The sequence below is a fragment of the Dermacentor silvarum genome, chromosome 3 (genome assembly GCF_013339745.2).
Source record: "Dermacentor silvarum isolate Dsil-2018 chromosome 3, BIME_Dsil_1.4, whole genome shotgun sequence".
NCBI lineage: Eukaryota > Metazoa > Arthropoda > Arachnida > Ixodida > Ixodidae > Dermacentor > Dermacentor silvarum.
The window spans coordinates 58,876,666-58,948,754 of record NC_051156.1 but is presented as its reverse complement, the minus strand read 5'-3'; the positions used below and the strand labels follow the sequence as shown (position 1 = coordinate 58,948,754).

The following is a 72,089-nucleotide window of genomic DNA, read 5'->3' as shown; positions in this document are numbered from 1 at the left end:
GACGAGAAGTACGAGGCAGAATGTAAACAGTCAATGGCGTTATCTATACGTGGCATAGGATACACATCCTTCTTCGTTACTGCGTTTAGGCGTTTGTAGTCAACGCAGAATTGCCACGAATCGTCTTTCTTCTTGACCAATATGACTGGAGCCGCCCAGGGACTATTGGACTCCTGGATGACGCCTTTCTGTAGCATTTCTGTAACTTGCTCGGCGATCACTTTGCGCTCGGACAGGAGAGACGCGGTATGGCTTCTGTCGTATTGGCGACGCTGTTCCAGTATTGATGCGGTGGTGTACGCGGGAGTGTGGTGGTGACTGCAGATGCTCTTGAGAAAAGTCAAACACTGACGCATAGCGGTCAAGGAGCTCTTGGAGCGCGTGTTGGTGGGAAGAGGGGAGCGATTTATTAGTCATGCTCCTAAATTTTGATGAGTGGTCACTGAGTGGCTGAGCTTGAGTCCATAGAAATAGCAACCGCACGAATGCTCGCAACACTATCTTCTTCAAAGGGTGCTACCTTCAGTCCGGCAGGCAAAGCAACTGACTCGGAGGACACATTCACCGTCCAAACGTGAGCATAACCTTCTCTGACTTCGATCAGTGACCGAGCGACAAGTACATTCTTCTTTAGAGTGTTAACGTATTCAGCTTCAGTTAATCCACAGCAGAAACCAGTACGGACGCGCGAAGAGGTTACAGGGATGAACATTGCCGTCTGCGCACGCAAAAGTACATCAGTGGACACGGAAAATACTTCTTGACGATCAGATGGAATGTCGTCTAGCGCGGGTGGTCTGGTATCGCTGCTGCGTGAAATTTCACCAGCCCTGCAGTCTAATGTTGCTCCACACTCCCGTAAAAAGTCACTACCAAGAATTGTGTCATGCGTGGCGCGTGCTAGTACAATAAATTCCGTTCGAAATGCCTTTCCACCAACGGATATCACAACGGAACATACTCCCACAGGACGTAACAGTTCACCGCCAACTCCGCGAAACGTGGTATTTCCATCCCAAGCAAACATCACTTTCGGTCCAAGGCGATTCTTGAATGCAAGACACATCACAGGACACAGAAGCACCAGTATCTACTAAAGCCACAGTATTAACGCCATCGACACAAACACACACTTTGTTCTTCACCATCGGACGACAGACGGAGGCATTTGAAAAAGTGACCGTCCCGCGACCTCACCTCCATCGGTCGCACCAGCTAGTTTCCCAGCTGGGGTGGCATAGGCGAGCGGCGACGTGGAGATGGCGATCGACGTGTCCGAGTCGGCGGTGGAGTCAGGCTGCGGTCGGACACGGGGGAGTCATTCCTTGGCATGTACGTGTAGTCTCGATGTGGCTGGCGGAAAGGGACAAATGATTGCCAGGATGTAGCTTCTTGCATGCGAGGCGCATACGCGCGATCTCGCGGAACACGCTGTGGGCGACGGCGGCAATACCTCGCGATGTGTCCCTGAGCCCCGCTGCTGTAGCACACAGGTGGGCTGCGATTTTCATTGATGCTGGGTACAAACCTCCAAGGCGTATTGTAGACGGGAGACGACCCACGTCGAGGCGGTCTGTCATGTCTCCGTGCAAAACTCGTTGCTTGTGGCTGGATCATGGTGCTCTGTGCATGGGCGTTGTCGGAAACGGGGCGGTCACCGCTGGCAGGTCGCGGCCAAGCCGCCGGCGCCTGCAAGTAGCGCTCATCAACGGAGCATTGGTGGCACACGCGGTTGGCATCTGGTCCTTGAAAATGAGCCAGTTCATCTCTAATAACTTGCCGTACCAAAGCAGCTAGGTCGTTAGAGGCAGATACGTCCACACTTGCTATGTTGGTCATGTTGTCCAGCCGACTAAACTTCGGAAGAATGCGACGTGTCTTCAGAGCCTCGAACGTACAACAGTGACGCCTTAAGTCGGACGGGGTAGTGAGGTCTTCCTTAGAGATAAAAAAATTGTACACATCTTCGGCAATTCCTTTGAGTAGGTGTCCGACCTTGTCCTCGTCCGACAAGTTTTTGTTCACATTTCCGCAAAGCTTCAGGATTTCTTCAATATAGGTGGTACACGTCTCTCCCAGTTACTGCGCTCGTCGTGAAAGTGTCTGCTCAGCCTTTTTTTTTCGAAAGCGAATCGCCAAAGCATTTCTTTATCTCTTCGACGAAGCTGTCCCAAGTTGTGAGCAAGCCCTCATTTGTCACGACTTTCGGTGGACTAAAGACAGATAGGGACAAGTTGCATGTTTAAGACAAACATTTATAATTGAAAAAATAAGCGACAAAGAAAACAACACGAAACAAACAATTCACAGCCCGAGTTAATTATACACAATCCCCAGAGTCCTCGGATATTAAAATTCATAAGTCCAAAGTATTTACATTAAGTCCATCGACGTGGCCACGTCAGCTCGTCCTCGCGGCTTCCGACGACATGTTGTTGGGCCCGCCGAGTCGTCGTAGACTCGAAGTCGCTGTGTCCGACGTTCGGTCCACTGTTGAGCTAGTCAGGAGGTCAGGACGGTGGGGTGACCGAGGCGCCTGGATCGCCCCGTCAACTCCGCTAGCCTGCGGATCGTAGCCGCAGGGAATCCGGGAAGCGGCGCCGTCAGCCTGTAGCTGCGGCTTCCGGTGGGGCGTCCATTCAGCTCACGGATCGTGGCCGCGGCAGCTGAAGAACAGCTTCCATTCGGTTGCCGCCGTCTCCGCGATCCACCCGTGCTGTTCTGCCTCCAGCTCCTTCTGCCTCTCGTCGTCCCAGAGCGTAGCTGGGCCGCTCTCTTCGGCTACGTGTCCTTTCTCCCATTGGCCACGTAGCTGCGCGTGCCCTTTTGCGCTTCTTCTTCTGCTTTCATGTTGTATTCCTTTTATTCGGACGCTCTTATTTCATAACTTCTTTCTTCTTTATTTCTGCTACTGACTCCTCGTGTCTTCTTGTTTTCTTATCTTCTGCTTTTTCTTCTTCTTTCTTTCTTTCTTTGACTCATGACATAATATGCCCACCTTCAAGAGTTTTTCCATTTGAAAAACTGCTTCTTCTTCCTTGTATCGGATATTTCCGCCGTCTTCACACGTCGTTCCAGCGTTAGCACTTGATGGTTTTCACCATTTTTGTCATTTACACCACTGTGTACACTCCCCGCTCCTCACTTCACTTCACGTATTCACTTCACTGTACACATCATATAGTTTACTATTTAACACCAAAAAGTCATTGTCGCACACTACTTTATCAAATCCCCGCTAAACCACTTGTCTCTGTAGCACTCAGTGGTCCACTGCTTCATACCAACACTTACACCACTTAACCAACATTGCTAAACTTACTACATCACTAAACACCGCTCCTATAACACTACTCACAGTTAGCGATCAGCCTTCACACGACTATACTTAACCACTCCGCCACTACATAGTCTGCGCTACCAAACTCTAGAAATGGCAAAATACTATCGGTGGTTTTCACCCTACAAGTACTTTACAACAAAATATGCCTTTTCATACAACATTACCTTAAATATATTCTTAGGATATTACGTACCGCAATGATGGCAACCTATGAGCATCTTTAAGAGGACTTGTTTTATCCATACGTATCCCTGCCGTGGTAACAACCTCCGTAGGTCCTAATGAAAGCATTTCTTATATTCTACCCCCAAATGCCTTGGTAAGAAACATCCGAACCCAAATTCAACTTACACTTTAATTTTATACGCCTAACCTGTACTGTGTCTTAACCAGTAGTAATGTTTCCAATCAATTTTCCAATTCATCCGCACCTCATAAGAGCCCGTGTGCTTTCCCTATTAGAATTCCGTTTGATACACTCAATGTTATTGAAGTGCTTTTCTCTTGCGTCGCTGTCGAGACTTCCTACGGTGCCTACTTCTCTTAATTCTTCTCTTTCCTGCGCCTGCACAGTTCCTGCCTGGCTTTGAAATTCGCCTGTGGTGTTCAAGTTTCGCCTCCCTTTTAATTGATGGACAATGCCTCCTGAACTCATGTTTGTTCATGCGCAATCTCGTTCTCAGCAGTCTCTTCATCTTCCGTATGTACTTTCTGGAGACATGACAGACAGCCTCGACGTGGGAGATGACCCACGTCGAGGCTGTCTGTCATGTCTCCGTGCAAAACTCGTTGCTTGTGGCTGGATCATGGTGCTCTGGGCATGGGCGTTGTCGGAAACTGGGCGGTCACCGCAGGCAGGTCGCGGCCAAGCCGCCGGCGCCTGCAAGTAGCGCTCATCAACGGAGCATTGGTGGCACACGCGGTTGGCATCTGGTCCTTGAAAATGAGCCAGTTCATCTCTAATAACTTGCCGTAGCAAAGCAGCCAGGTCGTTAGAGGCAGATACGTCCACACTTGCTATGTTGGTCGTGTTGTCCAGCCGACTAAACTTCGGAAGAATGCGACGTGTCTTCAGAGCCTCGAACGTACAACAGTGACGCCTTAAGTCGGACGGGGTAGTGAGGTCTTCCTTAGAGATAAAAAAATTGTACACATCTTCGGCAATTCCTTTGAGTAGGTGTCCGACCTTGTCCTCGTCCGACATGTTTTTGTTCACAATTCCGCAAAGCTTCAGGATTTCTTCAATATAGGTGGTACACGTCTCTCCCAGTTACTGCGCTGGTCGTGAAAGTGTCTGCTCAGCCTTTTTTTTTCGAAAGCGAATCGCCAAAGCATTTCTTTATCTCTTCGACGAAGCTGTCTCAAGTTGTGAGCAAGCCCTCATTATTGTCGAACCACATGAGGGCAGTTCCCACAAGGAAAAAGACAACGTTAGAAAGCTGCGCAGCCGCGCTCCATTCATTGTGGCGGCTCACCCTCTCGTAGTGTCTCAACCAGTCCTCGACGTCCTCATTCGCTTTGCCTGAGAATGTCCGGGCTTCTCGATGAGGTGTCCAGTAACCAGCATGCCTCGGGCGAATGTTTTCTGCCGAGATTTCCTCGCGAACGTCGCCTCCGTCCGAATCGCTCATGTCGACGTCTTCCGGTGGTAGCCCGGCCAACCGCTTGCTGCGTCGAAGGGGTAGTAGAGCTCGGTCGTCCAGTGTGATGTACCCAGCACCTCCACCAAATTGTAATGGATGGGATGGATTTATGTACAAGAATTATGGATGGTTAGCGTAGCGCAAGGGACAGTATGGTCATCCAAGCCCAACAGACAGCGGCCAGCTCCTCGCGCACCCTTCTAGTTCCTCTTCCTTCGGCTGCGCCGTGCAGCGTGACAATATCATTACAACAGCAGCGTGGCAGCACGCTCCGTGCTCTGCTACGACGACTAACAACGGCGCCGCGGGCTTTTTGCCCCGAGCAAGATGGCGGCGACCAGCTTCACTTTCTGTGAGCCACCTCCACTCCAGAAGTCTTAGTAAACAACATCCAGAGTAGCGACACACGCTAATCTGACCCAAGCCAGAGTAGCGTGTGTCGTCTAGGAGGTGTGTCGGCGGCGGCTGCTGTGAATCGCACCCATTTATTACCCACGCTCTGGCTCTCGCGATCTCCAGATTACGCGATGCGTTCGCGACACACTTCTCGCGTTAAAAACGTGCCGCCCAAGACAAATTGTCCGAGCCAGCCAATATATCACGAAATGAAAACACGTATGAGCAGCGCTCAAATTTCGGATTAAGAAGTATCGTAATCGTCTGTGATTTTGACAGCGAAGCTTATTGTGGCTAGGGTTCCGTGGATTTTTCGTGCCCGTCAACAATTCTGCGCGTGCAAAAAATCAGCTCCCGAATTTGATTCAAAATAACTTCATTCTGTGCCAAAGCTTATACGTCTCATCACATCGATATGCATGTTCAATAGATTAGTTATCAATAGGCACCATTTTCAAGATCACTAGACTCGCAGGTAGATAATAAGGATTTCTCAAAGATTTGCCGCTGTGCGACCCGCGTCATCCATGTGTACGTTCGCACCGCCCTCTCTTTGTAATCGTTCTAAGCGCTTGCGTGCCTAGTTTCTTCCGCTCTCCCGGGGTGGCGGTCACGTCGCGCGGGTCTAGTTTCTTCCGGCTACCCGAGGTAGCGGTAGTCTTCCACGCCGATGTATGCCGCCGATCAAGACCGCCGATCAAAATAAAAGTGTGTGTGTGCGTGTGTCTTTCTTCGCGCTGACCACCGTCACCCCTTCAGAAAAATGAAATTTTCTCTTACCTTTGATCTAAATTCTGTGTCACCTCTATGTCATGTGCTGAACTGCTTCGCTGTTAATCCATTTTCACAGCAGCAGAATGGCGCGTGATCTTTATTTTTTTGTCTCGTGTGTTGCGGATATTGCTATCACATTTATTTATCATCCTAATACTTATTTTGCAGTAGTTCACCGGAAAACATAACTATTTATCAGCATTTGATCCTGTGAACGCAGCCTGTGAGCAGACGTGGCCGTCCGACAGCCTCATCGTGGCTGCTGTGTTGTCAACAGGATCATCAGCGCTGCTTATTAGTGTGAGCCTGATGAAATAGGCCATTGAAGCGCCCCCTATATCTAGCAGCAAAACTAAACGCTTGCTACTAAGAAGCGCTGTGAAAAAAAAAAGAACCAAGGGAGTACGAAAATATATTAGTGGAGTAAATCTTTACATTAATCAAGCTTAGCCTACAATATACTGCTCTTTACCGCTCTCTTACTATAGATTACCTTGACGAGTAAGACAGCACAATCCATAGGGAGCATGCAAACTTGTAATTACAGCACACATTACCGGAACATTTGCAATATAAATGAAACAAAAACACCTTGCCTATTAAACAGGCTAAACACTTAATTCCAGATACGGCACATAGTCGGTGAGAGTGCATTCCAAACAAAAAAAACATACAATATTAATGGAAGGATCCACAAAGTCACAGTCTGAACAAGAGCACTGCATCGGCTCGGGCTTACCCGAAAATACGAGCACGACCCGCACCGTAGGTCGGGCCGTACCGGGCCGGGTAAAGAAGCCTTCGCGGTAGGCTTGGGCCGGACCTGGGCATGAACCGGGTCCTGTGCGAGCCGGTAGGCCTTCGGGTCAGGCCCGTCTCAAAGTCGGCGGGCACGGGTCGGGCCGGACTTGTTCATTGGTGCACTCTTAATCTGGTTCCATAGAGTTTGCGTATACATTATGTTTCAGATATTTTATGTGGGACAAGCCACTCGGAATTCCGGTGTTCCAGTTTTACCTGGAACACCGGACTTGTCTTGCTTGTTACGGCTTCATTGATATGAAACGGGCGGGAAGTAAGTGGTTCAGCCGCTCGTTCCAGTTCGTTTTCTCCCTCTAACTGCGACATTGTTCTTGTAAAACACTTGTCTCCCCATTTCTTTGTCTTATTATGAATTGATTAGATGTTTATGAACTAACTTCAGTGAACATCGATCACGGGTTGCGTCCCATGGACACCAAGTGTGGCCTGAGGAGTCCGCCAGATACTTTCACATAAGTGGCAATACCCCCCCTGCAGATACACACGCTTCACACGCACCCGTGCACACATGTGTGGCCGTGTGCGCGCGTCCGCATGCATGCTTTCGAGTCGATATGCTTGCGTGCGTTTCTATATATATATATATATATATATATATATATATATATATATATGCTTACGCTTTCCGTCATGGACGAAAAAAAATCAGCGGCGATTGTGAGGTAAATGCGAGGTAGAAGTCGCACCTATTTGAGGTTCAGAATGCTTGATTTGAACCGCGTTCACCGCATTCACAGTGTTCTTCAGTCTGCCTCTACGAATAAGGAAGTACAACTGGCAGTCGTTGGGAGCAAACTACCATCAGTTGCACCATATATATATATATATATATATATATATAAAGAAAGAGAAGAAAAGGAAGCAAGGCGCCCGATTTTTATTATTCATATCATAAGAAGCCAACAAAGACAGACACCAAGAAAAACAGAGGGAAAATTACTTTTAAAATTACTATTTATCATTTCTTTAATTCAATTAGTCAGTACAAGTAATTTACCCCATGTTTTCCTTGGTGGCTGTGTTTGCTGGCTTCTTACAGCTTTGCTGTAAAATCTGCTCCAAAATGGTCTTTGCTGTTCCTACCACTGTATTTGCAGAAAAACAGGTACAGTACGCAGCAGCTCAATAAGTGCCTGATTGACAGCACATATCCTTTGGAGATATATAAAATATGAAAACAATAACAAAAATTACGATTATAGTTTTTTTAACATTAGCGACTTTGATGCAGCAACATAAAGGAAAAAAAAACTTGGACTACAGTAGGCAGAGGCTGTGACGAAAGAATTATTTTTCACGTAGAATGACTTTTTGTTCAGGATGGTGGCCTATACACAGGCATACTTCATTCGAGTGGCACAATATTTGCATGATAGGCACTGCAGAGAATGCTAAATAATTATGGAGACAATGCGAGTCTATTTGAGACCACTTTAGAACTAACGAAGTAATAGCAGGTTGCAACACTACGCTCAACAAGCAGCACAATCCGTCTCAGCTAACGTTGGCCAAGCTGTTAAAAGGCAGATGTAGGCGGCAAGCTGTTGATGTTGGTTTCCGTTGAAGGCGAGCTGCGTGTTTGGGGTGACACTCGCAGCCTATAGCAGCTAATAGGTGGTTGCAGACATATAATGAGCGGAGTTTGTTCCTTCAAATCATTTTTGGGGCCCCTGGTGCCGTGGCACGTGGTCGCGTAATCAGGCGGCCGCAGTTCGTATTTAACGCTTGATAAGTAAAGCGCAGAAAAAGTTATTACGCCAGGCACAACAAGCAGAAAACGACAAATTTGGATAGTTTTGAGCGCAGCAGCAGGTTTCGTATACGAGATCACGGCGTTTTCATTTTTTTAGAATAAGATGCTGAATAGCTAACTTTTCTTGTCTAAGTAATTATAACAAGAAAAAGTGTATTAGTTGCGGAAGAAGGCTGATGTCCGAAGACCGTAGATTTATAATTCTATTTTCTACCCGTTCTGTTTCTCTATTGCCAGTTTGGTTTACATCAGATAGAACCCAGCTATCTTCTTGAAGCGGAGCTTCCTCTATAACACCGAACATAAACAACCAGGCCCGTCTATGCAATCCTAACAGCAAGAACAGTCCTGACTCTATTAACCTTATGCGACTGTTCGAGAAGCGATAACTTTTTTATGCTGTTTCGACGAAATCTTAAGGAGTAGCTGCGCTAAGCCAAGGTACGATCAGATCATTCTGGTTTTCCTTGCGGCTCATTTGTATGCGCGAAGCGAGCGGTGCGCTTTGCAGATTTTCCTTGCACTTTGAGCATTGAATACGAATATGGCAATTAGTGCCAAAGCAGTTGGTCGATTTTCATGCAAAGGTATCGTTGCATTAGAATATGATGAGCTCACTTAGAAAGCTCGGTCTTGTTAGAAACCTAAAATCTTCATGTTTTATGTTGACTCTCACTACCCTTAGGTTTCCAGTCCGATCCAGTTCTACTTAGATTTAGCGGCAATAACACCTAGCAGATTTAGAGAGAGCACATGCTCTAAGCGGAAGCCAGCTCTTCGACGCCCACTATACGTTGGCTGGTCGTTTCGCCATACTTTAATACGAAAAGATAACTTATCGCAGGAACGAGCCGAATCCACATCTTCCGAAATACGCGTGCGGCACCTTACCAATCACGAAACCACGGAAGCCACTCTACCGTCAACTTTGTAGTCATTTGTACATGAGTGCATGATTGCCCCTGGGATTGCTAGGCGGGGCCACCACAATTTGCATTGGCAGTTGCTTGATATTGCCGTCTTCATGTCATAGTATACTGGCTGATTATTTTTACGTTTACCAGAATTTAAAAAAAATCGCCTGTAGCGGATATCAGAATTCTAGTTCTTGAGCTCGATTATTCACAGAGACGGACATTACTTCCACGATAAATTGAAACCCATAATCAAATAAAAAATACTTTGATACTGAACTTCCTAAATAATTACTTCGTGGCAAGTATTGCAATATGCGAACTGTGGCTGGTGAATTTCCAAGCGGTACATATTTAAAATGAATTTCCAGAATGAGACCAGTTTGGAGATATTGTGCGCCATGAAACTCGTCGTATGAATGCGCTGTTGTTTCAGTTATCTTTTTTTAAGGAAACGCTCTTGTATGTACTGAAGCACAAACGTAACTGGAACGCCCATGTATTTCGTCCCAGACTTTCGGAAATAATAACTCGAAACTGGTGTCAGCATGAAGATTCATTTCAAGTGGACACGTCTTGCAAGCTTACCGGCTACATTTCGTAAATTCCAATATGGGCCATAAAGTAATCATTAAGAAGTTACTTGGTGAATGTTTGTAAATTAGTTGAATATGTCGTTCGATTTCTCGCACTAGCAATGTCCTCCTCTTCGAATAAAACAGGTCTAGGACAAGAATTATGCTGTTTGCCCTAGAAGATTTTTTTTACGGAATATTTAAAAAATGATCAAGCAGCCTATAGTATGCGAGGGTTCAATGGTCAGTTGCTTGTTCCTAAGCTCACGTGCTTCGTCGTGGTGTTGGTGATGACACTTTATAAATACAGAAATCTATGCGCGGTCTAGGCCTAGGTGGTTCCATTCTGACAGGGCTCCACTGGCAATCGCGGCTCGTCGGGCCAGCTCGAGGGTCGTCAGCTGGCTTCCCAGGTCCAGTTCGGAGAGTCTTGCCTCCAAAAACCACGTAGTGAGTGTGTGTGCTGTGACTCGTAGCGAGATTGCCTCGTTCGGTCTGTCGGCGCATTGTCGCTGTGTGTTTGCTGCATCAGACACATGTCCGGGACGTATATCTGTCAGGGGAGATGGCGTGTAGGCGGTACAAGTGTGGGTATGTGTTTGTGCAGGCGGCGCCAGTCCCTAGCCTGGAGTCTATTGAGAGTTTTGTGCGAGGGAGCTTACTGTCTTCTTGCGAGACGTTGGTAATCCATTATTTGTTGACCTGTGGTTTATCCCTGGTGGGTCGTGTTGCGAATGTCGACGGTCCGCGCGGCCACGAAGGTTTCATGGATGGTGCCGTGCCAGGTGCCAAGAGGAGGAGATATCCAGGGAGATTAGAAAACTGTTTTATATACACTGTATATGGTATTTTACAAGAAGGGCTCCATGATATTGGAGCTGTCTACTGCTAACATCTTTGCATGTAGTAGCGTTTACATCTCCGAGCGTTCTACATGGTCGGGCTTCTCTACATGGTCGAGCGTCTCTCACAACACTCAAGTCCCCTGTTTTATCCCTTTCGTTTCCCTCTTCACTCGACGAGGGAATACACTGTAGTTCTTTTAGCCAATCAGCATCAGGTGGCCATATCCCGCACGTGATGTGTCGTTTCCCGCCGGGCTCCGCCTCCAATCTTGCTAGGTCGCCCCCGAACACAGGCAGCGGTTGACACCTTGGGAACTGAACGTTGATGTCGTTCCCCCGGGATTGCCAGACACTGGCCCCTTTCAAGATTCGCCTCTCCATAGCGGTCAGTTCGTGGAACCAGGGAGGGCGGTGGCTGTTTTGAAAGGGCGCCAGTTTGGCGCGTCGCAATCGACGCCGGGCCTCGTCGTGGTTCGGGCGGTGCTGGTAATTCACGGAACCGCACCGAAGGGGTGACGCTGCCGTTTAGCGACGCATGAGATAGCCTGGAGACCAACTGCTAATCCCTCTGTCCCAGGTGACAATTCTCGGCCGCGAGAAAGGGGCGCCAGATTGGCGCGTCTGAGTCGGCGCCAGCCTCCTTCTGCCCCGAAGGACCGCCAGACACAACAGTCACTACTCGGTCTGCCGGGGGCTGAAGAACGGCTGAAAGTGCCTCGAGCGGCCAGTCGCGCGGCAATCCTGCGTGTATTCGCGGGCGTCTTTCATGCTGGGAAAAACACTTATGTAGCATGTATTGAGCAACAGAAAGCTTTAACGAGAGTTTTTCATGTTGCTCTATAATTTTTTCATTGGCACTTTTCATCTAATTATATTGTTTAAGAATTTGATAAATACCATGAAAAATCTGATTAGTTGGCGCGCAAAAAAAAAAAAGACCTGAGTATCTCCAAGTGACGGAAAGCCACATTACCTTGATTATGTCCAGCTACGGGGCTCTGCTTATTTTTGAATCATGGTGCATGATAGCTGGGACACCTTGTATATATTCATGAAGTGCACATTTTGCAAGCCATTCATTAGAGATTCATCGCACCCTTCGGTTATGTTAATGTTTCTTTTGACTGTCTCAAATAATTTTTCATGTATTTACTTTCTTTTTCGTACACATGTAGACTGTGTATAAAAAACAATATGCCCGCAATCACACAAGATCCTACCTGTGCCAGCAATGTCATCGAATGATGCAGTTCACCGAACTGAAAAGGTGGTGCGTATGACCCCCTTCGTGGTCTTATAAAAGTTGCAGTAACTTCGAACACAGAAAACGAGAAATATTCCTGTTGCACGTGCGAACCCTCGCATGCCTAATACTAATAGGTGCCCCTCTCTCTCCTGCATTCTGCTAGCTGCGCCTTTTCATCAAATATTTCTGACGCCCCTATCTTGTGGGCGTGGCTTAATGTACGCGCGTTTGTGTTCAAATGGGTCCGACATTGTTTTGGGCCTTTCAGACGCTATGTACACATCTGTGTACACCAAGATTGTGCATCAACCCCAAAAGCATTGATTAAAGTAAGGATATTTAAAATGTGTCCCGTACATCTTCAAACGCGTGTGATAAACACAGTGCTGCAAGTTTGATTTACACAGGCAAATTAATTTAGTAAAACGGGTATGAAGGTAGGTGGTTGGGTATTTAGTATGTCATTGAATGCAGTTGGTTCACTTCTTTCGCTGTTTTTTACAATGTGTTGCACCAGTAATAATTTTCGAGTGGCTGGATAAGTGCTCAAGCCTGATAGACAGGAAAAAGTTAATGTTCACATACCTGATGTTCCGGCAGTGAGTTTTCGCACGGAGTCCATATTCTGTAAACTTAACAAAACTCACTAAAGAACTGAAAACTCTCAATCTATTCTGCAGCTGCAAGCTCTTTATGATTCTGAAGGTGTAGGAAATGCAGTGAAAGTAAGTTTTCAATCAACACAACTAATTGGCGTCTGAAATGGTTAACTCCGTGTACTTGCGACCGCACTCTTGATGAAGGGCTGACTTCGGCTGCAACGTCCGCAAATTAATGTTTGTTCTTGGTTTTCTGCGTGTGGCTGCACTTTTTCCAATTATTGAACGTCGGATACGAAGAACTTCTTGTTTCATATATATCTATTGACACGTGTACTTGTTTATCATTCTCCGGTGACCGCTTTTCACCGGCTAACAAATGTTAAACGTCATCGCTCGGCGCTGGATGCATCTGAATGCATCGGATATTTCTCAAATGTTATGACGGTTCTCTTCCCTGTCTGTTGCCACCGAACTTTCTGTGTAATCTGATTGTATGCGCAACGCGAATCGCATTGTAGTTTCTTGACGGTACGCGGGCACAAACAATTACGCTGAAACCTTCGTTGAGTCATGTAGAAGAGCTGACGCGCTTGACCGGCAGATCAGATCTGGACTAACGACGAGAGTGTTCGCCGCTATCGGCGTGCTTCCAGTGTCACTTACTTTAGCGGGCATAGGTTCGCCAAATAAAAAGAAATTTTGGGATGCAATGTTTTGCTACTGTGTTGTTAACGTTCAGTACATCACAATGTGTGTGTGTGTGTGTGTGCGCGCGCAAGGCGCACTCGAACAAATATCGCCCGGTGACATCCAGTCGCCGCCTCGTTCTCATTGCAGTAAGCAACCAATCCACATTGTCGATGGACTGTGTTGAGCACCCAAGTGCTGTCGGCCGAGCACCTGCCCGAAGAGGAGCGATATGCGGAAAACCGTTGCAGCAATCGCCGGGAAGGGAAGTCTACACCTGTGCACGCACGGATCCACGCACGAATTGGGGGACAACTTCCTCGCGAGTCCAGAAACGACTGGGTTGGCAGCGTTCTTTTTTCTGTTGCTTTATTTTGCATCGTCTGCAGGTCGGATTTCGCCAGAGTTTCCTCTGTGTAGTTGCTATTGATCCCGATTTCCACGCCCATTACAGCACTTGTTTTAGAGGAATCACTTTTTACAGCGAAGCTGTATATGGCTGCCCTGCCAAATTTTCTCCGTTTGTGCGTGTGCACAGTCCCTTCGACAAAAAACGTTTTTGTCTACAGAGCTAGTGTAATTTTGCGTTTCCGCATAACAGGATTATGTTTTCTCGTATGTTCAAATTACAGTCCGATGCTATCATGACTTAAGGTTGTGTGTAAGTCGTACTTTACAAATTTTGGGACGCGCTTTACTTTGAGAAATTATTATTATTATTTGATTTGTACACATATACACACAAGGACACAAAGGGATTAAGGAGGGAGCAAGCTGACAACTGCCACCGAGAGGGGCACAACGCCTGCCTACTCCTATAGGAGGAGGGAATAGAGGAAATGAAAATATGAGAAAAGAAAAGAGGAAATCAAGAAATGACGGAGACACAGACAGAACAAAACAAAACAAAAAAAACAAAACAAAATACAAATAATGTCTATAAACGGGAGGCCAAGTCAGTGTCCTTCAGAAAACTTAGCAGGGCTCGATGGGCCTGGTCACGTCTTGCAGCGCTCCCCCTTGGAAAAGGCAATCGTCAAGGGTCGCACATTGCAGCCCCATAAGTCTATACTCCTTAATTAGTAATGCGCGCTGCGCAACGAATGCGGGACACTCTAAAACTAGATGTTCAAGTGTCTCACAGGAGCCACAAAACGTACACGACGGGCTGTCCACACGTCCTTGTCGGTATAGGCGTTCGCGCACCAACACAGACCCAACCCTTAACTTGTATAGCAGTGCTCTAGCACCGCGGGGCAAGCCTCGACCACGAACACGGGGAGGGAACGATCCGTCTGCAACACGCTGGTCTGGGTGCTGCTTTAGGAGGTGTCGGCGTATCAGGAGACGGGCATTTTCAAACGTGCACGAAATGTCAGGGCAGTCACATTCATGGTGGGCACAGCTTGAAGCGAGGTGATCAGCCTCTTCATTTCCAGCGATGCCCACATGCGAGGGTACCCACTGGACAATGAGGGAAACTCCACAGGAAGTAATTTTGCCGGAAGTTTCTTGGATACTGCACAACAATGGGCTATCGGCATCTTGTCTAAGTCTGCAGAGGGCTGCACGGGAGTCTGTAAGAATGACGACCTTCAAGGCGTTTAATTCTTCGTGTACGTATTTCAGAGCAACATCAATCGCTGCTAGTTCTGCAGTTGTTGATGAGGTTGGATGTAGTATTCTAAATACCTGTCTGATGCCAGTCGAAGGGCAGAAGAAAGCTGCAGCAGCGCCTTGCGCGTCGCTCTGTACAGATGCGTCCGTGAATACTTCAACATAACCTTCAAATTTTTCAAATAGGTGGGACTGGGCCAACTGAAATAGTGCCGGAACAGGCTGACTAGATTTTTTGTGGATTTCAGGAATTGTCAGATAAATGGCGAGGGAGCATTTGTTGCGCTTCGTCGGAGTTGTGAAAGAAGTAGTGTCTCCTGACCTGTGAGTAATGTCCACAAACAATGCCGCCATTTTTCCCATCCGAGAGAATGGGCGCTGAAGCAGCCGATTAATCAGTGCTTAGCCGTCTGATGCTCGGTGCAAACGCTCGATATGGTGTAGCGCTCTCTGGTCTGCTTGCAAGCTCAGGGGCAACTGGTGCGCTTCCGTGAGTAGTGGAACAGATTGCGCCTCACGAGGTAAGCCAAGCATGACTCGGAGGGCAACACGATGGTCCCGTTCCAACTCAGACATCACATTTGGCGGCACGTTCAAGACTGGCAAGGCATACATCACGCCAGAGAGAACAGACGATTGGTAAACCTGAAGTGCTGTCGTCTGGTCGCAGCCAGCGCCCCTAGCAGTCAAGGCGGCCACATACTTGAGCAGCGACCGGGATTTGCACCGCACAGCGGTAATGGCAAGGCGCCAAGAGAGGCGATCATCGATAATTACGCCCAGGTAGCGGTGGTGCTGTACCCATTGTACCGGTGTCTCTCCGAGGTACAGCCGGCTCATGGTTCGACGAGCCCGTTGCCTTGGATGATACGCAATCGCGGCTGACTTAGCTGGTGAGATCTGCAGACCAACTTCCTTCAAGTACTCTGAAGTCGCATTCAGAGCTCTCTGCAGGATTCCACGAAGACGTGGACCGTGGTACGAAGGACCGCTGATCCACAGTGCAATGTCATCAGTATAGATTGCTATACATATTGTAAAATCTGCTACCTGAGGCAATCGGCTTGGAAGTCCAGCAAGTACACTGTTGAAGAGAAGCGGCGACAAGACGCTGCCTTGTGGTACACCGCACTTAACAGGGCGAGAATCACTTGTTGCTCCTCCAACACACACTTTCATGTGGCGCTCAGATAGAAAGTTTTGCACGAAATGAAGCAGTCGACCCGAAATTCCCGCATTCCTAAGGGCGATAATAATCGCCTTATGGGGAACCGAATCGAATGCTTGCTGTATATCCAAGAAGAGCATGTATGCAGAGTGCTTGTTTTCTCGAGCAGACTCTAGAGATGAAACGAGGTCTGCTATGCTATCGAGGGCTGAACGGTGACGACGAAAGCCGCTCATGACATCAGGAAAGAAATTAAGCTCTTGTAGCCTGCCGTCTAGACGAAACAGTACTATTCGTTCCATCAGCTTCATAACATTAGAAGTTAGCGATATTGGCCGGTAAGACTTTAGGTGTTTTGCAGGGCGGCCGGGCTTTAAGACTGGTATCACCACAGATGATTTCCAATCATTGGGGATCAGAGACGTTCGCCACACTTCGTTATATGCGCCCAAGACATTTTGATGAAAGGCCTCATCGATGTTTCGTAATGCCTGGTACGTAACACCGTCTTCACTAGGGGCAGTGCGACGTTTGGAGAGGCTGAGGGCGTGATGCAGCTCTTCGAGAGTAAAGTCTGTTTCATCCATCTGGCAGGCTGGACCATAGCAGAACGTTGTGATGTTCTGACTTGTCAGAGGATTAAGGTCATTGTTTGCGTTGTCACTTGGCATAGGAGGTACGAAAAGGTCGGCAAATGCTTCCGCAAGAATTTTCGGAGTCCGGCCAGTCGTTATGCACAAAGCAGCAGTTGGATTCTTGCAGATCTCAGGAGTGCGAAGAGCCTTCAGTATTCGCCAAACACTTCCAAAACCATTTGCCGTATGCAGTGAACTACACAGTGCTGCCCAGATCTTTCGACAAAGTTGTTTTGTGTGCCGCCGTATGGCTGCGTCTAGGCGGTTATACACCGTCCAATCGGAGCTTCTTTTAGAGCGCTGCGCTCTCCTGTAAGCGCGGCGTCGACAGGCGCGTAGCCTCAAGAGCTTAAGATCAGGGTTCGGTTTATCTATACCCCGCCGTCGTCTTACGGTAGCTTGTTGAAGACACTCGCTCACCAGTTTAAACAACTTGTCGTGCGATGGGGCCTCTGAAATCAGCTGACGGAACTTGTTCCAGTTCGTCACTGTGTAGGCGGCAGTCTGGCGGCTAGGAGTATGTTCTGGAATCAACCAAATTGGTAGGTGATCTGAGCCCCATGGGTCAGATTCACATGACCAGGCAAGACACACATCTCTTGTTGATATCGCAAGGTCGATGGTGGACTGTCCCTTCCCTCTGCCGACAAATGTAGGTGAGCCGTCATTGAGTGTTTGTAGATCATGCCTAACAATAAGCTCGTTGATCTCTATCCCACGCTGGTCTTGTTGATGAGAACACCAGCGAGGATGGTGAGCATTGAAGTCCCCACACCGCACAAATGATGGGCCACACCGAGAGACTAAGAACTTCAATAAGGTGGTGTCTGAAGATCGTGTCGGTCGATAATATATACTTGCCACAGTCGTCGTCGTATCTCTGAGACTCACAGTAACGGCTGTACATTCAAAATCGGCATCGCAGATATCACTTGTGTCAATAACTGCAAAATTTAGGTCAGCTCAGATGTATAGCGATGCTTTTGAAGTATTTCGCGGATGCGTGGCGTCCGTACACTGGAAGGATCCGCATGCCGGCACTGTGCATCGAGCGTTGCTGTGGATGCCTACGTAACCAGGAAGTCTGAAACCATCTTTTCTTACATTGGTTTCTTGAAGTGCTATAACATCTGGCGGGGTGTTCATTGCGAGAAGCCGAAGGACTAGATCCGCATGCCGCGGTCGTAAGGACCTGACATTCCATTGCAGCACATAGGGACGGGGCTTTCCACGAGCATTCATGTTTCTAGTGAAGGCCGTCGAGCACTGGAACAAGAGCCTCTAGCAGTTGCTCTGCGGCTAATGCTGCTGGTGACTGACGACCGGCAATCAGAGACCTAACAACGTTGACAAGCATCTTAAGCAGGTTGATAAGTTGTTCGTCGTCGTTGACCGAGACCGCTGTAGGCACCCTATTTACAGAGTTTACTACTGCAGACGGGCACGCCTTGGATGGAGCTGGTTCCGAAGCTTTCGGAGGCGTGATCTTGGCGGATACTGGTTCGGACGCTTTCGATGGAAGCGCCGGCCATGATATCGCAGAAAGACAGAAATTCCGCTTACCCACTTTCCTGCCGACGCGCGTTGTCCTTGCTATTCTTCGTACGTGCGGGTATTTCTTCAGTTTTGCCATTTGTAGCCGCTGGACGGGCACTGCGGCTACTCGGCTTCTCTCCTGATGCCTTCTTCTTAGCTTTCTCTTTAAGGAACTTTAGTTTTTTCTTCAGTGTGGGACATTCTTTGTCTGTTGCCAAGTGTTCACCGTTACAGTTCGGGCACCGAGATGTCGGACTGTCGCAAGAATTTGCGTCGTGACTTTGACCACATTTGGCACACACCACAGCACTTGTGCAGAAACCCTGCACATGACCAAGCTTTAAACATTTGCGGCACTGTAAGGGTCTTGGTACGAAAGGCCGAACTGGGTATCGCACTAGTCCAGCCTTTATATGACTAGGCAGTTTTGCACAGTCGAAAAGAATCTTGACACACTTTGACGAGCCGAGCCGCCGAACGCTGATGATTTTGCATGGTGGCGTGCAAACGATCATACTTTTTAACACGTCGTCTTGAAGTTCGAGGTCAACATCAGATATGACGCCAGCTGTTACATCCGCGCCCTGTGGTATGTAAGCCCGCGTGTTGACACCACAGAGTTGAGACAGACCAAGTAGAGTTTGCACCGTCTTCTCATCTGTTGTGTCCACGGCAATGATATTTTTCCTTGGGTTCACTCGAACCTCTTGAATAAGACCCGGTGCCAGTTTGAAGAAAAAATCATGCAGTTTCTGTTTGGAGATGGCATTCAGGCTTACCATCACGGTCGACCGGTACGAAGGCTACTGTCGTAGTCACGATGCTGCTGTATATGATGGTTGCTTCGCTTGATGACGATGTCGAAGACTTCCGTCTTGAACGCCGATGCTTAGCAGGTATAAAGGCATCCGAGTCGTCCGACCTGGCGTCAGATTCGGAATCGGCAGCTTCTGATTCCACTGAGGAGCTGAGGCGCTTCCTTGTGATGGGAGGTCTGTCCCGGCCGCTAGACGGGTCCACCACCATCTCCTCCATAGCAGGCTTCGCAGGGAGGGCCTCCCAGCAAAGCAGCAGTCTTGAAGGCCCGCGAGAAATTGAATTACTTCAATAATGCATTTGCGACAGGCGGAGGATTTACTAGAATGACGGGGTCTGTTAGAAAAGTATCCGACCTCTGGCCGAAGAAAAAAAAGCTGACTTAACTGGAGCGTTGGAAGCCTAATAACTCTCAAAATACTCTGCTTGGAACTCCACACACTTCTCCCAGCGGTGCTGCCATTGTTGGAAGCATTTCGAGAAGGCCTCTTTCGGAATGGAGTTTAGCTAAGCTGTCGTTGCAGCCATAATGTCATCTCTTGTCTGAAATCGCGCTTCTTTCAATGGCCTCTTAATTTTGGGAAACTGCCAGATGCCGCAATGGGGCATATCATGAGAGTAGGGGGCCTGTTGAACAACAGGAGTCTGGTTTTTCGCCAAAAACCGTCTGAATTGAGTGCGAGGAATGTGCAGGAGCAAGTTGTCGAAGATATTCGACAACTTGGATATCTGTCTTAGCATAAGAGGAGAGTTATATGGCTTAAGGTTAATTGCGCCCATAAGTATCCATTGCCATGGGAAAACTATTGCGCCCTAGCTCAGCCAATTAATGGAAGGCAAACTAGAGATAAATATAATGAAGATATGGGGTCCATACGCGCCCGTTGGTGTTATTGCTCATGAAAAGCTAAAGCAGCGACTTACGTCAGAGTGAAGGGCGCAGTAGGCGTCCGTAAATGTTAGGAAATTGACTCGTGTGAGGTTGATCACATTTAGGGTGGCTTTTATGTGCAGGAACTCTAATACTGGCCACGTGGGTAGGCATTTTTGGGTGGCGGTTACAGATGCTGAGCCCCAGCGGTGTGGTGTGGTGATTTTCTGATTTCCTCGTAAAGTGTATTGGAGACATTGCGTCAGCTGAGAAAATTGTGATCTTCAAGCGGTCTTTTGCGCGTACAAATTGGTTGCTTGTTGGGATGCGTTAATTAGCGTAATATGCGAAGATTCTAGCAAGTCCATCGCTTACATCATCAGATACCCGCCGAGGTTGGGGAAGTGGCTTTGGTGTTACACTGCTAAGTGCGAGGTCGCGCAATTAAATCCCGACCGCGGCGGCACCATTTCGACGGGGGCCAAATGCAAAAACGCCCTTCTGTCATGCATTGGGTGCAGGTTGTTGCGGGTCGGTTCGGAGATTTGCATTTATCCCGCCGCTGCTGCCAGTTTGTTGAGACTCGGGTAACGTTTAGGCCGGTGATCCTTCAGCCAAAGGGATGAGTACGTCCGGGAGTAAGAGCGATAGAAAAAAGGGTTTATTCTACAGTATTTACAGTGGCTCCAAATATGGAAGCCCACTCCATGCGGGAGCACTTTGAAAGTCTCAGCTCACTACATGTCTGAGCACATATCAGAACACGTCAGGACACACCACTGCACGCAAGGTGTCTCCTTATAAAACATCGGTCTTCCCTAGTTGACCCGACTAGGGAATCACATGACCTTGATGCGGCCAATCAGACGGGCCGTCTTGTTCCCTGAACTCCGCCTCTAACGTTGCACCTTCGAAGCAAGGACGAGGCAATCCGGAAACAGGGGGTTGACACTCCTTCCACGAAAGTCGGTGACCTGTTTCTTGCCATCCGAGGGTCATCTTGACAGGGTCGGGAGAATGGCCTTTGCACTAATCCCCGCGTCTAACGAAGGGTGGCGGTTGTGGTGGGTCGCTTCTAGGTGAGCTTCTTTGTCCGAACGTCACTGCCACTGTCGGGCCGCGTCGCCAAGTAGGCGGCCGCTGATGAAGGGGGTGAAATCGGGGGACGCACTCAAAGAATGGGCACTGCCGAGTTGGGGCGCTTGTTTGCCCGTCTCGTCGGTGTCTGTCACTGTCGCCAGCTGGGCGACGCTCATGAAAGAGCCTGCCTCGATGGGAAACACTCAAAGAATGCGCCCGACCGATTCGGGACGCAACAGACTCCTCCCCCGCCGGAAGATCCGACCTGAGGGTGACCAGCTGTCGGGTTGCCCGAAGCGTCGGTGGTCGGTTGAGAGCTAGGGGTTTCTTCTTGAAATGATGGCCGATGACACACTCCAGCATGAGGTCCCAGCATTAACCTCGTTGTGGCCTTCTCCCTGGGAATACACACGCACACAAACGACCACAGGGCACAGGAAAGCGCCGTGCTTGCACCGAGAGCCATCGGGTCTAGCGAGCAAATCAACGCGCCTGCCCCTATCCAATAATAGCACCAAAGCAGCCATCAAATCACTGAACCTTCGCTGAAGCCCACAATATTAAGATTAGACCAGGATTCACAATCTTCTCGCATCCTCCGACAGATAAGAGCAGTCCTGGTGACAAAGCACCACATAGCGCTCAAGCGCCTGAAATCCGTTTAAATCCACCAGGCCTGACTTGTCCCAATAATTTGGACCCAAAATTTTGTGTCGCCAAAGCGAGCTCTCATGAACCTCTGAGTTCACAAAAACCAGATCGTTGTGCTGTAGGGAGCAAAGGCAGAATACTTGAAAATGCTCTAAATAAATGATAAATCAAACATACGCAGAACAAACGCCACGAACAGCCTTACATCCGCTAGCATCGCACGTACCAGTGCCACTCAGAGCCACATTAGCATCACGGATGCACGGTCAGAGTCGCTTCAACTTTGCGGAAAACTCACATGTAAAACGTGCGACTCGCGCACTAACAATTTCTTTAAACTGTCCACAAGGGACAAACACTAAAAACAACAACAAAGAATATTGCGTAAAGTATGCACTAACACTACCGAAAAGCAAATTGATAATCAAGCGTGCCACTACAGGCTTCAAATAAATAGCCTGGACCTGACACTGCAAGCGCATCTCACATACAAAAATAAAGAAGACCATCTGCTTAAAAAAAAAGAGCGACACGTCGAAAAAAGTTTCAAAATTTTAAACGAGCGTGAACCATCTCTTTCAGAGTATCGATGAGCTAAAACAAACATGTCTTGTACTTAATAGCGCATAAAAAGGGGACGAGACACAGATGAACGACGCGGACACAGCGCTAAAGCGCTGTGTCCGCGTCGTCCATTGTGCCTTGTCCCCTTTTTATGCGCTATTAAGTACAAGACATGGAATACCAACTCGCCCAATCTTACGCTCTTTAAAACAAACAATTTCAACAAAGCTCGAAACGTGCAAATCGAAATGATCCCTAGTTTCGGAGATCTCAAAACATTTAACCAAACACACACAAAAAAAGAAACAAACAAACAAAATAATGTTCCACAAAACCTGCGTCGTTTTTCATTCCGAGTAGCTTATGGTGGCGCCGTATCTTTAAGCCTTACTCGAGGCGGGCGCGGTCTGAAAATTTGCCTTGTTAACGAGGGAATACAAAGTGCACGTAGGTTATTCTCCTCTCTGCCCACCCCCGACACTGTACAAACAGGCATCATGCCTTCGGGGCGCCGTGCGACGACTCCGCTGCCGCGCGTGACCGATTCGCGTCGCCGTACCGGCTCGCTCTCCAGTGTCATGCCTAAAACACCTCGAAAAAAAAAAACCGAACGAGGGGGAACATAATTGCCCCCTTCGCGCCACCTTCGCTTTTGTACTCCTTCGCGCCGAACGGCCCTTTCTTTTCTTTCTCGTCCGGCGGTTCGGACGCGCCCTGTCCGGAAACATTCCAAGGAACAAACGCGCCGTTCTAACTCTTTGACTGCGCTCCCCACTGGGTTTAGCGCCTTTATTCGGCCGCGTTGCCCTCTCTGCCGCATTCCTAACTTTGCGACACCACTTCATCCGAGCACGTTTTCTAGTGCTCATATTCGAGCCTTCCGCTCGCATCTCCTGGTGACCGGCACTTATCTCATCGGTCACTATTTCCGTCTCAACCGCACAGTCTGAATGATTTGTGGGTAAATCATTCCTCTCAATGCTACCTGGACTGGCGGAGAGCTTCAAACACTCAGGGACAATGCAGCTATTTCCCCTTTCCGCAACGTAGCTCGCATACTTGGGAGCTGACCCTAACTGCACTTCCCTGCTTACATTGTGCTTTAACGCACTTTCCTGACCGATTGGATTCTGCACAGGTGCTCTTGTCTGACGACTCCACTTCGGGCTTCTGCAAGGGGTCACTTCGGGCTTCTGCAAGAGCTACCTTCGCGACGTACTCCCTGGATAACTGTGCCAAATCGTCCACAGCTGGCCTAGCTGCTTCTCTAGTATTCCATTGGCACAGTATCTCGTCGCGCTCAATACGGTCCCCATTAACGGGCTTCTCAAGAACTACGTCGCGGTCTACGGATCTGGCCTCATCTGTGAACGTACCATTAGGCTCACGGGGATCAGCCTCTTTTTCTACCATCGGTAGAAGCGTGCGTGCTACTTGTTTGCACTTTCCGTGCTCTACTTCTACGGGTGCCTGACATTTCTGTTCCTCCACTTCAAAACCATGTTCGAATCTTTCAACCTCTTGTCTTAGAGCTTCGATCTCTTCGTCTTGTTGCTTAATTCATTCCTGTCTCTTCAATTCCTGCTCATGCTCAATTGCTTCCTGTTCCTGTTCTTTTAGAATTGAGTTGTCGAAGTATTAGAAGTATTCCTGATCACTGTTGCTTTCTAAAATTGCTCTAATTTCGGCTTCTGATTTATCATCCTCTATTTCTACGTCGAGCTCTTCACACAAACGCAACAATCTAGCTCTAGTCAAAGTCATGAGGTCCATGGTCACTACTTTAGGCTTTGGCTCAGCTATTCCACAATACTTGCTACGAAACCCGCACAAATCACAATGCACGTAAAAAAAAACTACCAGCGGTTCAATTCTGTTTTCCCAAGAGAATTTGAAGCCTGGAAAATATAGCATAAACCAAACGCCTATGCACATAAGTAGCACCAAGTCCCCAAGTTCCACTTGAAACTTGAAGCACTGCTCCACCGCATCGAATCAATTGCAAGACAACGTAAATCCTGGGTCGCCTTTAACTGATTACAATTCTGGTAGGTCTCTACGTCCCAATTACTCCCACAAAAGTATGAGGTCTGGCTTTATAATAGCTGGTTCAGATCAATTCTGAAAGCTGCTTTCTGCTTGGATGCGCAATAACCACAGTATCAAATGGGCAGTTGTACACGCTTCATCGGTTTTTAGAACGTCTAGGCTAAAAGATCCGATGACTCAAGCGCAAAGCCAGGCTTTCACCCTGTACCGTGCAGTCATGATGCGCTGCGTGCATCCAGCCGCTCGCGAGCCAGTTGGCGATTGGCGTTGACTGCAGACTCCATCTTGCTGCTGTCATCCTGTCGCTCGTGAATCAGTTGTTGGTGACTGGCGTCGGCTGCAGCGTCTATCTCACCACGGCCATGCAGTTGGTCGCGAACGAGATGCCGGCGACTGACGTTGACTGAAGGGTCGATCTCACCACGGTCATCCAGTTGCTCGCGGCTCGGGGCTAGGATTCATCCCACCGCTGCCACCATTTCTTGCGGGTCGGTTCGGAGATTTGCATTTATCCCGCCGCTGCTGCCAGTTTGTTGAGACACGGGTAGCGTTTAGGCCGGTGATCCTTCAGCCAAAGGGATGAGTACGTCCGGAAGTAAGAGCGATAGAAAAAAGGGTTTATTCTACAGTATTTACAGTGGCTCCAAATATGGAAGCCCACTCCATGGGGGAGCACTTTGAAAGTCTCAGCTCACTACATGTCTGAGCACATATCAGAACACGTCAGGACACACCAATGCACGCGAGGTGTCTCCTTATAAAACATCGGTCTTCCCTAGTTGACCCGACTAGGGAATCACATGACCTTGATGCGGCCAATCAGACGGGCCGTCTTGTTCCCTGAACTCCGCCTCCAATGTTGCACCTTCGAAGCAAGGACGAGGCAATCCGGAAACAGGGGGTTGACACTCCTTCCACGAAAGTCGGTGACCTGTTTCTTGCCATCCGACGGTCATCTTGCCAGGGTCGGGAGAATGGCCTTTGCACTAATCCCCGCGTCTAACGAAAGGTGGCGGTTGTGGTCGGTCGCTTCTAGGTGAGCTTCTTTGTCCGAACGTCACTGCCACTGTCGGGCCGCGTCGCCAAGTAGGCGGCCGCTGACGAAGGGGATGGATGCGGGGGACACACTCAAAGAATGGGCGCTGCCGAGTTGGGGCGCTTGTTTGCCCGTCTCGTCGGTGTCTGGCACTGTCGCCAGCTGGGCGACGCTCATGAAAGGGCCTGCCTCGATGGGAAACATTCAAAGAATGCGCCCGGCCGATTCGGGACGCAACAAGGTTAATGTACCCCAGGTGGTTGAAGTTAATTCGGGGTTACCCCCTACGGCGTGCCTCATAATCAGATCGTGGTTTTGGCACTTAAAGCCACGTAAATATAAAATGAAATAATACGTCACCAGATCAACACACGTATTTTCTCTTGTTTTTGGCATTCTTTATTGTACTACAGTGTGCTGGAAGGTCACTCTAATTGTACCCAATATAAGGCCCAGCATTCATGTTCGTTCGGCAGATGGCGGAGGTGTCCATTGCGTGTTAAATGAAGCCGGACGGTGCGTACTTCACGTCTAAAGATAGCAGGGTTTCAGCACTGATGCAGAGCACAATTAAAGAGAGCCGATGCAACAGAACGTTTTCGCCACGTTGGATGTGCCGGAGCGGGGCTCTAGTGCATTCAACTGTCACTAGTTTTCCGGTAAAAACCTGTTTTGAGGCCACCTAAACCTTGTTCTCCCAGAACGGCCAGAAACGGACGCCGTCCATTTTCTTCGGTTTTCACGGTGACTAGGATGGTCAGGAGCCAATAAGGTAGTGCAACTTAAACCGGCCTTGGAGAGTGACACTGACCTCACATCGGCTCACTCTTACGGTGCCTCGAATGTGGCAAATGCAGGCGAAAGTTGTGGCCCGGTCGAGCCAGAATTTATTTATTTATTTATTTATTTTATTTGACAATACTACCGGCTTCCATTTGGAAGCCCAGGCAGGAGTGGTACAAACATCGTGATTTTTAAACTCTTTTTCCTCAAGGGAACAAGCAAAAAAAAGAAAAAAAGACAGCCCAATAGGCAAGGCAAACATATTCTAATACACAGTACAAAGCAATACGATGACGCCATCACATTTGCTGCCAATAGGAAAGGCGTAATAAAAGAGACATCAGAATATCCAACACTAGCAAAAAAGAAACGGTGAGCGCGTGACATTACAAGTACGTCTGTACTGCTGATAAGAGGAATCGGGAGTGGTTGAATTGACCACACTTTGCGGAAGGGCGTTCCATTCGCGAATTGTTTTGGGTAGGAAAGAAGAACTATATGCGTTTGTTCTAGCATGCGGCACTAAGATTGTTTGATTGTGCTTACCTCTGGTCAGGCGCGATGTATTAAATTGCATGTACTTGTCAAACCTAATTTTAGTGTGGTTGTTAACTATGTTATACATTGTTTGTAGACGGTGCATTTTGCGACGAGTTTCTAGTGTCTGGAGCCCAGATCGTAATCTTAAATCGGTGACTGAAATGCGCCAATCATAAGCATTGTATATAAATCGAAGAGCTTTTTTTTGAACGCTTTCGATAATGTCTATGCCAGTCTTTGTGTGAGGGTCCCAGACAATATCTGCATACTCGAGTATTGGCCTAATAACTGTCTTATATGCGGTTAATTTGGTGGCACTGGTGCAGTTTTTTAAACGGTGCTTTAATAACCATAACTTTTTCGTTGCTGCCGAGGAAACATACCGAACATGAGCGTTATAGCTCATCTTAGAGTCAATTGTAATTCCAAGATATGTGAATTCCTCTGCTTGTTTAATATCCATATGATTTATTTGGTAGGTGCACATTAGCGGATTTTTTTTACGTGTAATAACCATGTGCGCGCATTTCGAAATGTTTAGAGTCATATGCCACTGGATACACCAGTCGTGTATTGATATTAAATAGTCGGTTAAGCGTGACTGGTCATCCACAGATTGGATGCTCGAGTAAACAATACAGTCGTCCGCAAAAAAGCGGCACCGTACGGCAAATTTGCAAGCCAGGTCATTTAGGTAAACAAGAAAAAGAAGTGGCCCTAATACCGAGCCCTGTGTAACCCCCGAAAGTACAGAGACAAGCGATGAATTCGAAGGACCTATGCTGACAAATTGTTTTCGATGCGTCAAGTACGAATCAAGCCAACGCAAAGTTTGTTCGCTGCGTATGATGCTTTTTAGCTGCATCATCATTTTTTTGTGTGGGACCCGATCGAACGCTTTCTCGAAATCTAAAAAAATAATGTCCACCTGCCCACCTCGGTCCATGATTGCCAGTATTTCGTTAGTCATATGAAGTAACTGCGTAGTGGTGGAAAAGCCACGCCTGAATCCGTGCTGACTCTCACTAAAGAAGTCGTTATTTTCTAAAAAGGAACTTAAGTGCTTAGAAATAAAATGTTCCATTACCTTAGAAGAGGTGCAGAGTAGAGAGATAGGTCTGTAATTTTCTACATTAAGCTTGTCTCCCTTTTTGTGGACTGGGACTACTTTGGCAACTTTCCAGTCGTTAGGTAGATCCCCTTCGTTTTAGCTTGCGTTAAATATTATGAACAGGTATTTCGCGGACCATTCGGCGAATCGATTAAAAAAAGCATTAGGTATGTCGTCGGGACCTGCAGATTTTTTTGGGTCTAAGTTTAGGAGTGAGGAAAATATGCCTTCCTCAGATATGACAAGATCTGGAAGCTCGAGACCAACGCAGTGAGCATCATCTTCCTGGGTAGGTTCACGTAAAAATACCGATGAAAAAAAAACGTGTTAAAAGCTTCCGCAATGCGCTGAGTGTCTGTAACTTCAACATCATTCAATTTTATCTTGTCTACAAGGCTGTTCCGCTTCGATATATGCATCCAAAACTTCCTTGGGTTGTTTTATTGCGATAGCAATTATATGGACACTCAAAAGCAGATTTCTGCCGTCGGCGTCGCCGTCGCCGTCGCCGTGAGGTTCCGTATGACGTCAATGGAGATGAAATCGTGGCCGCGCGCCGCCGAACGCTGTATGTGCGAGTGAAAGGGCGCGAGGGACGCGCTCTTTCACGGGGAGTGAACGCACGGCGGAGAACAAACGCGCGTTCTGCGCCGTGCTTCCTTAAGGGCTGCAGAAGTAGGCGTCTCTTTCCTCCTTTACAATCACCATATATGTAGAGCAAACGAGCCTTCTTCCGATGTGCGAGAGGCCGTGGGGGAGGGGGGGAAGGGGGAGGGAAGGGAGGCGACGTTTAGCTGCGGCACCAAGTGCCTATTTATATCAGAGGCTCCGGCAACAGTCACCAACGCCGCACGCATTTTGAGCGAACGCGGGCAAAATGCCGACGGCGTCGACAACAGTTCGGCGCGTTGCCGGTGCTGCTGCATGTCCAAGTTTATACAGCTGATAAAGCTAATATCATTACTCCGTATATCTCTCTACAAATTTGCTATCGCAATTGATGCTTCACCTTTCAGGTGAAACTGCGACAAATTTTTTTTAGAAAACTGTGCATTCTGACATTAAAGAAATGGTCTTTACTTGATTTTAACTCGGTTCTGAGATTTGCTCTGAGTGACGCCAGGACAGAATGGTTTGACCGATGGCATGATAATCGTTTTAATTCACGCTTTAAGTGCAAGATTTTACGAGTAATCCACGGGCTTTTTCGGTTGATGTTTTTTCGCTTTTTAGGAACGTATTTTTTGATGCATTCGTGCACGGCGCTCTTAAAGTGCAGCCACAACTCAGTGACGCCTAGGAAACCTTGTCTTTGTTTTTGACAGAAAATGTCAAAATCTTGTTCTAAGTAGTCGAGAATGCTTTCGTCTTCGGCGTTATTGAAGTCTAAGAATTCTTTCATAGGTTCACGCGATCTTGCTATCGTAAAGTTGCATTTGAAGAGAATTATCTTGTGATCGGATATTCCCGGTAAAACATCCACAGAAGGGCCCGTTGCATGGATGGCTTGAGAAACAAAAGCAAGGTCAAGTGTGGTGCTGGAATTGGAAGTGACATGTGTTGGTATCTGCACAAGCTGTGTGAGATTAAAGCAGTACGCAATTTCAAGCAACATTTCAGACTGCGCACAAGGCGGTAGTGAGCAAAGTTATTCCCAGTTTATTGTAGGTAGATTAAAGTCGCCGCACATGATAAGCTTGTTGTAGCGTTTGGTGTTTATTTGAAGAAATTCATGCAGTGACTGAAGCATCGAAACGTCAGCGCTGGGAGGCCTATAGACCACACCAACTAGTAGGCTGCATTCACACAAAATGAACAAGAATCCAGACCATTTCGACACTCGTCTCGTGAGGAATAATAGTGAAGTCAATTCCCTTTTTTAGGATAATTGCTATGCCACCCCCTCTTGAGCCACGATCCCTCCTGACCATTATGTGAGAGCTTGGAACTATGTCTGCATCCGAGATGTTTTCGCTTAGCCACGTTTCAGTTAGGAGCGTTACATCCGGACGAAAGCCCAAGAGTAAACTTTCTAGTTCTACAGTTTTATTCGTTACACTCCTAGCATTAGCACATAGCATAGTGAGCTCTCGTGGAGGCAGGAGCATACCTGATGATTTCTTGTTCTGTTTTCGCTTTGATATGTTGCTCGTTGTGTTTACGGCGCCTGGTCACTTGCCACTCAAGGGGACTGCCTTGTTGAGTGTGTCATCCCACCTGAGTAGCTTGCCGTTAATTTTTACCTTATCATAAGCTAACACCACTTTGTCGTGATTGTTCCTGTTTTGCTTTGTGTATTCCCACAACTTTTTTCTGAATGGACACGAGGCGAAAAATCCTCAGAAATACTGAAAGGGGTCCCTTTCAGACTGCCGCAGTTACTGATAATCTTTATCTTGTCCCTCCCATCAACTAATTTAAATCTGACTGGGCTGGCACTTGTTTTCGCATGGCCTCCCAAGCCTATGTATACGCTCTATATTAACATTTGGAACTTTTAGTACATCCTCAAGGATCTTCTTAGAAACTTCCTGTTCTAGAGCCTGGTGTTGTTCACCCTTCTTTTCTTGTAGCCCATAAAGAATTAAATTGTTCCGTCTGCTTCTGTTTTCTAACTCGTCCACTTTAAGCCTCAGATGATCAATGGTTGTTTGTAGTTTATCAACTTTACACGTGTATTCGGCGACAGTGACTGCGATATCGTCCACTTTCTTATCAATAGAATTCAATTTATCTTCGAGCCGCTGGCTTGAACAGCTCATTGTTACCTTGATCTCGCGTATTTCATGCATTATGTTCTTAAGCATTTCATCCGTAGACGGCCCCGGATTAGATTCAATATACCCGCAACATGAGATAAGATCTACAAAACATAAATACACATTTGTCAACACTGCGATCAGCGGCCGTGGGCACGGCAAAATTAACAGACATGGGTTGTTACTACGGTAGCTGTGAATCTGGCGATAGTCGCTCTCCTGGATGAAAAATAAGAACGGATTGTTCAGATGCATTGTCCTGGTGCTTTCGCCATGCCCACTGAATGGTTGCCGCCTGTTGGCTGCTTTTATGTAGCCCAGCAGAGGTGATGTTGCCGATAGGGGCGCTTCCTGTCCTTCGAACCACGTCGTCGTTGTGCGCAGGCCCGAAGTGTCGATAGCCAGAGATTGTACCGAGATGTTGCGATGGTGCCCATGCTGCAATGTCGTCCCTTGAAGAGCAGCAAGTTGATAGTAAGCCACGGACAATTCTTGACCGGCACTCATCAGAAGCACGGCCTGGGTGAAAAATAAGAACGGATTGTTCAGATGCATTGTCCTGGTGCTTTCGCCATGCCCACTGAGAATGAGTGCTTGGATTGCTTGGTCCTCTCTGAAGTTAAGAGAGGAGGCTTTTGTGTGGACCCGGACAGTCTGTTTTGATACACATTCTATCTTGTCGTTGTATTGCACACTGCATCGTGAATATATTGCTTTCTCATTTTCATATGATATTGTACAGTAAGATGGCGCTATTCGCGGGATTTCATATCCTCTGTCACTACGACTTGTATGCTGGTAGTACGGTGCAACAACCACTGTGCTTGAAGTGCATGATTTGAAAAGTTGGTATACAAATATTACGCAATATGCTTTGCACGCTTGAGCTGCGGCGCTGGTAGCGTCAAAAGCGTAAAAAAGTGGAGTTGTCTAAGTATGCGTAAGCATTGTGCCACTTGCTAATCTCCACGCAGCTGGTTTAATGATTAATTTGATCAAACTTGATTTATTCAGAATAAACCCTTATCAGCCCTTATCGATCGTTATCAACCTCATCAGACTCGACGGGTCCCTTCTCAACCCTTATAAGTTGTTAGAAACCATATCGAACTAGATCCCACCCTCACCAACCTTTATCGGTCGTTATCACCCTTATCACGATCACTCTGATTCTTATCAACCAATATCTTTCCTTATCAATCTTGTCGCACATGAACCGACCCTTATCAACCCTCATCGATCCTTATCAACCTTATCGAACTTGATCCGACCTTTATCAACCCTTGTCTGTTATTATCAGCCTTATCACAATTGTTCCGACTATTATACGCCCTTAGCGCTTTTTAGCACCTTATCTATCCCCGTCGGAACTATTTTCAACCTTGATGAAGCTTATCCATCCCCTCATCACTCATCACTTATCAACTCACTGACTCCTTATCTGTCTCTGTTGCGCAACGCGAAGTGCATGATCTCTTACACATCCGTGAAATTTCGGTCGGTGCAGGAACGTCACAACGGAAGGCGCATAACGCGACCACCGAAACGCATCTTGGAAGTCGCGTGTTTGGCAATAAATTTTGCCAAAACCATAATTTTTCTGATACGTAGAAGGCTATAAGTCTGCTCTACATGCGATCCTAGAGATGGCATTTATACCACCATCACCAAATATTTCAACAAAGCCTTTATTTAAACTGTTCTCCTTTGACATTTGTTTTGCACCGGCGGTACAACAAATTTATCTGGTTGAGATATATTCAGCTTCTGCAAACGTGGGTGGTCAGCTCAGCAGAAGAAGAATTTATACCACCATCACCAAATATTTCAACAAAGCCTTTATTTAAACTGTTCTCTTTTGACATTTGTTTTGCACCGGCGGTACAACAAATTTATCTGGTTGAGATATATTCAGCTTCTGCAAACGTGGGTGGTCCGCCCAGCAGAAGCATTAAGGAAGGAGGGGAGTGGGAATGCTTTTCCTCTGACCTTGCGCCAAAGCGCAGGGCCAGCCCTGCACTTTGTCGGCGTCTTCGGCCATCTGGAGGACCTGAAGTTAGATGTCCGGGTCTGAGCTGAGCAGTGCAGTCTCCCACTGCTCTAAGGTACAGAAAAGTGCAGGTTTTTGGTTCGGTCTATGGTGTACAATGCCACCCCACTTCGCAGGTATGTAGTGACGCAAGACTTTATGTACTTAGGTGTACCCCTCCGTCAATATTCCATTTGTAATCTGCAGTAGTCAGCGAAAGTTGCAGAACTACAACGTAAGTTTAACAACTGGCAGGGGCGGCAGTTGTATACATATTTAGCCGAGCTGAAGCTTGCAATGTGTTCCTAGCGGCTCGAAGTATGTATATCCTGCAGGTATTACACGGATCGCGGCCTAGATAGCAAGCTACCTTTGTATGCAGCTCACCTGTTGAGGCCATGTGGCGTAATAACCTTTTTTTCCCTCTTGAGAGTAGTGGTTTTGGTCTAGTTCGTTTTTTTTGTTAGGCAACTTGTCTCGCGGTTATTCTTTCGTGATGTAAACAGTCCATTTCTAAGAGAGATGTTGCAATGTCTATTAATAAGTTACCTTCCAGAAATAGTTGTGTTGTCATCTGTCAGAGATGCACCACCGGCTCATTGGGGCTTCCTGAAGGAGGTTGTTGAAGTCTTTCACTTCCCTAAGGCTTATTTTAGCATGGATTATATTTTCACTGCATCCCGTAAAGACACTTCTGCAGCACTCATAGACACATTGTTTCCTGTTCCCCTTTAACGTGCGCCTTATTAGGAATGTTATTACCTATTTGTACTTAGGCGCGTCCGTCGAATGGTCATTCCTCCAGGGATCAAAACTTTTTTCTTTAAGTTACATTCGGCAACCCTTTCTGTGAAAACCTGGTTAGAAAAAGGGGGCTCTTTCATGTCGGCGTTGACAAACTGCCATTTGCGTCCACATGCAGAAACGATTGATCACGGTTTTGTCGATTGTAGGGGAACCGTGTTCTTCTGGTACGTTCTCCAAAGAACACTTTAAAAGATTTCGACATCACACCATACATAATTCTTTACTACCTTTTAAAGATCCCTGTGACCCTCCATATGACATGTTCATGGTACTTGGCCTGCATAGCCTTTGGCGCAGCAGAATGTGGGACAGGCACGCTGAACCACCGCAACACACTCGGTCGTTTTTTCGGCAATCTGCTGCCTACGTTGGTAGTGTGTGCGCTGCACAGAAACAGCGCCGTACATTGGAGGCCTTTATTGGACGCTTGCACATGCTTGCCTGACTTTTGAATGTGTTTTCAGTCACCTCAAATTTCTCCAGCGATTTGTTTTTGCTTGTTTTACTGAAGATGCTGCTTCCATGTAATAAAGAAAGAAAAAGCTGATCTGAGGCGAGGGAAGCCCGGAGGAGCGCGCACCACTCGCTTTCCTTCCGTGTGCCTACGGCCTCCCGACACGCCAAACGAACCCGATTGGTCGCGCGCGTGTCGCGTGATCATGCGTGTAGCATATGCAATACTACTGGGCGCGGCACGTCATTTCTTTCTTTTTTTCCTCTGTTTTTTTTCTGTCTTTCTTCCTTCCTTTCTTTCTTTACTTTCTTTATTTCTTGTTTCTTTCTTTCTTGTCCCTGGTATGTGTCATTGAGCTTGGACCCTTTCTGCACAATCGCCAGGATCGGCCCACTTTTCAGCTTGACACCACCACCACCGCCGACACTTGTGAACCGATAAAGCTTCGCTTAAAACGTGGGTGTTTAGCCCAGTGGGTAAGAGACTTCGGAGCGTGGGGCCGTATGTTCGAAACGGACCACCGCCAAGGTTTTTCTTCCTTTCAAATTTATTTTGCGTATCTTTATGGACCTCATTGTGTTGCGAGTAACGGAAGGTTGGATTTCCTAGGCGAGTCGCCTAGGAACACTTACGCATTAAAATAGATGTTTTCCTAGTGCGAAAACTGAAATTTCGAGCCGTCATTGTGCACCGCAATAACCAACTGTTTCGGCCGTGTAGCGTGACGCGGTGTTATTCCATATTCGCATTTCGTTGGGCATGTTAATCTATTCGGAAGTAGGCATACTGCGCTCTTGGACCCGACTGGTGCCTACATATGGCTTGTCATGAAATTCGCGTCCAACTCTTTTCTAATGGGGCACTCGTCAACCGTTAGCCAGTTCATCTGGGGGTGTTTCGTAATAGAAGTGAGTTTGTGCTGTACTTTGATTTCAGCTTTTTAGATGCTAAGCAAGTGTATGCGCGGTGTAGATAACGACCTATACCCCTAGATTTGACATGTGATTTTTTTACTCTAATTCCTAGCTTACCTCAACAACACCACATAAAACGAATAGCATCCCTGGATTATCACAGGCCCCTCTGAAACCCGAATCTAGTGCAGAGCTCTTTCACCCAAGCACAAGCCGGACCTGTATCAGATCTTTGTTACCTGGCTCGAGCGCAGCCCACAGGTCGGGCCCCAGCTTTTGGGTAAGCCTGAGCCCGTCATTGTTTTAGTTCCTGGTATTGTGTACATTCGAAACCATCAATGATGATGCCTCCGCGTCAGCCATAAAAGAAAATGCGGATCAATTGAGGGGACGCAATCACTTTCGCGAGATTTGGCATTACTCGGCATCGGACGCTTCGCAGTATACCGCCGACAGTGTTGCTGGAACAGTGCCGAAATTGCGAGTTGGAACATTGTCAGCAACACTTGCCGCCGTACACGCCAACGCGTCCTGTGTCGAGTCACGCGAAATCTCGCGACAGTGATCGTATCCCAGGAAGTTATCGCTCAATACTACCACTCAAGACCATAAACACAACACGCGGATAACGGCAGCTTGTCCGCGTGCACGCCTCGACATAAAGAAGGTATGAACTGGACACCAATATCTCAGCGGCAATATCTGAAAACGCCGAATAACGGAGCAGTATTCTTGACAAGCCAGATGTCGTCATGTGTCCTCGTGTACAATGCTTGTCGTTAGGTGGCCGACATGCACCAAGTCTAGACACAAACAGGAGGAACTGGTCAAGAAAGTAGACAACTAAGTACAAGGTAATTGAAAGTATAAATAGACAACCAAGAGTCACCAAACAGAAAATGAAACAAATCAGAGAGAACTGGTTGCAAGAGATGCAAACAAAAAAAGGTCAAGGAGATTTAAAATACAAGTAAGAAGCCAAGAGGCAAAATCTGTGGGATGACAAAAATGGCAACGTCTTGCTAATTCAGGCCCGAACTGGCGGCGTGAGGAGAAACAACATACCAGAGGCAATATTTGCAGTAGGACGAGGGATGTGTCTGCTGCAGCAAAATTTCGGAGCCCGAGGAGAGCGTAATGGAAGGCAAAGACCGGGCAATGCCCGTAGGGAACGTCTACCTCCCAGAAGCGCCGCAATATAAAGCGGAGGCAAGGGTCAACTGGTTAGCACTGGAGATAAGCAAGAAACGTTCAGAGTATTGATGGAAAAAATGCATGGAAATGATTGATATGGTCGGAGTCGTCGCTGACATATAAGAGTGCGCAATATATAGATACAAGGTTTCAATGAAGAGGGAAAATGTGAAAGAGAAATGAGTAAAATGCTAGAATGCTCTGCTTGGTTTTAATACCTAACTAGCTCATGAAGGCTAGGTGACAATTTGTCCCCGCCCCATTTCAATGCGAATGTAACATAATTATTCCTATGTAAAAAAAATTTACATACTTTAGTGTGTGCCCTATTGTACTTCGCTGTCTGTTAAGTGTCAATTTTAATTTCATTTATTTTACGGTAGTGTTGATACACCGCTCTGAAATTTTTCTATGAGGCTTTGACCTAGTCAAGCTGTTCTGACAAACCGCTTTTTGTCACAGTTCTTCTTTCTGTATCTTTTACAGAATGAAAATTAACTTGATTGATTGATTAACATCATCATTATTAGCAGCAACATGTGCGCTCCAATGTTGACATTTCGAAGTGCAATAGTACTCCTAAGTACGACTAATCAGCATGAGCGCACAGCGTTGCCATTATTGCGGAACTCATTTCGCTTTTACTGCCAGAAGTTATAGAATGAAAGTAGAACGGAGCCTTAAAAATTTGCTTTCAGCAGGAAAGCCTTGCGCAAGGAGCGAAAGTTTGCTTGAATTAATATAAGCAATAGGGCGTCAGGCAAAATGTTCGTACAGTGTTGGATGAGGAAAAACTAACGAGTCAGGGACGTGTAAAGGTGTATACAAACGTTTCTTTGGAACGCGAGGGAAAGCTCCACTACGTGAAAAAAGAAAACGCGATACACTCGTCTTCCTAGTCCAAGAGACGCCTTTAATCAAATACTTTTGAAATAGCCTTAACTTTTGCAGGTAACTTTGGTGGGAAATATTTTGTAGCTGCTCACGGTAGCCAACAGCACCGAGCTGTCGCGCCAGTAGCGAACCAGGCTATAGGCTTCTTTAAATAGGGAAACGTCGCCAGCCCTCCGAATGGGGTAACTAGACGTAACTTGTAATAACACGCGTATACTGGTCTTACTCTTTAAGAAGCAGCAGCAGCAGCACGCTTCGGTACTTTGTCGCTTGAAGCGAAAGTGGAGGAAGAGAAGCAAGGTTGCATTGTGTTCTTATTCTTCCTTCACTTACGCAAACACTTCAGACGTGTTGATAGTAAACAGAACGACGATCTCAGACACTAGCGGCAAGATTGCGCCTACTTTCGACGGCAGTTCCGTGTATCGATAAGACATAATCCCGTCAAGCTCTTCTTCTAGCTGTCTTCGACAAAACGCGTAAAGTGCCGCGTCTTTTAAACGCGTGATACGTGCCGCCGTTCCAAAGAAGATATCAATACGTTGTGTTCTTGTCTTTCTGACTGAAAGCGTTCTTCGTTCGACGTTAACCACGTTGAGACAGATTTCCGGGTTGATCGCTTGAAAAAAGGGAAAGAAATAAACGAGTAATGCTATCCGGTAGGCGGTATATAGTAGTAAGACGATACCTCACTATCGCGCGAGCTTAGAGCATACGGTTGCTCTTTCTAGAAAACGAAGTAGGGATCCGTCCTCAAGCTAGACATTTTGTTTCGGCTTTCGCATTGTGAAGTTCTTCGCAGGAATTGCCGGGCGAGGATGTGAAGCGAAACGAGGAAGGTGGTGGAATATCAGGCCCGGAAAAGACCTGTTGTCACGAGTCAACCTAATGGAGAGGAGCATTGTGTGAGTTCCTATATAAGGCGCTGTGTAAGCCACCTTACAGATCAGAAGCAGCTGCTGAGTCGCCGTTGCAGCTCTCCAACACAACCATGAATCCTCTGGTAAAATGTTCTTACTTTGCGGGCAAACTCAGACATTGCAGTCGATCCAGTTATGCGCGCCAAGCTAGTATATCTTAGCGCTAACATTTTAGTAAGATATGACTCCTTTTTAATTATTACACACATAATGTTCTCATATCGCCAGCAGCGATTTTTACTGCCAAGTAAACAAACTTTGTAGTAAGCGTCCACGCATCTGCATAATCTCAATACAATGTAAATCAAACTTGACGCGCTTTATTTTATTGGTCAAAAGTGTTGGCGTAAAACTTGTGACCGGTGCCCTTGAAACCAAGCTCGCAGTATCAATTTGTTATTTTACGAATGCACTTGTTTTGTTTAAGGACGAGTGTATGCAGCTTTCAGCGTACGCTTGATCTCTGGATGGATACCTCGCGGTAAGGACGCATGAAGGATTCCTCCCCTAAGCTTTGGATTTGTTGAAAGGAAAGGAACTTTCAGAATTCGCGGTTAGGTGCTCGTTTCGAAACCATACAGAATGATCAGTGTTTGAACACCTTTTCAATGGTTTATGAATTCGAAACTTCGAGATAATTTTGCATATGAATGTTTTGAAACCTTGTAAGGTATCTGGTTGTGTTTTTATTTGAAGTTCCATGTTTATATTTTCATCTGAGAAACAGAGCCTCGAAATGAGAAAATCGTACCGTTTTACTACAAAAAGTGTATGTTAACTCCACGATATTTGGACTTTAAGACAGATATCATATCTAAAAGAAAGTTAATGCACGTGGTCATTCACAACTAGCCTTGCTTTTGTGATTGCAGATGACGTTTCAGAAAGGCGTTAGTGAGAACAAAGTTACTCAACAAAACGTTAAGGACAACAAGTTACCCAACAAATCAGTAAAGAAACAGCGCATACATCGCTAATTACTTATTTAAATGTGGGCGTGTTTGTTAATGCAACCCAACGTCTAACAATTGAAAGTGTGCGTACGAGCTTGGGCCCTATAATGTGAAACTATTCCAATCTGTTTTTGTTCCAATCGCCTGACGTCAAATTTACGTAACCCAAGCATCGGGCGGTAACCCGCAGCGTTGTCAGAACAGACAAATCAAACGCTCTTCTCGTTTGTAGGAGGTCACCTTTGTTCGCTTTCAAAACGAATAACATTGCCTACACTGAGCCGTTTTTCTTATCTAATTGGCTGACAAGAGGCGAGGAGCACGCTCACGTCGAGAAGGGTTTCGATGGGGCCGAGCCAGCGCAGTGAAAATATATAACTGGATGAAGAGGTAGGTGCCGGCGTCTCCGATGGGTTTGCTTCCCCCAACTTAGCTTACGATGCTGGTCGAACATCGGGGCGGCCTGCAACGTAAGGTTAAGAATGCCGCTAAAACGTATCCTCAGCACGGAAGAGTTGGCAGAGCGATGTCGTATAAGTGCCGAAAGGACACGATAACGTTTTACTGCCTCGCCAAGAAGTTCTATTATACGCAAAAAAAATCCATGCTGACCGGCAGGTGCGACTAGTGAGTGCTTGAGCGATCAGTGGGCAGCCATCTTCTATTCCTTTCGGAACGGGACAGTCTCTGGTTATTCAGAAAAGAAAACAGTTTTGTTAGGCATATTAATGCATCTTTAAGGCCCACACGTCCCTTTGACGCGGTGAGCTTTCGCTTTTTTGTGACGTCGCATGAGACAGGCGAAGTGGCCGCAGCCCGAAAACGTTTGGCCAATAGCAGAGGGCTAATGGCGAAAATGAGTCAAATCAGGAATTGGTCGGATTGGTAATAGCTTTATTGAACAGGAATAATTATTTTTCTTTTGTTCGGTTTAGTAATGCATAATCAGTATGTACACGTCATATCAGATGGGGAGCTATTGCGGTTTCCATGACGTCACGTGTCAGACAGGCGAAGTTAGGGGAGGCCGGGAAATTTTTGACCAATCGTGGAGGGCTGATTGCAGAATTGGAATAAAAATATTTAGAATAGGTTTACGTTTAGCGCCCCTTGTTTGCATGAAGTTGTTTGCAGCTTGCATAAAGTTCTGTGAGAGACAAAATATGGCGCTTTTCTTTCGCAGGTCCTTGTCGCATTTCTTTGTGCTGCGGCTGCGATAGCTTCTGCCGGCCGTCAATATGGCGGTGGTGACAGTGGTGGAGGCAGGGGCTATGGCGGAGGCAACTACGGAGGCTACGGTGGCGGTGGTCGTGGCGGAAGTGGATACGGTGGAGGCTACAGTGGAGGCGATGGCCGTGGATATGGCGGCGGTGGATACGGCGGTGGATACGGTGGCGGATATGCCAGAGGTTACGGCGGAGACAATGGTGGCAGAAGCGGTGGAGACAACGGGCGTAGAAACGATGGCGGCTACGGTGGAGGTGACGGCGGTGGAATTGGCGGCGGCTATGGTGGAGGCTACGGCTATGGAAACGGTGGTGGCTACGGTGGAAGATACGGTGGCGGATACGGCAGAAGCGACGGCGGAGGCTACCGTGGCGGAAACGCTGTAGGCGATGGTGGTGGCTCCGCCGGAGTCTACGGTGGCGGCTATGGTAGAGGCTACGGCGGCGGCTATGGTGGAGGCTACGGCGGCGGCTATGGTGGAGGCTACGGCGGCGGCTATGGTGGAGGCTACGGCGGCGGCTACGGTGGACGCTACGGCGGCGGCTATGGTGGAGGCTACGGCGGTGGCTATGGTGGAGCCTATGGTGGAGGCTATGGTGGTAGTGGTGGCTACGGCGGACGCTACGGTGCAGGGTATCTTTCATTATACGAGGATCGACGCTGAAATGACAGAGTGCCCATCGCGTGTGAGTTGAATAAAAGTCTTGAACTGCCTCGTAGGCTGCCACATCACGCCATTGATATCAAAAACTTCAGTATGTACAGTACGTAAATACGAACTGGACTAGAGCGACCAATTGCTAGACCTTTCCCTGTTCAGGTTAAAAGCATAGAACATGTAAAGGAACGTTCAAATTGCAGATAGTGTAGGTTACAGTCTTGGTTGTGTCTACGAATAACGCTATACGAATTACCTCCATCATCAGGGCAGCGTGTAAGGCGGCCCTGTGGCTATAAAAAAACACGAGCACTGAGAACCTGCACTCCGTGGGGATACCTGCCCTTGGTGCGGGGAGCGGAGAACTCTTAAGGCGCAAATTAATGCCGAGTAACCGGCAGTGCGAGGTTTGACTTGCTAGCGAAGATCTAGAGAGCCAGGGAGCAAATGCCGAGAGCTCTTCTCGGTCAAGCCTAGCGAGCAGCAGAGACCAGTGGAGCCCTGGACTGAGGGACCCACCCACCGCAGAAACCCCTAACAGAAATGAAGTTCATACTACTACTACTTAACACAGATTATAATCCGCACATTTATAGCACATTTTCAAGTTCAGGAACGAAGGCTACCGTAATTGCTTTAAATAGAAGTGCGCAGAAGTGATTAGTATCAGTTGCTTATGCATGTGATACCGACAAGGATACAGGGACGGCTTTATTGTGCTACAAGCCAACTTTTAAGCGTATACGTATGCTCGAAGTTAGTAGATTTATACGCAAACCGTAGTTATCAGGTCTTCGATAAATTCTGACTGATTCTAGCACGCCAACAGATTCGAAGTAGTGCTATGCTAACATCCGTGACAGTGGTTTCACCTTATTCCTCATATTGTAATGCCTTTGAGTACGTTTCAATAAAGAATGACCATGCTCTGCAATCTTTAGTATATCGCTTTTCTTTATATTTCAAGAACGATTTCGCTACAGTTCACTGAATGAGTTTTTGTACAGCTTGTCTGTAGCGAAAACGCACTTTACTTATACACGATAAGTACCGAAAATACCGAAGAGCGGAATATATGTAAAAGGATGAAACATATACTGAACACAAAATTAGGACTATTAGATTTGTGATGAAAATTACGTTACCCCAGAAACAGAAGCTTGTGGACGCTGCAGGAGCAGTGAAACTAGTCACAAAACACATGGTTACTGATAGCTCCCGTCTGCGCGACTCCGCTTGCTCTGGTGGTGCCACCTGAGCTATTGACCGTTGATGCAATTTTTCTCCGGATGGATAAACGCCGGATTATTGCGAAACACCGCGTAGACCAGGCGCCTCTTGGCGGCTTGAAATCGGAAAACGAAACAGCAACATAAAGTTTCTGTTGCCCCCACGTTTTCAGGGCCGATCACCAACGGTGCGTTTAGGAATCGTAGTAGTTGGAGAGAGGTGCACGTACCGTTCAGACGTGGCCTCCGAGTGTGCGCGTGCTGGCAGGTTTTGCCCCGGCAGTCCCACTCGGCGCGCGCGCCCGGCTACCCCGAGAGGGCGCGGTTAGCCGAGAGCCAAGGAGCTCAGCGCAGCAGGAGCAGCATACCAAAGGGATAAGTTGAATGTTTTTTTCGCTCATTTGGTTGACAGAAGTGTTAGGTTAACCGAGCTATTTCTATATATTATTTTTCATGCTTTTTTATTTTCTTAGTTTTTTGGTTGGGTGTTAGTAAGTAATGAATAATTGCATTTTTGAAGTTGGTTGTGGCACACGTGCTGCATGGTGTAAGCAGCGTAGGACGGCAGTTTTATTTATTTATGTTATTTATTTATTCAGCATTGATTCAGACACAGTGAAGGTCTTGGATGGCAAGGCTAAAGGCAGAACATAGTCTGCCTGACTTAGGCCCTGTCACCCATACATTGCTCAACGGTAATGTGATAACGTGCAGCGCATGCAACCGCGCCGATGCTATCTAATGTGTGACGTCGCACCTGCCTATAAAATGTATGCGCTTTTGAATAAACGCGTTCTTGTTTTGTGGCCACTAGGTCATATCAGGTAAGGTAGCATATCATAAAATATACTATACACACATATCAATGGCATGGATTACGCATACATAGCATACATCACAAACATACGTGCAATTAAAGACAAGAATCATTGTACAACTTTGTAAGTAGGAGCAGCTTAGGGCCAGCAGAGTAACATGAATGCAAAAAAAGTTTATATATATATATATATATATATATATATATATATACAAGCACAATATGAAAACAGACGTTTAATAATTATACATAAAACACACAAGAAACCGATTAGCACAATCTAAAAATGACAGGGAAAGCAAATGTTTTTTCATAGCACTTTTAAATCAGTTTAATGATCTGAAGTTTTGCGCAATAGTGATCGTGTTAGGGTGTGCATTTACGGAAGATGGGACTAAGTATGCTAGTTGTTTCTACCGTAGTTGGTCCTGCAAAATGGAACTCTAATATGGTCATGCCTGAAATTGTATTGGGTGTAACTTGTAAGGTTGCTTTGATAAAAAATGAGGAAATTTCGCTCGAGTTCGCCTCGTATGTTATAGCGAGCTTAAGTTCGTATGGGTCATTAATTTTTTAAAAGACCATTTTTCAAAAAAAAGGTGCCGTGTGATCACGGGGTCCTCCAAGATTTTCAACACAGCGAACTGCTTGTTTTTGGAGACATATCTGTTTATCCAACTTTGATTGGAATGTAGTCCCCCATACCAACAGGCAATAACTAAGATGGAATTGAATTAAAGCATAATACAGACGGCGTTTCAACCAAATGGGAACAAGGTATCTAATCATAAACAATATGCCTATTGACCTACAAATACTAGAATGAATCTTCGTTACATCAGGTGTAAAACTCAGGTTCTCATTAAAAAGTACACCTAAAATTTAAAAGCTGAAGTCCTCTCGATTACACAACTATTGAACTTGACACAAATAGCACAGTCATCAGGCCTATTTCTTGGCTTAAAAACCAAGTATTTAGTTTTAGTGACGTTTACTTGTAGCTGGTTCGCTGATGACCAAACTAAAAGTTGATCTAACGAATTATTAGCTGTGATTTCTAGCACACCTAGACTGTCACCTGAGAAAAACAAACTTGTGTCGTCACAATACAAGACTATATCTGGGGTGAGCGCTGTTTACAATATCGTTTACGTATAGAATAAAGAATAGTGGACCCAAAATTGACCCTTGATGGACACCGAGTGCAATTTCTTTCTTCTGTGAACAAAACCCACTATAAAATGTGTATTGCTGTCTGGTAGTGAAGTAATCTTGAATCAGTTTTAGGGCCACTCCACGAACTCCGTAGTTTGACAGTTTATTAAATAGAATGGTGTGTTCAATGGAGTCGAATGCTTTTCTAATATCCAGGAAAAGACCAACCGTATGAAGTTTGTTCTCAATGTTTCTGATGAGTTTTTCTTTGATCTTAACAAGTACCATTTTAGTAAACCTGTGTTCACGGAAGCCAAACTGTTGGTCCACAAGGGCGTGATTTTTATCTAGAAATTTGGTTAGTCTGCCCTTTAGGAGTCGTTCCAGCACTTTCGAGAAAAGAGGTAGTATGGATCTGTAGGAAGGTAGTATGGTCTGTATACTACCTCCCTAGGTAGTATGGATCTGTAGAGGTGGTATAGATCTGTATGGAGGTAGTATGGTCTGTAATTATATAAATCAGCGACAGAGCCTCCCTTATGCAATACAGTCACTTTGGCAATTTTCATAGAGTCGGGAAAGATGCCATTCGCGAAAGCACTGTTACAGATATGGCATAATGGAGCCGAGATAGCATCAGCAACATATATGATTGGTGCTGCTTTTATGTCATCAGCCCCTGCTGCAGCATCCTTTTTCAAAGCCTTAAGAACGATAAACATTTCCATTTCAGTGCAAGGTGATAGGAAAATGGAATTGGAGGTCTCATAGTTTAGATTTTTTTGACGCCAATAAAGAACCACTTGAGTGGGATGACCCACCAGCAAGTAAAAAATGATCATTGCCGTGGAATCATTGGCCGAGGAAGATTCACTGTATTGAGTATCATCAAACGTTAGAGTATTCGGGTTTGTGTTATACTGGTGTCATATGTAATTGCCGCGAGGTGCCGCTGGAGGATCGGAGCGGCCACCCAAGCTCCGGGGGAGAAGTGAACGGGTGCACGAGCACGGCGGCATGAGAGGCAAGCTCGCAGTGTTCGAACCAGGCGGGCAGCAGTTCCGGGCTCCTGGGGTGAACGAGGCGAGAGGTCCTGCCAGGCGGGACGTCCATGGCAAGGTGCGGAGGATCGCGGAGCCGAGCGTGGACGAGGGCGTCCGAGGAACCAGGGCTCCTGCTGCTAGTGCTCGAGACGCTGGCTGACCCGAGGGCCGTCGGTCCCTGAGCTGTGCCGAGCAGTGTTCGTCTGGCACAGATGTGGCTGGGATAGACGCGGTCCTCATGTGCGACCTTCGTACGTGGATTGCGAGCAGTGTACGAGCTGGGCACCGAGGCCGGGCTCGTCCCGGACTAGGAAAAATTCGTCCCGGACCAGGACGAATTTTTCTTTAACTGCGAGGCTTTCTTTCGAGGAACCAGGTTGGGTTTCCATTGTAGCAATTGCTACATTTGGGTGGATGTCTTAGTTTCCCTTTAAATACAGAACTTTCAAGCAGGAAATTGACAACGATAATATCTACGATAATTCTAAATAAACTCTTTGTTGTTTGAAGCCAGGACGGGAGTATTGCGGACTAAGATGCACCGAGTCAAGTACCAAGGTATAGACACATTGTGCGGAGCGTGTGCAGAGGAAGAGGAAACGGCTGAACACCTCATACTTTTCTGTAAATGGCTGAACCCTACAGGGCATAGCAACGGCGCTCATTTTTTCAAAGCATTGGGCTTTAGCGACAGTGGAGGCAAAATAGACCTTAAGCGCTTAAAAATAACCATACGGAGGTTATCTGATTGGTGACTAAAATCAAGGCAAGGGTGAAATTTTACCCTACACAAGGTACTGAATATGTTAATAGTCACGGCTGGGTGGCATGCGCCACCAACCGATTTAAAGGGTTCAGCCTCATCCATCCATCCATCCATCGTGGGAGCCCGCGGTATAATCACAAACGAGGTAGTGCAGGGTAACAAGGGTTGGACCTCGTTTGAAGTGAGAGAAGCGCGCATAAAAATTAGTTTCGAAGAAAGACTCAGGAACATGGATGAAAATAAATATGCGGTTAAAGTGCTTAGGCATCTATACCTGAAAAGCGTTGACACAGAATGGAGGAACAGGTCAAGGAATTTCACTCGCAAGTACACGGTAATTGAACGCGTAAATAGACAACCAGGAGTCATCAGAAAGAAAGAGAAACAGAGACAGCGAATTGGATGCAAAGAATGGAAACAAAAATGACCATGGATAGTTACAAGAATCAGAAGAAGGAAAGTATAAGGTAAAATCTGTACAATTACACAAAGGGCAGTGCCTTGCTATTTGAAAATCGAGCTAGTTGCCTAAGCACAAAAACATACTGGAGCAAATATTCGCAACAAGATAAGGCATTTGCATGCTGCAGCAAAAATTCCGATACCACTCAGTACATCCCAATGGAATGCGCAGGGATTCACCGAGTCAGACCGGAAGTAACGTGCACCTTCGAGAAGCGCTTCGATTTATAGTGAACGGGAGCTTTAGCTGGTCAGCAGTGGAGATGATCAAGAGTCGTTTAGAGCATTGGTGTGAAAAAAAGAAGGGTCGAAATTGATAAGACCGGATCAGTTATAGGCATACGTAGCGCTAGAAGTGGAGACGTTTTAACAAAAAAGGAAAAGAAAACGGTTACGGAGATGTATACAAAATGCTAGAATAGAAATACATCTGCAGTATACCTGATTAAGTCAATCAGGCTAGGTAGCAAATTGTTACCGCCACGTTTCAAAGGGATGCCTATAGATTATCATCATCATTAATCCAGCGCCCGCGGAGGCACTCGTGCAAGGCAGGCCGCGCGAGATCTCTTCGTGCGCAATCCCTCCCCTTTCACGTGTGGCGGAAGGTTTTCACAGGACATATACCTTGTCATTTTTTCAGCTATGCCTCGTGCTATCTGTCTCTGGAATGCTCTCACGGATAACATCGCTCCCCAGTCCAAACAAGACGCATTTCACGGCCGACTGATCGAACATCTTGCGGTTTCGACTGCCTAATCGTTTTGTGCCTTTGTTTTAGGGGCGAAGCTCCTTAGGGCCGAGCCTTGTCCTTGTCCGTTGTCCGTAGCTCTCTGGTTTACATGGAGACCGCTAGGGGCGCTGCGGTGCACAAGGGCTATATAAGCGCTCTACATACTGTACACACACACACACACACACACACACACATATATATATATATATATATATATATATATATATATATATATATATATATACAGGGTGTTTCAGCGAACACTTTCAAATTTTTTTAAGGTTGCCTGTGGCAGATAGCCCAATTCTAGTTAATGAGCTGGTCTACTCAAAGCGGTGGACATTACTTGCCCAAAAAATTGACATGGATATCGACTAATTACTCAACTTTATTAATTAAGTTTTTAACTAATTACCTGATGGCCTATATTGTAATCTACAAATTGTAGCCGTGGAGTTAATTAAAAAATTAAATTATGGGGTTTTACGTGCCAAAACCAGTTCTGATTATGAGGCACGCCGTAGTGGAGGACTCCGGAAATTTAGACCACCTGGGGTTCTTTAACGTGCACCTAAATCTAAGTACACGGGTGTTTTCGCATTTCGCCCCCATCGAAATGCGGCCGCCGTGGCCGGGATTCGATCCCGCGACCTCGTGCTCAGCAGCCCAACACCATAGCCACTGAGCAACCACGGCGGGTGCCGTGGAGTTCGCAAGGCGGATCCAGTTGGAACGACTTCCCTGGATGACACGGCTTTCGAGATATTAATTCCCGAACTTTGCGGTGAAATGCATTGGCGTTCCACAGCGCGCATGACACAGGCATAAGCAGGGAAGAGCACGGAGGAACGGCATCGCCTTCGGACGCAAACAGTTTATCAATAGAAGGGCAGTTATCGATAGTCTGAAGATCATTAAATGCACGAAGTTCGTGTTCGGCGTGACAACAGTCAATAAGAGCGATATTATTTGCGAGGAACTCCCAGCCTAATATAATGTCAAGGTAACACGAGGGTAGCATGACGAATTTGCTGGTATACAGAAGTCCTTCAATGAAGACTCGAGTGGTACAGGCAGCAAGAGGCGTAATGTCTTAAACGTTCGTGGTTTGCAGCCAGAGGTCGGATAAAGGCGTCAGAGCTTTTCTAAGTATGGGACAGAGTTTGGCGGAAATTACGGATACGGCGGCTCCTGTATCGACAAGTGCCAGGACGGCGAGTCCTTCGACAGACACTTCTATTACGTTGGCTGTAGAGAGACGAGGACTTGTTCATGGCGACGTGGACGCAGTTCGTGCTTCGGGAACTGCGGCCATCAGTTTTCCTGTTCGGTGGATCTGGTACGGCGACGCATCAGAGAAAGCGAGCGACGACATGGAGACAGTGATCGGTGGGTAGACGTGGGTCAGCGATCAGGGCAAAAAGAAGGGGTAGGAAGGCTGGAAGGCGAAGAGGAAAACTGAGCGGCGAAAGGTGGCGCTCGTAGGACGTTTGGAAAAGAAAGCCTGGGATGACGGCAATGGCGCGCCACATGACCAGCACTACCACTAGCAAAACATATTGGAAGGCCATCGAATTGGACGGCCATCGAAGATGCGCCATAGGTGGGGGTAAGCTCCGAGTCGTGGCTGAGAAGTCTGTAAATTTTGTGGGTCTGGCAGTGGCAAAAGTGGCGGCGAAAAGGTCGGTGGTCGATACATAGGGGGCGGCGAGAGCGTTTGTGGACGAGGTTGGGCAACTGCTTCGGCGTACGTGAGAGGTGCAGTGACTGGCGTCGGTTCACGGGCTGGAGGAATGGCTTGAGATACTTGCTCTTGGATGAAGTCGCGGATCGTAGGTGCCAAAGCGGGTGGTGCTTCCTGGAAGCAAGACATCAAAGATAGCTGGCGAGCGAACTCCCAAATGTTTAGGAACAGAGTAACATAGTCGTCGCTGACCCCAAGGCTTTACGGACAGTCGGCGGGCGCAGGACGACGTCTGGTGTGCTCGTAGGCTACAGTTCTTCCTTACACTGCTTCTAATTATGCTAATGCTTACTTGGGCGGCAACTACATATACTAATAAACGAATTAATGATTGCATAATTTATCATTTCATACTTCGCACACAGTTTCTTGCTCCATCCAGCTTTTAGACTGCGGCACGCAACGAACGCACGCATTTTCTTTTTTGCGCAAAGAAACCTTTCTTAAAGCTTCCAGCGTTTTAGCTTAAATATTCTTTCAGCATTTTCACATTTCAAAAACACTTCACCTTGAACATTTTCCTTTGCACTGGTGCACCTTATCCTGAGAGTTTGCTAATAAAGCCAATACTATAGACACGTTGACAAGCATAGTTATTTTTCTTTTTTTTTCTGTACTCTGCTCTAGTAACTTTGAACGTTTACGCTCATGAGCTAACGCATTTTCATACATGGAACACTGGTTCCTGTAAGTAAACATGGTCACAAATTTATGAATGATTTGGCTCCATTAGAGGTGGTGAATTAGCATAACGATGCGTTGCTGTGGCGAGTGCATCGAGAAAAAAACATTCTGGGTGTACTTGTCAAAACCACAATATGATTATCAGGCACACTGTAGTTAGGGACTCCGGATTATTTTTACCGCCTGTACTTCTCTATTGTGCGCTTAAATCTAAGCATGCGAGCAATTATGGCTAGTTTCTGGGGGTGGATCATGCTACATCTTGCTTCACGCTGGATCGCGACAGCGAAATGCACATGCGAAACCAAATGCTCACACCAGCAGGGGATTCATTCAAAGTTTTGAAACCAGCTCACAAACTGATGAACACACACACAAAACAAAGTTTGAAGTATACTGTGTTTCCAGCATATTATAAACTCTTGCAGAGATGTTCCACTACTATACAAACCAGAGCGAAGGTAGTGGGCGTATGTGCGGAGAAAAAAAGAATAACGCATTTGAGAATCATTTGGTTCCAGCACGCGCATCACTCGTCGTATACTCTCAGCTGTCATTACAATCAGTATATGAGGGATCACATAGCACCCAAGATTTCTTTTTTTCTCACCTCATCGAAGCCGCAGTAACACTAATTACCAGAGTGCCCGTAACCATCCTACACTCATGAAAAGCCCTTAACATCACCGGAAAAAAAAAGCCCTCCGTAGGCTGCGAGCGCCACGCTGCGGAGAAGGAGCCGAGCACGCCCACCACAGAACGTACGCTCTTCATGGGAACAGGACCGCCGATGGAAAACCTGCCAGCGCTCGCAATCTCGGAAGCCACGCTTAACAGTAGTTTGTTTCGGAGCGCGTATGAGATGGCGATACCGGCCATATGCGCACAGAGCAACGGCATATATAATACCAAATACCAAAGTTACCAGAGTTGTGCAAAGGCCCGCTATAATCTTGTGCAATATCGTGCGGTAAAGCCACCTCTCGTTCGCGTAGGGGCAGTCGTCATTCAAGGCAGTCGTGCCGTTAATCTTATTTGTCACTGACATTGCGGCCTTGGCCTATCGCAATACTTTCGGAAATATACTTTTATGGACGCGTAAAATTATATCTACCATGTCCCGCGTTATTTATTTATTTACTTATTTATTTACACAATACTGCAATCAGTAGCGCGGCCCGAGCCGGCGAGGGTTGCATGAGATAGGTCCGCAACAGTTTTTCAAATAATCCGAGGCCACCTAAGCACTTATGAGTTATGAATGCGAAAGGATTAATGTTCAAGTGAATGCCACTGAGCTTGTTATGAACTCCTCACGGGCAAGTGAGCTCGTTGATACGCTTGTCGCGTTTTCATTTGGCCTTACTACAGTGGCTAGAATGTAGCCTTACTGAGGAGCAGTTAGAACGCAGGCGAGAGCTTGCGCAGGCAAGAAACGCGCGGATTACACAAGCTTCAGAGAGGGAGGGTCAAGTGGCGTGGCGGCGATGCCCTCTCTCCTCACGCCACACCTGGCACGCTACGGCAGCAGCAGGTGGTCACTTTCGGCCGCTCATATATCTGTACCTCGAAAGCGTGGACAGAGAATTGAGGAACAGGTCAAGCTAGTTTCGTTACTGAGATTTAATTAGGTAATTGTAAATAATTATATAACTCACGAATTATTGTCCTAATTATCAAAGTGTCAATGAGAAGATTGTAGAGCAACATGGAAAACTCCCGATAAAGCTTTCTGTTGACAAATACGTGCTACATAAGTGCGTTTTTCTGAGCGTGAAATAAGCCTGCGAATACACGCAAAATGCCTCGAGCGGCCAGTCACGCGCCAATTCTGCCTGTATTCGCGGGCTTCTTTCACGCTCGGAAAAACACATTTATGTAGCAGGTATTGAGTAACAGAAAGCTGTATCGGGAGTTTTTCATGTTGCTTTACAATCTGCTCATTGACACTTTCATAATTAAGACAGTAATTCGCGAGTTAGATAAGTAAGTACAATTACCTAATCAAATCTCAGTAACGAAAAATTACTGGCGGCTACTGCACTGTACTGGCACGGCCGCTGGATAAGTTTTTTTTTTATCCGGCGGCCGTGGTACTGGAAACAATACGCACTAGGCTTGCTTCGCGTAACGCCTTTCCTCTTTTTTAAATCGTGCTGCGTGATAGCTGGGATACCCTGTATATATAGCATACAAGTGGAGCATTTTACAGAGTGATAATACAATGCAAGACTCATGCCTAATCATTATGCGCAGCTAGTCCTGAAGGTACATTCTATTTAAGATTGTTAAAAAAGAAAATTCGGCCCTTCCACTCCGTGAGGATGGTTAACCTGCGAATTAAGCTGAAACGTGTGGCCCCGGTTTTAATCACTGGGTTGATTCCGAGGGTTCTATAAATATTTTTCAATTACGAGGGTACGCACACTGTCAACTGCGATGGAGAGAACGACGTCAGTGACGGTAGCCCGTTGTCTCCGTTGTCGCTTGCGTTCGTTGTCTCGAGTTTGCTCGGAGGCGTGGTTAGCAGCATTCGCCCGCCATTGCCGCTTGCGATTCTTGGAAAGTCAAATGCTTCAAAATTAAATTGTCCGTTACGTGAGACAATGAATGGCTCGTACCTCCTTAAGCAATGGCTCATACCTCCGAAGCACGGCCTCCCTATTACGGCGACGGAAGAGAAGTGAAATATTACGCTGGAATGAAGAGAGGCAACGCAGCCAGGTGTGGAACAAGATGACGATGAACGCGGAAGCAGTGGCACAAGCGTGTGCCGAGAACGAGTACGAGCGCAACCCGAGGGGCGCCAACGAGCCAGCTGCGGAAGACGACGACGCTAAAGCAAATGCTGATGATTATAGTTTTGTTTACACAGGCGATTTCGCCTAGACATATGAAGCTTCGCTTTAATATTAGAGACCTCGTGATCCAGGTGGTCCTAATCAAAATTAGTTCCTCACTAAGGCATGCTCATAATCGAACGTGGTTATGAGGCGTAGTACCTCAAAATTACATTCCTTTAATTATCCCCGAAGGAGTGCTGCGTCAGTGACTAGGCAGGCCTTGATCTTGTTTGAATAAGGAACAGTGGACACACTCGGAATTCAACGTAGACGTAACTTAAAATAGCGCGCGTATACTGGTCTTATTTACTCTGTAAGAAGCAGGAGCAACAGCACTGTTCCGTCTTTTGTCGCTTCAGGTGAAAGTCAAGGAAGAGAAGCGAGGTTGCATTGTGTTCTTATTCGTCCTTTCCTTACGCAAACCCTTCAGCCGTGTTGATAGTAAACAGAATGACGATCTCAGTCCCTAGCTGTAAGCTTCCGCCTATTTTGAGCAGCAGTTCCGTGTATCGATAAAACATAAACCACTCAAGATGTTGTTCTTAGTGCCCTCGACTTAACGCGTGAAGTGCCGCCCCTTTTAAAGGCGTTATGCGTGCCTGCGTAGCCAAGAAGCCATAAACACGTTGTGTTTCGGTCTCGCCGACTAAAAGCGTTCTTGGTTCGACATTACCCGCGTAAACGAGACAGATTTCCTGCTTGATCCCTAGGTAATCCCTACGGCGGTATACAGTACTAAGACGTTCTCGCGCTATCGCGTGAGTTGAGAGCCTACGGTTGTTTCAGAAAGGGAATAAGCATCCACCCTCAAGGAAGAAATTTCGCCTCAGAGTTAGGGCTTTTATGGCCTTCGAGACAATTGCCGGATGACGATATGAAGAAAGGCTTGGAAAATTGCGCGGTGTCACTTCGAGTAAGGATGGTTTTAGGCACTTGGCACAGGAAAGAAAAAGAAAGAGTAGGTAACTGAATCTGGCGTAACTGCAGTTTTGCGGTCGTAGTTACTTGCCGGTACCTAATCGGTCTGTGGCCCCGTGTCAACCTTATGGAGAGGGGAGCTGTGCGAACTGCTATTTAAGCGCTGTGCAAGCCACCTTACCGAACACAGGCAACTCCCGAGTCGCTGGCACAACCACCCACCATAACCATGAATCCTCTGGTAAAACTTCTCTGCCTAGTGGACTAACTAACGTATTGTATTCTATCCACTTATGCGCACAAACCTAGCTGTGTTTAGCACTACATGATTATAACGTATAATTCCTCTCTATTATTACCCGTGTAACATTGTCATCTAGTCAGTAGCAATATTTCATGCCATGTAAACAAACTTCGAAGTAAGCGTGCACAAGTCTGTGTATTACCGTTTGCATGAAAACTAATTTGACTACATTTATATTTATGGTTTGCAGTATTGGCGTACAACTGATGAACAGTGCACTCAAGCCCAAGCTCGCGGTATTCATTTTTTAATTGACGAATTCGCTCGTCCTTTGTAAGTAAGAGTGCATAGAATTTCAGAATGAGGTTGCTGTCTGCATCGATACCTCGTGGTATGGACGCATGAAGGAAGTGTTGAAATGAAAGGAGCCTTTCACAATTGGAGGTTGGGTGCTCATTTCGAAACCATAAAGAATGATCAGAGCTTGAACACATTTGAGATGATTTATGAAATGAAAGATACGATCTAATTTCTTATATGATTGTTTGCAATGATTGTTAGGTATCTGTTTATGTTCTTATTTTAGGTTTCTCATAGCAAGTGCTTTAATTTAAATTTTACGTTAACTACTCAATATTTAAATTTAATCTCAAACATTGTATGAAAAATAACCATGCATGCTCATTCATAACTAAGCTTACCTTTTGTGCCTGAAGATCCCGTTTCGAGAAGGCTAATGTGCGAACAAAGACGCGCAATGCGAAGTAGAGAGACATCGAATGCATCGCTGTTGTTTTTTGGGGAACTTGATGTCTTGGTTAATGTAATAGAACGGTAAAAAAACGCAAAATTTGCACAAATGTTCCTATTTTTTACTGAACTCGCTTTTGCGAGAAGTGAGGGCTTCATTTATCTGCGACATAAAGGATAAGTGTGATAGAGTCCGCTGATTAGGCTCTATAGTTCTGCAAAAAGACAATTGCTGCCGTCTTCTTTTTGTTTTTGCAGGTATTTGTTGTGTTTCTTTGCGCTGCGACAGCGATAGCTTCTGCAGGCCGTCAATACGGTGGGGATGGCAACGGTGGAAGAGGGGGCTATCGCGGAGGCAACTACGGAGGTTATGGTGGACGCCGTGGCAGTGGTGGATACGGCGGAGGCAACAGTGGAGGCAATCGTCGAGGATACGGTGGCGGAGATGGTGGAGGCAACCGTGGCAGATACGATGGGGACAACGGCGGCCGATATGGTGGTGAATACGACAGAGACTACGGTGACGGAAATGGTGGTGGCGACCGAGGTGGAAACGGCGGAGGTGATAGTGGCGTAAATAACGGAGGCTACGGTGGAAAATACGGTGGCGGCTATGGCGGAGGTAACAGCAGAGGCTACGGCAGAGGCAACTTCGGAGGCAAGGGCGAAAGCTACCGTGGCGGAAACGCTGTGGGCTACGGTGGCGGCAATGGCGGAGGCTACAGCGAAGGCAATGGTGAAGTCAATGAAGGAGGCAGTGGTGGAGGCAACGGCGGAGGCAACGGTGGACGTACCGGCAGAGGCTACGGCGGGGGATACAATGGAGGCTACGGCACAGAGTATCCATTATACAAGGATCGACGTTGAAAGGACTGAGTGCACACCGATTAAGAGTTGACAACAGCTCTTTTTTCTCAAGAACATGTTGGACTGTCTCGTACGCTGCCACACCACGCTCTCGTTTGGAGGAAGTAAAGTATTGTAACTGAATATGAACTGGAATCGAGCAACCAATTGCTAGACCTTGCGTTGTTTAAGTTAGACATATGAGAGGTATAGAAACCGTCAAATGCAGACAGTGAAGGTTACAGTGACGGCTGTGTCTAGGTCTATGTTACAAGACTTAACACAGATTACGAGTGCACACTTGTCAATATGTTTTTTTTTGTCTTTTTGATGCAGGAAAGTAATTTCGTCGACTCCAAAACGAAGGCCTAGCCAGTGATTACTGTAAATAGACGTGTGCAGATGCGACTAGTTTAGGTTGCCTATGATGTGATGCCGAAAATGGTACATGAATCTTTTATTGTGCTAGAAGACAATTTTTAAGGGTATTTATGGTATAGTGCGTCAATTTAGTAAATTTATATGCAAAATGTAGATATCAAGTCTTCCTTAAACGCTGACTAGTTGTTAACGCCTAATTTCCAATTTCGTTTTGTAAATTGCCAGGATTGTTCATGTTACAAAGTAGTTAGAAAAGCCCGTGAGGTTGTGGAACACACAAGTGATTGACATAGACGAATTCATCTACACCATTACTGTACCGTTGTGCATTTTCTTGGTTGGAGTAAAGCCGCATTCCCAATTTAAGAAAGCAACAAAATTTAATAAGTGCTACTGTTACGATGTGGGAAAGAAGTTGCACGTTATTCCTCAGTATTGTACAGCTTTTGATCACGTCCAAATAAATGATGATCATGCTTCGCAAGCCTTCGTATATCTCTTTCTTATCGTACAAGAACGGATTGACTACATTTAGTCTGTCTAAATATTTGTGCAGCATGACTAGCGAAAAACACAGTTCTCATGCATAAAAATAATTTCAAAAGCCTAGAAAGGAATATATGGTTAAGTGCCAAATATTACGGCAGCACTCATCTCACGATGGCTCTCGACGGTAATGCGAATAGCAATCGAGCAATGCAGCGACAGACCATTTTCCTCAAGTCACGTTTATTACACACGTGTTGTGTGTAACATTCTGTGACATTCGTTGCTTCGGATACATTCCACATAATCCGATATCGTCGCAAGCTGCTATAGTATTGGCTTGCCAATGTCACACATGAACATGGAGACATGACGGCGATTGTATGACGCTGATGGTGACGTGGTGTCGCAGCGATTATCACTCCCATCGTGCAACAAGTGTCACGCTGATCAGGCAGCCGGTGTTCCGTTTCGCCGGCTATGCTCCGCCAAGGCACGCTCGTGACGTGGCGTCGCAACCCATGGGAAATTAGGTGCCGCTTCGCTGCTACAGACGCCTCCTTTTTCGCTCAGTGAGCCATTAATGCTTTCGAATCAAACGAACATTAGATCTGTAGACACGTGATTGCGGTAATCATAGGAAAGCAGTAGGCTATTAGGCAGGGTACTTCTTTCACTTGCAGTTGCGTTTTGCTGAACTGGCAGTCGAGTAGACTCGGTAGCATTTTAAAGCGAAACCCCCGTATTCAGAAATGCGCCTTGACTCCAACTTGACTTGCGGCCGTCTCAAGTCGGCGTCAACGCGTATCATAAATCTCCCTTGACTTGAAGCGCCTCGTCGTTTCACTTGATCAAGTACGCGAAACTTTCAAGACAGAGCCAGAGCTACCTTGAAGTAGGCTTGGAGGGGTTGTGGCAACAAGGCGTTGTATAGGAGCGACGTCGCCAGAAGAATCAGCGCGTACGAATTTGCGTGTAGAGCCTGTGATGTCGTCTTCGGTGATGCATTTTACATGCAAAGTGTGCCACGGCCATGGTTGCGTGACAGATCGAACCCGATGGAGGTATACGACGATGATGAGTTCATCACGCGCTATCGATTCACGAAGCAAACAGTTCGTGAGCTGTTGGCCTTTCTACCACTTGAGGCGAGCGGCAACAATCGAGGACTGCCGCTGACACCTATGCTACAGCTGCTTGTGGCACTGAGATTTTACGGCGCCGGAACCTTTCAAATTGTGAGCGAAGACTTGGTCAATGTGTCCCAGCCCACGGTATGTCGCACGGTGAAAAAAGTGACGCGCCTCATTGTCAGGCACCTGTTTTGAGCAGTTGTCCGCTTCCCGGATGCCTCGCAGTTGTCAGGTGTGATGCGGGACTTCTATGAGATCGCCCACTTCCCCGGGGTGACCGTCTGCATCGACGGCACACATGTGCGCATAAGGAGTCCCAGACGTGATGACGCAGAGGTTTACCGCAATCGCAAAGGAGTGTTTTCTGTTAACGTTCAGGTAAGCCCTTTTTCACAATGTGTAGTGATCGTAAGCGATTTGTTTTGCAGGAACGCAAAAGCATCGGTGAAAGTCGTAATCGTCATATTACAATTTTCGCATGCTTTAAGTAACGGTCTCTCGCGCGTCCTATTCATTCACACGCAATATTTCACGGAAAGACGGTACGAGTACTGCTTTTAGTCGAGTGTGTGGTCTTAACGGTTGCACTAATAGGGCATTTATAGCGCAAATGTGCGGCAAAGAAGAGCTTCGCTTGCTGATCACGAAGTAACGGACATGCTGTGCACGTACACACATTTTTGGCAACGTAAGAAATCGGCTATCACTCACACTTCTGCACATCGTGACCACTACGAGCTGTGCGATAAATGCCATTCTGTACATGTGCCGTGGCAAAAACAGGACCTAGAATTATGGGCCACTTGAAATTTTAGGTAGTTGAAAATTTCTGTGAGATGGCCTTAAGCAGTTTTAAGATTTTGATCATCCGTCTTGCTGGGAGGCAAAATGTAGTTACAGTTGCTGCAACTGCAACGTGATGTTCCTGCGCTCATACTCTACTTTCTTGCAGGCGGTTGCGGGACCAATGCTGCAGTTTTTCAATGTTGTAGCGAGCTGGCCGGGGTATGGCCATGACAGTCGCATAGACGACAATCCTCGTGTACGTGTTATGTACGAACAGCAGCGTGTGCCTGGTCTGCTGCTTGGAGACATGGGCTACGCCTGCTCTCCTTTCCTGATGACCCCACTTCATGAGCCAGGTCCAGTCAACTCACCAGAAGGCAGGCAAGTAATGCCTAACCATTTAGGAGTTGTATATGATAGGTAGCACTTCTCTCCATAATAACATACTCTTTTTGCGAAGCTATGCTATACACCTGAAGTGTGGTACAGCGAGTAGCTGTAACGCATAAGCAACATGCTATCTGTTATCTGCTGCTGCACCAAGAGCACGTAGATGGAGTTACTTATATAGCCAGATCAATATGACTCCATTTAATATAATGGTTGGCAGTGAAAAATGGCTGGACAGAATGAATGGGAATCTAGCCATGTGCTATATTGTTTGCAAGAAATGGAATGTATTTGTAAGCATTTAGTGTAGATCTGTGCTAACTACACAGAAGGAGATCTTTGGCACAATTTAATGTAGAGTGTGCATTGAAAAACTTACTGATTGCATTGTATTGTCATTCTATCAGGTACGACAAGGCGCACATCAAGACCCGCAACTCCATAGACAGGGCCTTTGGAGTGGGGAAAAGGCGCTTCTCCTGCTTAGACATGAAGCTTCAACACAAGCCTCAAAATGCAGCTCGCATAATTACAGCTTGTGCTGCCCTGCACAACGTGGCCCTCCTGCGACGAGAACCTGAGCCGATTGGTCTCCATGTTTCCACCAGCAGATGCCGACGGACCGGAAGAAATACCTGCCAAGAGCACCTGCCATCTGTTAATGGTGTGGGGGACAATATACCTGGCATGCGTGCGCGTCAACTTCTAATCCAGAGGAGTTTATCGTAAACATTGTTGTTTCAAATCCACGTCAGTGTTTCTGAATAGTTGGGGTGCGCGCATAGTAATTTTGATATCAAATTGAATACAAATTGTCCCAAATTGAATATTTTTCCAATAATGAACAGTTATTAACACAATTAATATAAAACAATGTTCACATCCTAGTATAATTAGGAAGTTTCTTTCATTACATAGCACGTTATGAAGCGCTGTTTATTAAAAGCACAAATAAAGCATAAAAAGCAGACAAGTACTTTGTTCGCATGCACAGAGCTTTTTAGACAGTGCGAATGGTCGCTGCATAGCCTGTAATGTATGGCTACCTGAGCGACGTAGTCTGTTCCACTACGCGAGTTGTCATGTTTTGTGTCTATACTAGGCTCGAGGTGGTGAAAACTTGCCATGGTTTTGCTCCAATTTTCTTTTAGTTGACGTTTTGAAATATTAAACAAAGTTTCTAATATTCACACTCGCCTACTAAATAGTTGGGTCACGGGTTCAGTGTATGTGTTGTGCCGCATTTGTATGCCACTATAGATACATGATGGAATGGAAAAAAGCATGTGGTAAAAACTATACTGCCCATACATGCAGCCTCAGGATGCCATGCAGCCAAGTGCATGCTGCAATTTCTTATTCCAGGTGCCATATGCTTGCACAGTAACTGCTTTACCATGCCTTTTATAGCCTTTTTAGCATTTTCATCATTCTACAAGGAGAAAGAAACTTCACTATATCGTCTCATATCCTGTGACTTATTTCACAATAAAAGTTTTAATCATATATCAACAACACTCTTCAAGTTTACACTCTTTCGTTCATGGCAGTCAATTTCGCAAGCTCAACTTGCTTCTGAACTTGCAAAATTTCCATTTCGATTTTGTGTTCTTGATTTCTTTTCTGAAGGTTGTCCTTGTGCTCCTTCTCCATGAGGCTCATTCATGTCTTATGCTCCTCCCGGAGCAAAGCAATCCTTACACCATTTTCGGAAGAAAGTGCTCTTTCAAGGAGTGCCATCCTGCCTCTGGGTGGCCTTGGGCGGGCCTCTCTGGCTGGCCTGTTGACCTCATTTTCTTTGTTAGACTCATTGTCTAGATGCTCCAACGCAGCTGCATTTTCATCTGCATTGGGTGCACATGTATTGTTGGTGACACCATAATTGTAGTCCATCGCCTCGTCGGTCTGCATTTGGCCAGGGCTTCTGTGCTCCTCTGAAACGGTAAATTCCACATGATGCTCATGATGCAGCACACTTCGCACCGCTGAATTTAAATGCCACAAGAAATGGCTTTCACCATATTCAGCTAAGAGTTTTGAAAAAGCTTTAATGCCTTCTAGATACATATAACTCCTACTCACTGCACAACAAACAGGCTGGAAGTACTAATTGGCTTGACATGTATACAGCATCAAAGCCTCATAAAACATGATAAACTGTGAAGTGGTTTCTCCCACTTTCCTGACAGCAGATTGCCTTCCAGTTTCATACCAAGAAAACTATTTCAATGTGTTTCATGAAATAGTAACATACCGTATTAGTCATACACTGGTTCCACTTCTGTTATCATCGGCTGCAGGAGCCGAACAGGCTGGCTGTCTACGGAGGGGAGATAGGTTGCTCCATCTGAGTCGTTTTCAATTGCGATTCTGGTGGCCATGTGACCAGCCACAGCCCCAACTAATGCTTACATGGGTGTCATGCCTGCAGCAGCAGGTCCTCCTTCTTAAAAAATGTGTAACAGTTGTTATTACATTCTATGAAATACATTGAAAGTGCTTCTAGTGGACCAATACTCAATGCACGCTGAATAAAATTGTTCAACACGTTTGCTTTCAAACAGCTTGCTGAAACTGCTGTGACCCACTTTTCTCTCAAGCCATTTCCAGTGTTAGCATGCAAGGTGGATTGTAGTATTGCATGCGGCCACATTTCCTGTTCCATAATCTTTTTATAGATAAGGTTGTAGAATAAATAATTTTGCACTGTAGTGCACTGCTTCGTCATGGTCGAAAGTGACACAAACTAGTCGCCATGTCCTATTGGAAATGCGAAGCAGGTTCTATTGGCATGCATGCAGTCCTACAGAGGCTACTATCAGATCAATTCCTTTTGGGTCTTTGGCCTAATGCAAACAGCGGAGCTTTGATTACAAGTGCTCCTACAGCCTTTCTACAAGCCACTGGGCTAAACGCATGGCTTTAGAGATGCCACAACGTTTTGAGCTTGTTTATACGCACCTCCTCCTTACATCATCATTCATCAGCTCTTTTCTTCCCTGTCCCTTTTTGCCAGTGTAGAATAGCAGGGCAGAACAAGGCATGGCTCAGGCGGACCTCTCTGCCTTTCTGCGCATAAATTTCTGCTTTTCTCTACAGAACATGTAGAATTTTCAGTGGACAGCTTCTTTTAGGCACAACTACGTAACAGGCACTACTAGTGTGTGTAAAATATCTGTGTCTCGTGAACATTGTTACACAAGAGCGGTACTAGAATATCCATTACAGAGTTTTACCTCCACCAGCAGAACACTGTGTTATATAATCATGCCACGTAAGATATATTTCTACTAACTCTGCATTTGTATAAGTGTGATAAAATTTTCCTAGTATTTGTATTCTTGTAAGCCACATTGTCTTTTAGCGTCTGATATTTAGAACGCTTGTGGTATTGCATAAAATGCCACTGCTGTATTATGGATGCAATTTCAGATGGTCAGTGAGGCTGTTCGTAGTTTTGCCAAAATGTGCGTAGCAAATTGCCATGTACTGTTTACAAACAAGTAGGCAGGCTATTATAGTAATAGGGCATTTTAGGACTTACGAAATGTCATTCGGTGAAAAGTTTTGTCAACTGGAGTTTATGTGTACCTCGTCATACTGAAATAAAGCCTCTCGAACGTGTCAAACTACTACCGCGCTGTGTTTGCCACCTTACAAGAGTGTCGGGTCTCCATTTAAAAAGACATTACTTTTCCGAGCTGCAGTATGAGCATAATATGTTGCTTGAACAGCTCACTTGTTGCATAACATACTTCAAGCCTAATGCCTAGCTTTCAACAAACCTAAGCCGTGTTCGCGTCTTTTGTGCATTACCCTACGACCAATGTGAACCCCATTGTCTGTTGCAGCATGCGCATCGCGCGATAAAGTGCTTGTGCATCACGTTCATCGCTTTGAGGAAAAAGCTTTTGTACCGTGAACCATTTCGTCCACCTGCAAATCTTAACGCTACACGAAGCACACATGTATGCGCAGTGCAGTACAGACCCGCGACGAGGTCAGAAACTTATTTAGCGCGACGTCGAAACGCGGAGACAAAGATAACACGAACACACAGGACGATGCGCTGTTCGTGTTATTTATGGGTACCGGGACTTCGCCGTTTTCGCGCCTGATGACGCGAGTCTCAGCAAGTACGAAATCACCGAAGCCAATGTACTGTCGACACCACACACACAGCTTGAAAACACAATTTCAATGTCCTACACAATGATGCTAGCCTTTTATGTACAGCTGCAACGGAACAAGATTAGCACAAGTGACCGATAACCAGAGCAGGGAACTTGCGGTACGCGGCGCTCTCGTTCCCGTGCACACTGGTATCTACATGACTCATCTTTCAAAGAGAGCGTGCCTGACACTCTCGTTTTCGGCGTGCTATAGGGAACAACAGCGTCGCGTGCCGCGATGTGCGATTTGTCTGCTCGGGTGATCGGTGACTTGCGCTAATGGTTTTCCGCTGCAGCTGTACCGTCATAAATATAAGATTGCCCTTACCCGTCTTGTGAATTTTTCTTTTCTCCTCCGAAATCTCTTCCTTCCATTTCTGCTTCAAGTTGCCCCAACATTTCTTCAGCTGTTTGAAGTCGCGAGGCGTGACACCATGCTGTGCATTGTAGTCCACTGCAAGCTTCTTCCATGCCGCAGTTTTGGCGCTGAGCGATGCCACGTCCGTCTTCTCACACTCCAAAACTTTCTTATGGTTGTTAACTAAACTCAAAAAAAGAGATTTTTCTTCGGGTGTGAAGCGCGGTGCGGGTTTACTCGAGCCAGACAGTACCGTCAACTCCTCCGAAGCCATTTTGAAAAAGTGAATGCTGTGCTGCAGTGGATTGACTTGGATGGTTGTGGCTATTTTCATGCAGTCTTTCTTTCTCCTTCCTTTTCTCTACCAACGGCTGTCCGTAAACGTGCATAGTGTTTAACTTTTCAGGAAATTGTCAATGCTACAGATGTAGGAGATATAATTATTCTCGTTCGATCTGGTAACCTCGCTCGCATACACACCGTGTCGTCGCTTGTGCTTGACTTGACGAAAGAAGACAGCGGGAACGTTTATGCAGCGTGATGGCTTCTGCGTGCTCAAGTCGGGTTTAGTCTTGAGCTGGACTTGTTCAAGTCAAGGCGCAGCTTCAAGTTAAGGCGCGTTTCTGAATACGGGGGTAACTTTCGTCGGCTTTTTCGCTCGTTTCCGCGGTTGGTGGTTGGCGGATGGAGACTGCAGATCCGAGGTTGGAACAAAGTCTCCGACACAACGGGCGCGCGTGCTCGCATTGCAGGGCGTGTTTGTTGCCGAACCCCACCTGTCAATGATGAGACCCACTTACTGTCCATTTATACCACCACTACAGATGTGATAGTTAACGGCTGTGCTCTACGGAATTGCGCTATGAAACAACAAACGCTACCTAAATTTTCACACTGCAACAGATATATGTCGTCAAGCGTACCGTTCTTTCAATAAAGCGAACAGCTTTAATGAAGCGTTTGGTTATTACCTCACCTCGACAGTGGTCGTCCATGGCTCCTGCACAACTTTTTTTTGAAAAGATAACTGTGGAAGGACTCGCTTCTTTGAAATTGCGAATATCTAAATATGAGCGAGTGCACGCCACACGTCGACATTGTTGTAAAATTAAGTCTTGTCGTAAGACGAAGGGTTAATTTCTCTACCAATGTTACCCATTCCTCCCAAAAACACTAACACTATTCTTTATGGTGAAAGGGCACCAAGAACTTGGCAGTTTGATGTACAACCTTTGGAACTCAACTGCGCACCGGCTCTGAAATCATGGTCGCCCTGCCCTTGTGTATCCACAAGACTGAAAATCACAGAAGAACAAAGCGATCATTGGCCCTTACGGTAATGATTTCGCCTGCGCCAGGAGTTTTAAAGCGCGCGATATCAAGCCACCTCCCCACCCCGCAGCACTCTTGCTTCTAGCGGCTCCGTTTGATCGCAAAAGGCTGCACACATTATGTATTTACGTCAGGAGTGTGTAGTTGTCCTGCCGACAGAAGCAGGGCTTCTCCTCTGGGTTTCATCCCGTGGGCACCGCCGTACCTTGAAGAGTCGTTTAATCTCACATTGGGTTTATAAGTTACGCACTCGCCTACTTGAAATTCAAAAGTCCCTCCAACGTACACCAGCGTACGTCACATTTTGGGTTTCCGCACTTCTTCCATTCATTGCTTCTATATCTTCGCATTCTATATAGAACGCATATACTGAGTTGGGAAACAGCTCCCGGGCACTTAGTGTTGATGTGGTTTATGTTTACATCCATGGACACATGGGTTATATGCCCACCACAAGAGTAATTAAACTTCCAGCCATGGAAGTGCGCGGAAATAAAGATTTTTGATTTGGATGCTGTTTCGTTCTTGAACTTTGCTTCCTTCGCCACGCGAGGCATGCAATGAAGCCTCAAATGCAGGAAAATATTTAATTAATTCCCCACACAGCGCACTTGAGGCCATAGCATGGCGTCATGCATTCATCAGCACAGCTCACGTTTTGTACTACCCGAAACCAATAAATGGAACATGGAGGGCGCGTTTAGCAGGCGTTTCCACAGCGCCGCCTGGGCAGCGCGTAAGCCTTTCGCGTGGTACCGGACGGCCGCAAGCAGATGGTGTTTAAGGCGGCTACAGGTAGCATTCAAATGTGGCATGCTGTCGATGTTAATGAGCAACAGTGACATCTCTGCTGCGGTATACATTAGCTGGCCCAGTCAAATACTCAAATATGCGTAAGTCGAATTAAAAAAAATACTACATGGCGTGGTCAGAAGCACAGGATGCAGTTGTGTAAATATTAAACCTACCTATGATATTTTGTGGGGCTTTTATGAAAGTCTGAAAATCGTGAAATATGACATCATTGCGTACTTCTAAAATTAATTAACTTTGATTTTGCGAGGCCAAACAAGTAAGCGGATCTCCACGCACAGTGGTAATCGAGTAAGCAAAGCTTTCTGCGTTGTTTGCTTTCGTTGACCATAATTGGCGGTGATGTCGACGGCAAATGTTTATTTTTTTCAGCATTTAGTACAATGCCAGAACAGTGAGTTTATCATAAATGTTACCTTGCGTGCACCACTGCTGTTTGTCTGAGTAGTACAGAGAGCGCGCAGTGAGACATGTTTGCTTGAGGCGTTGTATGCCACGCTTCATAACCTCAGAGAAGGTAAGCATTGCCATGGCTTCACTCGGCACATAGCATTTTGGCAGAAGTGGTAAAAATAATTGATTTATTAGTACGTACCAGAACCACCACCCGATTATTAGGCACACCGTACGGGCAGACTCCGAATTTATTGTGACCCCCTGCAGTTCTTAAACGTGCACCTAAGTCTAGGTGCATGAGCGTTTTTGTATTTGCCCCCATTGAAACGCAGCTGCCCCGGTCGTGATCGAACCCGCGACATCTTTTGCTATATTGCATCGATTGCTATAACCGCAAAGCTACCATGGCCGGCACAGAAGTGTTGCTTTTGCGTGCGCTTGCTTCCGTAGTGTCGCCTAGACGTCATGGTGTTTTAAAGCGGCTGTGCGTCTGCACGGCATGCGTCAGTTGTCCGCTTGACAAATTTGGAGTGCGTTTATTTTTAAGAAATAAGAAAAAAAAACGTACCGTACCATGCGTTGAATCTAAATTTACCAGTTTGTCCGTAACCGATGTCCTGTCTAGTAGCAGCGTTTCCTTGCTTTCATACGTCGCTGTTTCCCTCTCCCACACTCCCCTCATGTAATATGAGGGGAGTGCGGCTTTATGATAATGAGAAAGCAAGGTTGGTAGACTAAAGTATGGACGTGCTTTTATAAGAATCCGGATACCATATCGCATTTTCGCTTCAGATGTGAAATATGGTTAATGTACTTTAGGTTGGAATCAAGGACAACCCCCAAAAAACGACAATGACTAGAAGGTTTGATGGGATAGCTATCCATAGCTATGGTCGGAGTATTTATGACTGTCTTTTGAGTTGGGTGAAATAGCATGAAAACTGTTTTACTAGGGTTAATTTCTAAAGAGGTACGACGACACCAGCGAATATTATTTCCCATATTGGTATTGAGCTTAGAAGTTAGGCTATTAATATAGGTGTCAGCAGTTAGAATCGTAGTGTCGTCCGCATAGAGATAGGGTTCGCAATGCGAAAGATGGGCAGTTAGGTCATTAATGTAGATAGTGAAGAGTAAAGGGCTTAATATTTACCCCTGAGGCAACTGCCCTATCAATTAACTTAAAGTTTGAAAGCTGATTAGAAATGCTAACAGCCTGTTGCCTGTTAGTTAAGTAATCGTGAACAAACGCCAGCGCCGGTCCTACTACACCGATTTCGTTTATTTAGTAATTAAAATATTATGAAGAATTGAATCAAACGCTTTGGTGAGGTCAATAAACACTGCTACAGCATATTTACCTTCGTCAATGTAGTGCTTAATGCGATCAGTGAATGAAAGAAGCGCAAGATTAGTTGAATAACCTGCACGAAAGCCAAGCTGCGTGGTGCAAAAAATGTAAAATTTCGTTAGATACTTAGTTAGACGCTTTTCAAAACATTTCTCTATAACTTTGCTGAACACGGATAATATAGCAATAGGGCGACTGTTAGAAATCAACCCCCTAACACCTTTTTTAAATACAGGGACTATTTTGGCTTTCTTAAGTTTAGATAGAGAGGCACCGTGTTTTAATAAAGGATTCCCGTATTTAATAAGGATAAAGGAGAAAATGGGTCAGCAACAATATCAGCAACATATTTTAGGTGCACTGGTTGTATTTCATCGAGACCCGCACTTGTTATCTTTAACTGTTGTATGACATTATATATTTCATGCGGAATGGTACGATATAAAAAAAGATTGTGGTTGTCTCTGGGGTGTTGTTATAGCACTGGTAGGAAGGGGCTTATTATTGTCGGAAAAGAAATGATTAAATTCATTTGCGATGTCTGAGGGATTTCGATACGTACCACTAGAGCTTGAAATCTCACTTATTGGTGAGTCTTTTGAGTTCCTGTTCAAAAAAGAGTTTTTGAGCTTCCACTGCTTAGTGATGCCTGCAGCTTCATTAATTTTAATTTCATAGTACTTCCTTTTGGCATCTTTCAACAATTTGTTTAGGCCATTTTTGTAGCAAGCATATCGTTTCTGCAATTTGAAGTTAAATGGGCAACGTTTAGTTTTTTTTTGTACATATTCTCTTTCTTGCGCATGCACACTAGCAAACCATCTGTGAGCCACGGGTAATGGGGTGCTGGTACTTCTTACAACTAACAAAAGTGGTTGCATCACGGATACATTGCTGTATTACAGATGAAAAGCGTACAAAAGCTAGCTCAGCGTTTGATTCAGATTTTATCGTCGACCAGTCAAAAGAAGAGATGGAATCTACGAATTGAACTTTGTTAAACAAGGACTTTTGGAAAGAACACTCAGTGCGTGGTGAGGCATGTGACAAGCGACAAAAGATGGGATAGTGATCTGTAATGTCGAGTGGTATTACGCCACACTCATCGCATGATATGTAGTTAGGTAAAATATGGTCAATAAGCGTGCTTGAGCCGCCTGTGATACATCTTGTCGGCAATGTAAGCAGCTGTTCATAACCAAAGCCTGTAAAGCAATTCGAGTATTCAACCGTGTTATGATTGAATTCATCCAGAAGATTAATTTTATATCTCCCATAATAACAACGTCTTTTCTTTCTCAAGATATCTTGTCTAAGCTTTCGTATAGTGCAGAGCAGAACTCTGAGACTGACGATGATGGCGAGCGATATATGCAAGCTAATATGGTTTTTGTAGCATTAGATTGTGTATTTTGGTCATCAATTTCAATCCAAACAGATTCAGTGTTGTCAGCTAGGAGGGAGAGGTCATTCCGGCGTTTGTATTTTATAGAAGATGATAGAAAGATAGCAGAACCACCGTAACTGTCTGATTGTCGGTGACAGTACTCTGGTGAGTAATGTGGTAAACAGCATAAGTTTTTATCGTCAGGTGATAGCCATGTCTCAGACCCACAGATGAAGTAAAAGTGGTGATCATAGGATGCCAGGTAAGCATGAACGTCGTCACTATGTTTTCTGAGACTGCGTGCATTAAAGTGGATAGCGGTTAAACCTGGGCCTTGAAAAAAACGCTGAAGACGTTCTGCAGAGTAATACATGTTGAAGCGTTATGAAGTTTCGCTTGCAATAGTTCATTTCCAGAGACCAACTAGGTCGCCTGACTAAACATGGAAAGGTCTGTGTCTTTTGCGGTGCGGAATACTCGGCTGTCAGCCCACTTTCTCACCTTGATATGGCAATTATCCGTCCACAGATAAATCCATCCACGTTCCCGCTTTAACTTCAACGCTTTAGCGAACAGCCTTTTTTTTCCAGCGTCAGGTGGTCGTTTACGTAAACAGGGCGACTTTGCGATCCACTAAAGCCGAGGTCATTAGTGCTCAGTCTAGCCTTTCGTGCCTTAGCGACGAAATCTTGCTTCTTAGCTCGTGAGCAGAAGCGTGCAATGACATCTTTCTCAGTCGTTCCAACATCCCCTGGAACTCTATGAACGACGTCAATGTCACTATCCGTGATGGGACAATCAATTTTTGCCCCTACAGCTTTTATAACTGCCGCACCGTCCTCTCCCTGAGTGCACGGGATGTTCTTCAATTCAACGTTGTTTAGCCGAGAGTACTGCTCAAGTTCCGACACTTTTGCTGTTGAGGTTTCATTCTGTGATTGCAGAGTTTGATTAGCAGTTATTAGGCGCTCATTTTCTGACTTCACTGTCTCGACAAGAGAATTCAGCATTTCGACGCTTGAGACCAAGCTGCTGATTTCGGCTTCGTGCAGAAAGACTGCAGTCTTTCTGCGTCATCCATCCGCCTCACAATATTCCTTGCAGCGTTTGGTTAGCTCGTGCTCTCATTATTAAAAAGAGCCGAAACGGACGAAGTTTTGACATCTTTTTTTTTCAATGTTCCGATTCAACGCTGAATCAAAGCCAAATTTATCAGAACATTTTCTTGTCTTTAGATTGCCATAAGTACACAAAAACTATGCATGTATGCGAGTTGCGACAGTCATCAAACAACCGTCATGGAATTCTGAGGTTAGAATTTTCGAAAATTAAGGCAAATTTTAAAATATGACGAATTCATGTCTATTATTTCAAGGTTAAATTCAGGCCGTTTTAGCTTCCGTGTATGTGCGTATTCGTCAATAGCAATGCTCTGCCAAGGAACACCACCTTTCTCTGAAAGAATTCACTTTTCTTGTTTATTTTCAATTGTGATTTGCTCAACGCTTCTAGTATTTGAGAGACGTGGGAACAGTGCTCTTCCTCGGTACGGGACTAAATGATGATGTCATCGACATAAACTTTGCAGAAATCTCCGATGAAATCTTTAAGTACCCCGCTCATCATACGCTGAAACCAAGCGCCCGAGTTCTTCCAGCCGAATGGCAGACGGTTGTATTGATAATATCAAATAGTGTTATGAATACCGTGTACTTTGATTTTTCCTATAGAGGTACCTGCCAGTAACCTTTGCACAAATCGATTCGTGAGAATCATTGGCATCCTCCAGTATCATTAATGATGTCAATCAAAGGCATAGGGAATGGATACAGCTCCGCTTGGGTGTTGATTTGCCGATAATCAGTACAAAGTCGCAATGAGCCATCTTCTTTGGGAACAATAGTTATAGGAGACGCAAAAGGTGATGTTGAGGGCCTTATTATTCCAGCGTTCAGCATTTGTTGCAGCTCTTGTTTCAGCCATACTTACCTTTCATGAGAAATCCTGTAGGTTCTTTTCGGTACAATAGTCGTGTTGCGGAGTTCAAAAGGTATTTCGGGTACAGAAGCTGCAGGTAGATATGTATCGAGGCATATAAGTTCGGGAAAAATTGTCCAGGTGTCATAAGCGCATTTGGCAGTCCTCATCTGTGGCGGTGCCTGGACACTTGAAACCAGCAAGTGTAAAGTCATTTCATCTTTCCAAGAAATGTTCCTTCGTAGCTTCTTCATGTCGGGTCTTTAAAGTATGAACAAGAATTCGACATCGCGCATAACCAGCCCTTCTACTGTGAACGCCTCCCCTGCCAAATGTATACTGACTCTTGCCCAGGTGTGCAGTGTTCCAGATGGTCCATCGTAGCTCTTAGCCGTTACCACTTTACCTTGACACATGTCATTTGCCTTTACCATGGTGTGATTAATCAGACTTACTAAGGCTCCTGTGTCGACTAGGCCACTTACTTCTTTTCCGTTAATAAGCAGTGCCGTTTGTAAAACGTTTGATCCTATCAAGTAGACAGCCTCGTTTTGATTACACGGGTGGGGCTGTGCACCCACGTTTATTCGTTTTTTCTCTCCTTGACGTCTCGGTTGCTAGGGAAATAGTCAGAAGCTGCGCTTCTGGTGGATGCTGTCATCGCTGTCGCTGTATTATCCGGATGAACTCTGGCTGGATGGATCCGATTGTGCTGTGCAACGGGCCCAGGGGATTCATAATAAACGTCCTTAAGACACCCCAGTATGTCTTCAACTGTCTTAGGCGACCTTATTTGCACTTGCCTTTGGCATTCCTCTGTCCTACCCTGGATCACTAACGGTACAATAGAGGACTCAGGCAAAGTAGTATCTGCTAACAGTAACAGCCGTCTCTTCTCGTAGAAATATTCATTTAGTGAACTTGAGCGTTGTTTCAAAAATAGAGCTTTGTCCCATCGATCAACCGGGTACTGATCAAAAGCCGAGATTAAACTTGCTTTCCATTGATCCCAGGCGTCGTCCGGATGGTCTGTTATGCGGAATTTCTTGGCATTGTGTACGAGAAAAAGTCTCATATTTTGCACTTTATCCTGTGATGTCACCCAGCAGTTCTTTTCACAAGTATATTCAAAGAACTTCAACCAAGTGGTTGCCGACGCGGTCGTCCCATCGAACATGTCCGGCTTCACAATTTGAGACGCATGCACTTTCAACATCCGCTCCATAAGCATAGCAACACCCTGGCTATTGTCATTTTGAAAGGGCTTGCTACTTGATAACTGTCTGAAGTGCCTTTCATAGTCGGACATTTCGATATTGATCTTCCACATACCTCGGCTGACGAGATTCACCTCGGTGACTTTAGCCCTACTTTCGATGAACTGGAGCAGGCTCGGTGACGTCGCTGTCTCTTGGACTTCGACTCGTGCTTCATCTTCGGTTTGGTATGACGTGACGTACGGTTGTCCCGCTGTAGTAGTACCAACTCGTACTTCTATCCACATCCTGTCTGGCTGCGCCAAATGTAAAATAAAGGATCCGAGACTGATCAACTGTTTACTGTTTTCGTTCGATCATCTTCTTCGTCGTCTCTCTCTTCACTTCCTCTCCTTCTTTTGACCAGGACGTTACAATATTTTCACACGAGTCCACTATGGTGGCTGCAATTTTAATGATTTGTTTGTTGTCAATTGCATGTACAAATGATCGTTGCTGAGAACGTCGGGATGGCCAGCTGACAGGTCTGTAAGTACCTTAAGTAGAAGCTTCAGCTTGGAGGCTCCGATCTAAATACATGGAAACAAGTAAAACCGTTTTCTTGGCCTCCACGGCTCGAACTACATGCGGACGTTGCACTTGAAAAAAAAAGACGTTAACACGTAGTGGCTACCGGAAACAAATCTTCGATTTGGGCATCTTAATATAGCATATATTTGTAAAAATTGCAAAAGCTGTATCGGGAGTTTATCCTGGTGCTCTACAATGTTCTCATTGACATTTTTCGTCCAATTATAATAATATTTC

General features: G+C 46.1%; 2 protein-coding genes and 1 non-coding gene across 3 annotated transcripts; 2 read left to right on the top strand and 1 right to left on the bottom strand.

The window, feature by feature from the left end:
* The first annotated feature begins 32,963 nt into the window (after positions 1-32,963).
* On the top strand, positions 32,964-40,872 carry LOC119444403 (keratin-associated protein 6-2-like). Its single transcript, XM_037708808.1, has 3 exons — positions 32,964-32,982; positions 39,600-39,617; positions 40,487-40,872. Exons 1-3 carry the CDS (start codon positions 32,964-32,966, stop codon positions 40,870-40,872), a joined length of 423 nt encoding a protein of 140 aa, XP_037564736.1.
* Positions 40,873-41,008: 136 nt separating this feature from the next.
* On the bottom strand, positions 41,009-56,333 carry LOC125944243 (mucin-5AC-like). The gene is made up of 5 exons (XM_049664580.1): positions 56,315-56,333; positions 54,573-55,060; positions 48,826-48,932; positions 48,276-48,339; positions 41,009-41,020 (listed from the first exon to the last, which is right to left on the bottom strand). Exons 1-5 carry the CDS (start codon positions 56,331-56,333, stop codon positions 41,009-41,011), a joined length of 690 nt encoding a protein of 229 aa, XP_049520537.1.
* A 517-nt stretch (positions 56,334-56,850) lies between these two features.
* On the top strand, positions 56,851-59,008 carry LOC119444402 (putative nuclease HARBI1). Its single transcript, XR_007466192.1, has 3 exons — positions 56,851-57,481; positions 58,056-58,270; positions 58,687-59,008. It is a non-coding gene; the product is annotated as a putative nuclease HARBI1 (transcript).
* Positions 59,009-72,089: the final 13,081 nt, after the last annotated feature.

Excerpts from the sequence above, each read along its gene's own strand:
- LOC125944243 (XM_049664580.1), bottom strand. Across the intron at positions 48,933-54,572 it reads CCACCGTTGCCATCCCCACC|GAAGCACCACCCGCTTTGGC; the intron begins GTATTGACGGCC and ends TCTTGCTTCCAG. Across the intron at positions 48,340-48,825 it reads CCAGTCACTGCACCTCTCAC|TCCTCGTCTCTCTACAGCCA; the intron begins GTACGCCGAAGC and ends GCCATGAACAAG.